At 41.4% G+C, this 53,111-nt stretch overlaps 1 protein-coding gene and 1 non-coding gene across 2 annotated transcripts; both read left to right on the top strand.

The window, feature by feature from the left end:
• Positions 1–2,409: 2,409 nt before the first annotated feature.
• Positions 2,410–29,548, top strand: Tmem43 (Transmembrane protein 43). The gene is made up of 7 exons (XM_070098363.1): positions 2,410–2,582; positions 4,155–4,253; positions 7,022–7,152; positions 16,035–16,154; positions 17,712–17,952; positions 25,127–25,346; positions 27,988–29,548. The coding sequence occupies exons 1-7, from the start codon at positions 2,505–2,507 to the stop codon at positions 28,221–28,223; spliced, it is 1,125 nt and encodes a 374-aa protein (XP_069954464.1). The 5' UTR covers positions 2,410–2,504; the 3' UTR covers positions 28,224–29,548.
• Positions 29,549–50,597: 21,049 nt separating this feature from the next.
• Positions 50,598–50,670, top strand: TRNAT-AGU (transfer RNA threonine (anticodon AGU)). Its single transcript has one exon. It is a non-coding gene; the product is annotated as a tRNA-Thr (tRNA).
• The last annotated feature ends 2,441 nt before the right edge of the window (positions 50,671–53,111 follow it).

Below are 53,111 nucleotides of genomic sequence, written 5' to 3' on the forward strand. Positions count from 1 at the left end.
TATATATATATATATATATATATATATATATATATATATATATATATATATATATATATATATATATATATATATATATATATATATATATGTACATATATATATGCAATAAGATCACAGTAAACAGGTGATTTCAGAATATGCAAAACAACCACTGTAAAAGAATAGAGAAATTCCAAGCGCTTTCGTGACTACTCACATTATCAAGGAACAATAAAAGTAATGCATCAAAGGAAGGCATATAAAGGGTCTAGCTCACACCTCACTATCACATCCCACAACAAAGCAACACCTTTCTTATGAGTCGTGCATCAGGTGTTTCTTTGTTGTGGGATGTGATAGTGAGGTGTGGACTAGACCCTTTATGTGCCTTCCTTTGATGCATTACTTTTATTGTTCCTTGATAATGTGAGTAGTCACGAAAGCACTTGGAATTTCTCTATTCTTTCACAGTGGTTGTTTTGCATATACAGTGGACCCCCGCATAGCGATCACCTCCGAATGCGACCAATTATGTAAGTGTATTTATGTAAGTGCGTTTGTACGTGTATGTTTGGGGGTCTGAAATGGACTAATCTACTTCACAATATTCCTTATGGGAACAAATTCGGTCAGTACTGGCACCTGAAAATACTTCTGGAGTGAAAAAATATCGTTAACCGGGGGTCCACTGTATTTATGTAATGCAAAACAACCACAGTGAAAGAATAGTGAAATTCCAAATGCATTTGTGACTTCTCACATTAAGCTCCTTGACTGACTTAAATGATTTTAACATGGTTAATTTTTGATGTTACTTCCTTGTTTACAAAAGTTCCAGTTGATGATTTATCAAGTTTCTTATCTCAAGAACTTGTTAATCACGATTTACCATTGCCAGTTCCTACTATTATTAAACTTACTAAACTTTGCATTGTTGATGCAAAATTTGTATTTAATGATAAGATTTTATGTACTCAGAAGTTTGGTATGGCAATGGGAAATCCTCTTTCACCTGTTCTAAGTAATCTATACATGGAATTTTTTGAAACAAGATTGCTTACCACAGTCCTCCCTAATAAGGCTAAGTGGTTCAGATATGTTGATGATATTTTGTGTTTTATGCCTAAGAATGTAGATATAAACCATTTCCTTGTTAAATTAAATAGCTTAGCCCATTCTATAAACTTTACTGTTGAGTTTGAAGCAAATAACTCATTGCCTTTTCTAGATGTTTTAATTATTAAGGGTAACAATGATTTTAAATTTAAAATTTACAGAAAACCAACAAATAACTGTTCCTATGTCCACTATTATTCTTCACCTCAGGATAGAGTTAAACTGTCAGTTTTCTCATCAGTCTTTTTGAGAGTTTTACGTATTTGTAGTCCAGGGTTCATAGATGAAGAAATATCCAAAATTTATTAAATAGCTAATGATTTGAAATACCCAAGAAACGTAATTGATAAATCTTTTAAAACTGCTAGAAATACTTTTTACAATCCAAAAAGGGACAACCAACTTTATTTAACTAAAAATATGTTGGTTCTCCCTTACCATGAAAACTTGGTTGATATGCCTTCTCTTCTTAAGACTTTTAATATCAAAGTTGTATTTAAAAATCTTGATACAGTAAAAAAAACTTGATAAAGAATTCCCCCCAAATTTCTGATGGATGTGTCTATAAGATTCCTTGTAAAATTTGTGATAAAGTTTATTATGGTCAAACTGGTAAAAGTCTCGAACTATGATTAAAACAACATAAATATAGCATTAGAACTGGACAAGATTCCAATGCTCTATTTATTCATGTGAGAGATTTTAACCATCCAATTGATTTTCAAAAAGTTGAGAAAGTTGTATCAAGCAAGTCCATGGTCGACAGGAATGTACTGTAATTGAATCATGTTTCATAAAAAGCAGTTTTGAATATAATAGAAATTGGATTCATTTATAATTAATAAAATTTGGGAAGAATTTAATGATACATTAAACAAGTAATAAATCTTAATTCTTGGGTAGAGTATTAGGTGGGTTTCACAGAGTTGGGTGTCGTCACGCGTTTCTGAGGTGTTGCTCTGTTATGGGATATGATGGTGAGGTGTAGTCTAGACCCTTTATATGCCTTCCTTTGATGTATTGTCTTTATAGCTCCTTGATAATGTGAGAAATCATGAAAGTGCTTGGAATTTCACTATTCTTTCACAGTGGTTGTTTTGCATATTCTATATAAATTAGTAAATTTAAAAAGAAAAACTTTAGTTTTTCCTTTTAGGTCACCCTGCCTAGGTGGGATATGGCTGGTTCATTAAAAAAAAAATTATATATTTTCAATGAACCAGCCATATATACATATATAATTATTTTATAACTGTGAGCACTGAGTAACCAGTGCAGTCAAAGTGCTTCATAAATATCACAAGTGCTACCATTACTGGTCACTCTCACAGAACTCCGATGCTGATGGTAGTCGAGGGTCAGGCGGCCACTCTACACACTACACCAGGCGGCCGGTGCACGAGCAGATGCGAGAGTCTATACCGGCAGTTGTGGTGGGCGTTGGACTACTGTTGATGGGCAGCGGTCTACTCTTCTGGAACGAGGTGCATCTCGGACAGTGGCAGGCGCCTGATTGTGCGTTTGTTATTCTGCTTGTTTATACATATTATGGAATGACAAACAAAAAGCAACTGGACTTTGATTCCCGAGGCCCAATTTATTGGGATTCTTGCAGTCTGATTTGTACATAATGTACTTCAAGTCTTGATTCTTTGTGACTACACCTGGGTGTTAGTCTCCTTACACCTGCTGTCCATGTTCACCTAGCAATGAGTCACCCAGCAGTAAGTATGTACCTAGGTGTTAGTCTACTTACACCTGCTGCCCCTGTTCATCTAGCAGTAAGCTCATAGGTATTAGTCTCCTTACACCTGTTGCCTCTGTTCACCTAGCAGTAAGTACCTGGGTATTAGTCTGTACACCTGTTGCCTCTTTTCACCTAGCAGTAAGTACCTGGGTATTAGTCTTTGTACACCTGCTGCCCCTGTTTGCCTATCAGTGAGTACCTGGGTGTAAGTCTCCTTGCATCTGTTGCCTCTGTTCACCTAGCAGTAAGTGCCTTGGGTTAGTTGACTATTGTGGGTCACATACCCTAATGGTGCACCACTGAGTGGTCCACACTTACCTAATAATAATAATAATCATAATAATAAATAGGATATGTTATAGGATACAGTATTTACTTGTAGTGGTGAAAAATATTTCCATGAGACAGTTACTAGGAGTAATACAAGTCTAGAAAATCATCTTGTAATGTTTGTAATGATATAGTCATGCTACCTGCATGTTATTGAGCCTTAGGCTGGGCTGCTAGGGTGGAATAACACCCAAAACGAGTTGCAGATGTGTCATAGGTATACATAGAATGAGATATCGTATGCAAGATAGCAGTAGTAGAGCTGTGTGCCTGGCTATGTTGAGTATATGTCAGGGAAGTCATGCACTAACCAGGCTTCTCTTAACAGGGTAAGGTGATATAATAATGAAATCACAGTATATGTATTTTCAGTGCTATAAAACCCCTATGGGTTAAACACTTCCCCCTAAATACAAAGATAATAAATGGAGATGGGAAATACAGTGCCTGCAGTCTAAAGGAGGGGTTTAAGATACATGCTGGTTAGAGGGATATCTAAACTGTTGTATCTGGCAAGACAGCAATAGTGTAAATGATGATGAAAGCATTTCTTTTTCAGGTCACCCTACCTCAATAAATTGTAGTTTTTTTAACACCTACAGTCTCCCACCAAAACAGGGTCTTGCCAGAAATGTGCTGATTTCACAGTTCAGATGACCCCTCAGAATAACAAACATCCTCACTTTAGTTGGAAATCAGTATTTTATATTTATTAACACATCTGCTGTTTCCACACCAAGGCAGGGTGACCCCAAAAAAACACACATTTTCACTCTCATTCACTCTGTCACTGTCTTGCCAGAGGCGTGCCTATGCTCCAGTTATAAAACCGCAACTTATCAACACCCCTCCTTCAGAGTGCAGGCACTGTACTTCCCACCTACAGGACTCAAATCCAGCCTGTTGGTTTCCCTGAATCCCTGGCTTACAGATTTCCAGCCACATAGAGAGCTTTCCTTGAGACTCGTTTGTTTCACAGGGTCGAGCTGTTCAGACTTCTCGGAGCTTAGATGAGGGCTACAACGCTGTCATACGTGTTGCAAGTGCTAACGTCATACACGAGGAAAATAATCATAAGGTACAGTTGATTCTTATTTTTTTTTAAACACAGGCTGTCTCCCACCGAGACAGTGTGGCCCAAAAAAGAAGCAGAAGCTTTTCTTTTTATATTTAGTAATTTATTCAGATGGGGTAACTAGCCCCTTGCTCCAGGCATTTTAGTTGCCTCTTGTGACATGATTGGCTTACAGAGAAAAGATTCTTCTCCACTTCCCCATGGAAGCTGAAATATGAGTGTAAAATAAGACATCTGTACAGTATTAGGATATTTTTATGAGAAAATGTTTCAGCATAAATGGCTTCTTCCATCCTACAGCGATAACCAGAGGCAGAGTTTATTCTTTGGTAGAGGTAAGGCTCAGAGAGGCTAGACCAGTACAGATGTGAGGCAGTGGGGTAGGGAACCAGGCTGGCATAAATCAGTAGGTCTGTTACAGATGTTCCTTGCTTTACAATGGTTCAACTTGTGATGTTTCGAATTTACGATGTGCGATAGCGATGCACATTCAGTAATCATCAAACTTTGATAGGATAAACTTGTATTCATTTATTTACTTTTCAGTACTGGTATTTAGTTACAGTAATTATTTATTTACTTATTCAGTGAGAGTAGTTATTTATACAGTGGAACCCCAAACTTCGGCCATAATTCATTCCAGAAGGCTGTTCGAGTGCCGTTACCGAACGAATTTGTTCCCATGAGTAATGAAAATTAGATTAATCCATTTCAGACCCCCAAAAATACATTTACAAAAGAACTTACAATAATACACTTACATAATTGTTCAAGTTGGGAGGTGGCCGAAACTCTGGGTACCATTGTATATCATATATATATTCATAGGAGCAAGAGGCTAGTAACCCCTTCTCCTTTATCTATTACTAAAATTAAAAAGAGAAACTTCCATTTTTTCTTTTTGGGTCACCCTGCCTTTGTGGTATATGACTGGTTTGTTGAAAGAAAGAAGAATATGCATTCATATTTGACTTAAAATATTTTCAACTTATGACGGGTTCGTTGGAACGTAACCCCATCGTAAGTCAAGGAGCACCTGTACAGTGCTTCAGAATGCCAACATTGAAGCAATCAGGGTGTCCTGTTGGTGATCTTCATATCAGCTTTTCACCCAGTCTGTTGTCTGAAAGGAATGAATCAAGGTGCCATGCTACGCTATAAAAAAAATGAGATATGAAAATCCACAGATGTGCAGATTGGCATTCATGAGAAAGGCTTACCTAAAAAAATCTTTGGACTTGGAGGAACCTGTTAAAATATTTTTAAATAAAACTCTCCTGTTTGTTTTAAGTTTAGGAATCGGGCATCAAGTCATTAATTGCGAAAAAGCTCCTGAATAATTGAAGCCACATGTGACAGGCCCTTCAGGAAAAGTGTTGGATCATCCAACTGCATTTAATCACTAACACATGACAATCTTGAATTGAAAAATATATGTGACCATGACATGCTAGGAAACTTCATTGTTATCCTACATAGCAACAAACCTTCTTGCCCATTCTGAGCAGGTCCTTCTCATATCCAACCTCTTCTCAGCATTCCTCGATTAGCTGACCCTTCACTTCATTATGCTCCCTATACATACTCAAACCCAGCTGTACTTATACATACCTGTACCTGAATAACTTTTTGCACTGAAGAACTACAATCAGACACTAAGAACTGCATTCTTAGTGTTTGATTGTCTTCTGGACCAAGTCCACTGGTCTGGAAGACAACTGGACGATCATGAAAAATTAATGTCGCACTTTGGAAGTTTCAGACGATTGGCTATACCGTACGCCCTCCCCACTCTATGTTGAATATATATGATACAGAGATGCATTCCTCACAAACTAGGGAGGTGCAACCTTTGTGTCATATGAGTGTGAAGCAGAAGCCTGCTAAATGTTTTGCACTCTGACAAGATTGTTAGTCTTGTCTGTCTCATGAACATACAGCATATGATTAAAAAAAAATTTTACATCCTTTCCAAATGAGGAGGATGAGTCTGGGACCAGGCCATGGAGTGATTATCAGTGGAATTGTTAGGACAGGTCTGGGACCAGGCTATGGTTCTGTTATCAGAGGAACGATTAGAAAGTTTGTAACAGATTTAGTCTTTTCTATAAACTGATTTCTTTTTACTCCCCACACCCATGTACATTACCTTTATGCCTTATACAGTACTGTATACTTTCTAACTGATCTACAAGCATCTATCATTTTCTTGTTTATGTGATCCACTTTGTGCCAAACTCCGTTAAACATCCACATCACCCCTAATTATTCTGTAATTTTCTTTAACAAAGATCAATTTCTCCTTATGGAACAACACACAAATAACCAGCACATAGGAGAATATACAGTGGAACCACGGTATGTGACCTTAATTCATTCCAGAAGACTGTTCGAGTGCCGCTCTGCTCGAGTATCGAACAAATTCTTCCCAACCAATTTTCTCTTTGGTTGGGTGTTATCACTAATCTCCCTAGGCCCCATGGTGACTTATTTATACAAATACGTACTGTAATACAAAAAAACACCAAAAAATACGAAGAAGCACGAAATAGTTTACAGCGAAGTTCTGGCAGGTTATTTGTTTGGTAGAGTGCTGAGCTCCGTTTGAGTAGGGAGCTGGTCATATACCGAGGTTCTACTATAGTGCCGTCATGAGATTTGTACTGCATGCGGGTTATTTGTGTACTGTTCCAGTTGTGGTATTGTACCTTTTTATTCTTGGATTCAGAATCTTTTGAGTTCTTTTTGTATTAGCATTGGTGATCTTTCAGCTGGTTCACGTGTGGGGGACTTTGTCGACGTTCCCAGTGCTGACAGACGACACTTATGGCGTGGAGATCAATGCCGTGCGACTGAAGCGCCGTGTCCAGATGTACCAGTGGATTGAGGAGGAGTCTTCCATGTGAGGTTCTTGGCTTATTATTATTGCAGTGTCCCAAGACTGCCTTACCTCTGGACTTTGTCACTGATGTGTGTTACTTCTTAGATTGCTTTTGCACTTCTTTGAAAGAATGTGTATTGCATTTTATTTCATTCCATTCAGAGGGGTTTATCACATTTCATTCTTTCCACTTTGAAGTGATTGATTTTTTCTTTTGAAAGAATTTTAAGTCTGTTTAGAAGGTGTTACCACATTTCATTCCCTCTACTTTGAGCTGACTGTTTTTCCTTTTTTCTTTTAACTTTCATTCTGTTCAGAAGTTTTACACAAACACATTGTTTCCTTAGAAGTATTCTTGTTACACTTCATATTGATTGATATTGTGTATATTTTTTAGATTTTTTATATATATTTTTAGTAAAAATTTTATATACAGTGTAGTAGATGTTATCAACAAATTTTGTTGAAAATAAGAAAAAGTTTTGGAGTGAGATTAACAAGTTAAGAAAGCCTAGAGAACAAATGGATTTGTCAGTTAAAAATAGGAGAGGAGAGTTATTAAATGGAGAGTTAGAGGTATTGGGAAGATGGAGGGAATATTTTGAGGAATTGTTAAATGTTGATGAAGATATGGAAGCTGTGATTTCGTGTATAGGGCAAGGAGGAATAACATCTTGTAGGAGTGAGGAAGAGCCAGTTGTGAGTGTGGGGGAAGTTCGTGAGGCAGTAGGTAAAATGAAAGGGGGTAAGGCAGCCGGGATTGATGGGATAAAGATAGAAATGTTAAAAGCAGGTGGGGATATAGTTTTGGAGTTGTTGGTGAAATTATTTAATAAATGTATGGAAGAGGGTAAGGTACCTAGGGATTGGCAGAGAGCATGCATAGTTCCTTTGTATAAAGGCAAAGGGGATAAAAGAGAGTGCAAAAATTATAGGGGGATAAGTCTGCTGAGTATACCTGGTAAAGTGTATGGTAGAGTTATTATTGAAAGAATTAAGAGTAAGACGGAGAATAGGATAGCAGATGAACAAGGAGGCTTTAGGAAAGGTAGGGGGTGTGTGGACCAGGTGTTTACAGTGAAACATATAAGTGAACAGTATTTAGATAAGGCTAAAGGTGTCTTTGTGGCATTTATTGATTTGGAAAAGGCATATGACAGGGTGGATAGGGGGGCAATGTGGAAGATGTTGCAGGTGTATGGTATAGGAGGTAGGTTACTGAAAGCAGTGAAGAGTTTTTACGAGGATAGTGAGGCTCAAGTTAGAGTATGTAGGAAAGAGGGAAATTATTTCCCAGTAAAAGTAGGCCTTAGACAAGGATGTGCGATGTCACCGTGGTTGTTTAATATATTTATAGATGGGGTTGTAAGAGAAGTAAATGTGAGGGTCTTGGCAAGAGGCGTGGAGTTAAAAGATAAAGAATCACACACAAAGTGGGAGTTGTCACAGTTGCTCTTTACTGATGACACTGTGCTCTTGGTAGATTCTGAAGAGAAGTTGCAGAGATTGGTGGATTAATTTGGTAGGGTATGCAAAAGAAGAAAATTAAAAGTGAATACAGGAAAGAGTAAGGTTATGAGGATAACAAAAAGATTAGGTGATGAAAGATTGGATATCAGATTGGAGGGAGAGAGTATGGAGGAGGTGAATGTATTCAGATATTTGGGAGTGGACGTGTCAGCGGATGGGTCTATGAAAGATGAGGTGAATCATAGAATTGATGAGGGGAAAAGGGTGAGTGGTGCACTTAGGAGTCTGTGGAGACAAAGAACTTTGTCCTTGGAGGCAAAGAGGGGAATGTATGAGATTATAGTTTTACCAATGCTCTTATATGGGTGTGAAGCATGGGTGATGAATGTTGCAGTGAGGAGAAGGCTGGAGGCAGTGGAGTTGTCATGTCTGAGGGCAATGTGTGGTGTGAATATAATACAGAGAATTTGTAGTTTGGAAGTTAGGAGGAGGTGCGGGATTACCAAAACTGTTGTCCAGAGGGCTGAGGAAGGGTTGTTGAGGTGGTTCGGACATGTAGAGAGAATGGAGCAAAACAGAATGACTTCAAGAGTGTATCAGTCTGTAGTGGAAGGAAGGCGGGGTAGGGGTCGGCCTAGGAAAGGTTGGAGGGAGGGGGTAAAGGAGATTTTGTGTGCAAGGGGCTTGGACTTCCAGCAGGCATGCATGAGCGTGTTTGATAGGAGTGAATGGAGACAAATGGTTTTTAATACTTGACGTGCTGTTGGAGTGTGAGCAAAGTAACATTTATGAAGGGGTTCAGGGAAACCGGCAGGCCGGACTTGAGTCCTAGAGATGGGAAGTACAGTGCCTGCACTCTGAAGGAGGGGTGTTAATGTTGCAGTTTAAAAACTGTAGTGTAAAGCACCCTTCTGGCAAGACAGTGATGGAGTGAATGATGGTGAAAGTTTTTCTTTTTCGGGCCACCCTGCCTTGGTGGGAATCAGCCAGTGTGATAATAAAAAAAATAAAAACTAGTAGATTGGCTAAGACAGTACAGTGCTGTACTTATTACAGTAAGTCCTCGACTTACGAATATGTTGAGAATCTTGTGTATCTTGTACAGTGACACTGGTTCACAATACTCTTTGCACAATATTTTACCTTCTCGATACAGTGGTGTCCTCATGCTTCCGAATATTCACAAGATGCAAGATTTATTTAGATTATTATAATAAAAACTGAAACACTAAACCGCAAGGGTTATACAACACAGCAGGACAGGGAAGAATGCAGGGGAAATGGGTGGCAAGAGGGAGAGGGATGATTATTAGAGTATGGAGTGCAGCTGGGCAATGGATAGTGCAGGGGTAGAGGGTAGCTAGAGATTAACCCTTAAACTGTCCAAACGCAGATCTACGTTCGCTGCGTAGCGCTCCGAATGTAGATCTACGTTTTTTTTTACATTCTTCCTTTGGAGAAAATCGAGGTCGGAGCACTACGCACGCAAACATAGATCTATGTTTGGACAGTTTAAGGGTTAAGGTAGAAAAGATGGAGGAGGGTGCTAGAGGCATCATCATCAGAGTTTGTGTAGTAAATCAGATGCTGTCAAAAAGTCATTGAGAGAGTTTGGATTAAAGGAGGGTCCATCAGCAAGTATAGAAGGTAAAGAAAGGGCAGCAGACTGGAGACGATGTTGGAGGTAAATTCTGTGTGCGCATTGATAGAGTGGACAGCCCAACAGAATGTGGCTAACAGATACTGGAACTTGACAGTTCTCACAGAAAGGAACAAGGCGCCTCTCCATGAGATACCCGTGAGTGGGAAGTGTGTGGCCAATGCGAAGACGGGAGAGAGTAGTTTCCCAACCTTGGCATTCATAAGAAGACGGCCAGAAACCTACATTCGGTTTAATAGAATGGAGTTTGTTATGGAGAGATTTATTTAGAATACTTCCTGTGTTTGCTTTGAACTTAATAACTTTCTATTTGAGTTTGCCATGGTTATTTTCTCGTACAGTAAGTCCGAGACTTACAAACGCATTCAGAATTTTCTGTATTGTCTATAACATCATTATTTTATTTTTTTTATTATCACACTGGCCGATTCCCACCAAGGCAGGGTGGCCCGAAAAAGAAAAACTTTCACCATCATTCACTCCATCACTGTCTTGCCAGAAGGGTGCTTTACACTACAGTTTTTAAACTGCAACATTAACACCCCTCCTTCAGAGTGCAGGCACTGTACTTCCCATCTCCAGGACTCAAGTCCGGCCTGCCGGTTTCCCTGAACCCCTTCATAAATGTTACTTTGCTCACACTCCAACAGCACGTCAAGTATTAAAAACCATTTGTCTCCATTCACTCCTATCAAACACGCTCACGCATGCCTGCTGGAGGTCCAAGCCCCTCGCACACAAAACCTCCTTTACCCCCTCTCTCCAACCTTTCCTAGGCCGACCCCTACCCCGCCTTCCTTCCACTACAGACTGATACACTCTTGAAGTCATTCTGTTTTGCTCCATTCTCTCTACATGTCCGAACCACCTTAACAACCCTTCCTCAGCCCTCTGGACAGTAGTTTTGGTAATCCCGCACCTCCTCCTAACTTCCAAACTACGAATTCTCTGCATTATATTCACACCACACATTGCCCTCAGACATGACATCTCCACTGCCTCCAGCCTTCTCCTCGCTGCAACATTCATCACCCATGCCTCACACCCATATAAGAGCATTGGTAAAACTATACTCTCATACATTCCCCTCTTTGCCTCCAAGGACAAAGTTCTTTGTCTCCACATACTCCTAAGTGCACCACTCACTCTTTTCCCCTCATCAATTCTATGATTCACCTCATCTTTCATAGACCCATCCGCTGACACGTCCACTCCCAAATATCTGAATACATTCACCTCCTCCATACTCTCTCCCTCCAATCTGATATTCAATCTTTCATCACCTAATATTTTTGTTATCCTCATAACCTTACTCTTTCCTGTATTCACCTTTAATTTTCTTCTTTTGCACACCCTACCAAATTCATCCACCAATCTCTGCAACTTCTCTTCAGAATCTCCCAAGAGCACAGTGTCATCAGCAAAGAGCACCTGTGACAACTCCCACTTTGTGTGTGATTCTTTATCTTTTAACTCCACGCCTCTTGCCAAGACCCTCGCATTTACTTCTCTTACAACCCCATCTATAAATATATTAAACAACCATGGTGACATCACACATCCTTGTCTAAGGCCTACTTTTACTGGGAAAAAATTTCCCTCTTTCCTACATACTCTAACTTGAGCCTCACTATCCTCGTAAAAACTCTTCACTGCTTTCAGTAACCTACCTCCTACACCATACACTTGCAACATCTGCCACATTGCTCCCCTATCCACCCTGTCATACGCCTTTTCCAAATCCATAAATGCCACAAAGACCTCTTTAGCCTTATCTAAATACTGTTCAGTTATATGTTTCACTGTAAACACCTGGTCCACACACCCCCTACCTTTCCTAAAGCCTCCTTGTTCATCTGCTATCCTATTCTCCCTCTTACTCTTAATTCTTTCAATAATAACTCTACCATACACTTTGCCAGGTATACTCAGCAGACTTATCCCCCTATAATTTTTGCACTCTCTTTTATTCCCTTTGCCTTTATCCAAAGGAACTATGCATGCTCTCTGCCAATCCCTAGGTACCTTACCCTCTTCCATACATTTATTAAATAATTGCACCAACCACTCCAAAACTATATCCCCACCTGCTTTTAACATTTCTATCTTTATCCCATCAATCCCGGCTGCCTTACCCCCTTTCATTTTACCTACTGCCTCACGAACTTCCCCCCACACTCACAACTGGCTCTTCCTCACTCCTACAAGATGTTATTCCTCCTTGTCCTATACACGAAATCACAGCTTCCCTATCTTCATCAACATTTAACAATTCCTCAAAATATTCCCTCCATCTTCCCAATACCTCTAACTCTCCATTTAATAACTCTCCTCTCCTATTTTTAACTGAGAAATCCATTTGTTCTCTAGGCTTTCTTAACTTGTTAATCTCACTCCAAAACTTTTTCTTATTTTCAACAAAATTTGTTGATAACATCTCACCCACTCTCTCATTTGCTCTCTTTTTACATTGCTTCACCACTCTCTTAACCTCTCTCTTTTTCTCCATATTTTCTTCCCTCCTTGCATCACTTCTACTTTGTAAAAACTTCTCATATGCTAACTTTTTCTCCCTTACTACTCTCTTTACATCATCATTCCACCAATCTCTCCTCTTCCCTCCCGCATCCACTTTCCTTTAACCACAAACTTCTGCTGAACACTCTAACACTACATTTTTAAACCTACCCCATACCTCTTCGATCCCATTGCCTATGCTCTCATTAGCCCATCTATCCTCCAATAGCTGTTTATATCTTACCCTAACTGCCTCCTCTTTTAGTTTATAAACCTTCACCTCTCTCTTCCCTGATGCTTCTATTCTCCTTGTATCCCATCTACCTTTTACTCTCAGTGTAGCTACAACTATACAGAAGGTCCCCAACATGTTTGCAATTTGAAAACTTTTGTATTATGAATATTATACACAATTCAGGTCCTCAGTGTGTAAGTCGAGGTCTTACTGTACGTATATCGCAATCTTCCGTATTTTGTGTATTTGTAAAATGTTCTCACTGTTAATGCCATTTACTTAGCTGACTACTGTTTTGCCGTGTAATTTTTTTTTTAACACAGTAGTTGTCTCCCACCTAGGCAGGTGACCCTTAAAAAAGAAGAAACTTTCACCATCATTCACTCCATTACTCTTGCTAGAGGGGTGCCAATATTGCAGTTCAAAACTACAAATATCCACCCCCATTTTTCAGTTATTATTATTACTTTTAACCCGTAAACGGTCCAGGCAGATCTACGTTCACATGTGTAGTGCTCCAAAAGTAGATCTACGTTTTTTTTACATATTTTCAAATATAACAAAAAAAAAGTAGATCAAAGTTTTTTTACACATTTTCAAATGTAAAAAAAAAAAAGAAGATCTACTTTTTTTACGTACTTTCAAATGTTGAAAAAATGTATATATACGTTTGGACCGTTTACAGGTTAACACATCATCCATCTCTGTTACATTTAGAAATGTATACAGGAGAAAGGGTTACTAGCCCCTTGCTCCCGGCATTTTAGTCGCCTCATATGGCATGCATGGTTTACGGAGGAAGGATTCTGTTCCACTTCCCCATGGAGATGGAAGGAAATATATAAGAACAAGAACTATTGAGAAAATAGATGAAAACTCAGATGGGTGTATATATATATGTGTACATTATTAGTACAGTGGACCCCCGGTTAACGATATTTTTTCATTCCAGAAATATGTTCAGGTGCCAGTACTGACCGAATTTGTTCCCATAAGGAATATTGTGAAGTAGATTAGTCCATTTCAGACCCCCAAACATACACGTACAAATGCACATACATAAATACACTTACATAATTGGTCGCATTGGGAGGTGATCGTTAAGCGGGGGTCCACTGTATTACCAAAGGTAATAAATATATTATGGACCCTTGATGATAGTGATTAATGCAGTTAAACTTAATTAAAGGAAGTGAAGTAAGTCTAAATGCAGTGGCTTGCAGTTTATTATGTAATAATGTGAGGTATTAAAGGAGAGGCTCAATCTTCTGTGTACTGTTATGCATGTGCTACATATTTGTACTCGTCTGCAGTACAAGTGGTGATCACTGTCAGGGAAATGACTCTACCAGTTGTCCGGAGAAATGACTTGACCAGTTGTCGGGGAAATGACTCTACTGGTTGTCGGGGAAACGACTCGACAAGTTGTTGGGGAAATAACTCGACCAGTTGTCGGGGAAATGACTCGACCAGTCGTCGGGGAAATAACTCGACCAGTTGTCGGGGAAATGTCGCAACCAGTTATCAGGGAGAAATGACTGCATAATATTCACACCACACATTGCCCTCAGACACAACATCACTGCCTGTAGCCTCTTCCTTGTTGCAGCATTCACCACCCATGCTTCACACCCATATAAGAGCTTTGGTATAACTATACTCTCGTATATTTTCCTTAAGTTTGCCTGAAATGCTCCGCATATTAAGGGGCTTTCTGCATGCACACCTAAATATCATTTACCTTTGTACAAACATTGTATCAGTCCACAATGGAGCTAAGTGTCATCTAGTATTTATCTCTAGTTTGTATATAAATGGTAAATAACACTGATAATCTGAAGAATTAGACATGTGCAACATCTGGGTATCTCTGTTTGTAGACGTTTCGCCATCAAGTGGTTTTTATCAGTATAATACTAGGCCATAATGTGAAGACTATAGATTTACATATGAGGTGAGGTAATTAGTCCCTCAGTCTTGGAGTTGGTGAAGAGCACCATAGTCTTGAAGACTGTGTTTCAAGAGTCTTCAAGACTGTGGTGCTCTTTACCAACACCAAGACTGAGGGACCGATTACTTCATCTTTTGTATATACCTCTACATTCTTCACATTGTGTCCTGGTTGGCAAAACATCTATAAATATACTCAGATGTTGCACTTAGGAGTCTGTGGAGACAAAGAACTTTGTCCTTGGAGGCAAAGAGGGGAATGTATGAGAGTATAGTTTTACCAACGCTCTTATATGGGTGTGAAGCGTGGGTGATGAATGTTGCAGCGAGGAGAAGGCTGGAGGCAGTGGAGATGTCATGCCTGAGGGCAATGTGTGGTGTGAATATAATGCAGAGAATTCGTAGTTTGGAAGTTAGGAGGAGGTGCGGGATTACCAAAACTGTTGTCCAGAGGGCTGAGGAAGGGTTGTTGAGGTGGTTCGGACATGTAGAGAGAATGGAGCGAAACAGAATGACTTCAAGAGTGTATCAGTCTGTAGTGGAAGGAAGGCGGGGTAGGGGTCGGCCTAGGAAGGGTTGGAGGGAGGGGGTAAAGGAGGTTTTGTGTGCGAGGGGCTTGGACTTCCAGCAGGCATGTGTGAGCGTGTTTGATAGGAGTGAATGGAGACAAATGGTTTTTAATACTTGACGTGCTGTTGGAGTGTGAGCAAAGTAACATTTATGAAGGGATTCAGGGAAACCGGCAGGCCGGACTTGAGTCCTGGAGATGGGAAGTACAGTGCCTGCACTCTGAAGGAGGGGTGTTAATGTTGCAGTTTAAAAACTGTAGTGTAAAGCACCCTTCTGGCAAGACAGTGATGGAGTGAATGATGGTGAAAGTTTTTCTTTTTCGGGCCACCCTGCCTTGGTGGGAATCGGCCGGTGTGATAATAAAAAAAAAAAATAAAAAAAATGTTGCATATGCATCAAATTCATATCTAGCTTATGGGTTCATTAAGAATTGTTCCAGCTAAGGTATTGTGGCTTTTATTCTTCGAGAGACAGGTTGATGATAGTTTTGTTTTATTTCAGGCGCTCGGAAGAAACTCCAGGCATGCCCACGGATACTTCGTACTCTTATTCCTTTGCTTGGAGGGATAAGGTTATAGACAGTTCTTCATTTAACATCCCGTGGGGACACAACAACCCCACGTGAGTTGACCAACTCTCAGAGTTATCAAAGCAGTGTATCATGTTGTAAATGGTACACAACAACAACAACAACAAGCTGAGGAGTATACGATGCATATACATCATTTTAGCATCTTTGTCAAAATGTTTTGGCTTGTATGCCAGGCTACTTTGCTTTACGATGGTCTAACTTGATGATGGTGCGATAAAACTGTAAAATTATTTTTTTGTATTGTGAAGTGTTGTACATTTGACAGGATAAACTTGTATTCATTTTACTTTTCAATACTAGTATTTATAGTAATTATTTATTTACTTATTCAGTACACAACCCACAGTTTTTGGTCTGACTTGAGCCATTGACTAGTGACAGTAGTTATTTATTTACTTGTATTCATATTTAACTTATGATATATTCAACTTACGATGGGTTCATTGGAACGTAACCCCATCATAAGTTGAGGAACACCTGTGTGGGCTACCGAAGAAGACTGTTATGCAGGCAAAGCATTTCAACAATAGATATAGCCAAGTCATTTTTTTTTTAACACCAGCTGTCTGCCACCAAGGCAGGGGGACCCGAAAAAGAAGAAACACTTTCATAAAGCTTTCTTTGTTTTTATATTTAGTAATTTATACAGGAGAAGGGGATACTAGCCCTCCTCTTGCTCCCAGACATACCCAAAAGTGCTACATGTTAAAGTGTTATCCCAGTTGTGCAGATGTCTTGACTTTCCGACACCAGTGGTAAAAATCTTCCTTGTCCCGAAATGCTCTGCATTTTAAGGGGCTTTCTGCATGAACACCTATTATTATTATTGGGGGGAAGACGCTAAACCCATAGGATTATACAGCGCTTGTGGGGGGAATGTGGAAGATATTCAGGCTTAATTCAGGGAACTGGAGCACAGATCCAATTCCCTAGATCAAGAGCCCCTCACCAATGTCAAGGAACTTCCCTTAAGGGGAGCATGCACACCTACATGTCACTCACCTCTGTACAAAGATTATATCGTGCTGAGATGAAGACTTAATCTTAATCGACATCTCTCAAATTCCAAGTTTAAGAGACCTAAAATCCTTACTATTAACATAAAATAATTGACTGCTTATTTCTTTAATAGAGGCAGTAATAGGTCACCTTACCTTGGTGGAATATCACCCATGTGATCTGGCCAACTCTGGCTGTACCCTTCTCCAGAACATCACTTCATCTGAGACCATTTATCCCCAGGATGGTTTGTGTCTGGAACACATTCGTATGGCATTATGATTGTCAACGAGATAAAGTCAGTTGATCAAATGCAAATGCTGGCCCACAGATGGCTCCAACTTCATCCTGTTCCCTACTTGTATGTTTCATAATAAAAATGCTTTCAAATGAGCTAATGTAGGTAACAGCTCTTAGCTTGTCAATAAAGTTAGGAATCCTTAACTTGTAAATAGCTTGTCAGTAAAGTTAGGAATCCTTAACTTGTAAATATCTTGTCAATAAAGCTAGGGATCCTTAACCTTGCCAAACCCTGTGTAAAAAAAAAAAATAAACATGTTTCAAACCATTTTTCTTTTCACCTCCAGATCTATCCCGGTGCCTTCGGTAATACAGGTGTCGGAGAATGCCAAGGTTGGCACGTACCACCTCAGTCCGGCCATCAAGGAAATGTTTTCTGAATTCATTTCCTTCTCCGGCGACGAGCAGCCAGAGGGCGATGACATCAAGCTGCACGGAGGGATGTACTACATCACTCGAGACATCTACAATCCTGACATTGGGGACTTGAGAATTCAGTTCTACTTTGCTGGACGGGCCGGCGAAGTGGTAAGACCTCACTCTATGTTTAACTTGTAGAATGTTTGATAACTGAATTGACCATCGCTTAAATCTCATAAAAAACACTTGGCAAATGCATCGTTTCTCGTTTTAATCAAGGGGAAGTGTTAAACCTGTATGGATTGTACAGTGCCTGGGGGGTGGGAGGTAATCAGGCTTGGCCTAATTATAATGATCATAACTAAGCGCTAAACCCACAAGGGTCATACAGTGCTACAGGATCGACCTGAGAAAGGGGGAGACGAGTTTGTTTCTTTGGATCAAGAACCCCTTGCCCACATCAAGACACTTCCCTTGCTGGTCACATCATAAAGGTATTCACTGTATTGATTGCAAGATAAGTTGTTGAGATACTCAGTGGTGGGCACAGCTGACTGAAAAGTTAGCTTTTCTGTCCACTAATCTGCTAACTAAAACATAGCTCAGCTAACGCTGAACTGCTAAAAAAATTAGCAGAAGCTAATGCTAAACTCTAACTTTTTCACACTAATTCAGATTTGGCTTAGTTTTTTAGTCTTTTACTTTTAAACGACATGACCATCAGTGTCAAGTGCAAACTCCTACTGTATGCAGATGACAGTGCTCTGTTAGTGTCAGGTAAAGACCCACAAGATATAGCTAATGTATTAACACTGGAACTGGAATCCTGCAGCAAATGGTGTTAGTAAACTATCGTTACACCTCGGGAAAACTGAAGCCATACTCTTTGGCACAAAAAGTAAACCGAGAAGGACAAATGATATTAATGTCCTGAGTAATGGGGAACCCATCACTTCAGTTTCCTTAGTAAAATATCTGGGAATCTACTTTGACCCATACATTTCTGTAGGATTGATAGGGAACAGTGTAGTAAAGAAAGCGAATACCAGACTAAAGTTCCTCTAGAGACAAGCACAGTATCTACTTACTGAGGCACAGTATCTACCTGCTGAGACAGTATCTACCTGCTGAGACACTGTGTACCTACTGAGGCACAATATCTACCTATTGAGACACTGTCTACCTACTGAAGCACAGTATCTACTTACTGAGGCACAGTATCTACCTGCTGAGACAGTATCTACCTGCTGAGACACTGTGTACCTACTGAGGCACAATATCTACCTATTGAGACACAGTGTCTACCTACTGAAGCACAGTATCTACTTACTGAGGCACAGTATCTACTTACTGAGGCACAGTATCTACCTGCTGAGACACTGTCTACCTACTGAAGCACAGTATCTACTTACTGAGGCACAGTATCTACCTGCTGAGACACGGTGTCTACCTACTGAAGCACAATATCTACTTACTGAGGCACAGTATCTACCTATTGAGACAGTGTCTACCTACTGAGACACAGTGTCTACCTACTGAGGCTCGCAGGACCCTATGTCTAGCCCTTATACAGTGTCATATGGATTACACTTGCTCTTCATGGTACTCTGCCTTGACAAAAAAAACTACAAGCTAGGGTACAATTCACCCAGAACAAAATTGCAAGATTTATCCTGGACCTGGGTCCAAGAGAGCATGTAGGCCTGGGCCCAAGAGAACTTGTAGGCCTGGGTCCAAGAGAACATGTAGGCCTGGGTCCAAGAGAATGTGTAGGTCAGGATGAATTATAACAATTGGAAATGCTGAATGTTGAAGACAGATTAAAATAACTGAAGTTAAATCAAGTTTATAAAATTGCTCACAAACAATGTCCAGAATATCTTGCTGTCAATTTTGTCAAGGTTGGGAACCAAAGCAATCATAGTACTAGGGGGAGAGAGCACAACTTTGTAGTACCCACAGTCAGTGGCCAGGCTTCAAACACCTTTTATTGTACAGCAATAAAGGAATGGAACAGACTGCCTGCACATGTCAAAGCCAGTCATAGCATGAACCAGTTCAAGAATGTAGCAACAGAAAGGGAGGAGAATTTTTTTTTATTTTTTTAGCCAACACATGTAAATAACTCATTTTACCTTATTCCTAGTATATATCCTTTATACCTAGGTAGTAGGTTGGTAGACAGCAACCACCCAGGGAGGTACTACCGTCCTGCCAAGTGAGTGTAAAACGAAAGCCTGTAATTGTTTTACATGATGGTAGGATTGCTGGTGTCCTTTTTTCTGTATCATACACATGCAAGATTTCAGGTACGTCTTGCTACTTCTACTTACACTTAGGTCACACTACACATACATGTACAAGCATATATATACACACCCCTCTGGGTTTTCTGCTATTTTCTTTCTAGTTCTTGTTCCTGTTTATTTCCTCTTATCTCCATGGGGAAGTGGAACAGAATTCTTCCTCTGTAAGCCATGCATGTTGTAAGAGGTGACTAAAATGCCGGGAGCAAGGGGCTAGTAACCCTTTCTCCTGTATATACAGTGGACCCCCGGTTAACGATATTTTTTCATTCCAGAAGTATGTTCAGGTGCCAGTACTGACCGAATTTTTTCCCATAAGGAATATTGTGAAGTACGTTAGTCCATTTCAGACCCCCAAACATACACGTACAAACGCACTTACATAAATACACTTACATAATTGGTCGCATTTGGAGGTGATCGTTAAGCGGGGGTCCACTGTATTACTAAATTTGAAAATAGAAACTTTTGTTTTTCTTTTTGGGCCACCCCGCCTCGGTGGGATACAGCCGGTTTGTTGAAAAAAAAAAATATCCTTTATAGTATAATGATAAGATATTATCTTCTTTATAGTATAATAATAAGGCATTAAAAGAACCCCAATGGAAATAAGTCACTTGTTATCCCAGGTTCTCTACTCATATGTTGCTATGTATTATAATCTGTGTAACTGTATTTATGTGTACCTGAATAAACTTACTAGAATATAAAAGACAAGTACAAAATTAGGAAAAATAATGTCAGAGATCACAATAAAACAAATACGTACAGGAAATAGCAGAATAATGACAGCTTGCATAATGAGAACTTTCAAAATAGGAAATATATCTCCTAAGATGGTATTGTCTGATTGAGGGGAGGGGTATGGAGGACTATAACAATGCTGCTCAGATACTGCTGCGTCGACAAGTCATGCTTACACGTGGTCAGCCAATAGTATGCCTGACTGACTGTTGGAAAAACGCCCACAACAGACAGAAACAAACGTGTGCGCCGTTGAAAAGGCACTGCTTTCCCACCAATTATTTAGCAGAAGCTAATTGATCTGGTAACAGTTTCTGAATGTAGTGGAAACGCTAATCTGCCAAACAGAAAGTTAGTTCCGCTAATTAGAGGTTAGCAGAACTATGCCCACCACTGGAAATATCAATTAATTGTAACTGAATTATATTTACTTTAAGATGTTGAGGTGGCCAGTGCCTTAATGTATCCACAAAAAGTAATAATAATAATAATTGTTATTTTCCATATTAGAAAGATAAATTAGGATTTTTGTTAATTCCATAGTATCCTTGATACAGGTGAGGGGCTCTTGATTCAAGCCATTGAACCAGCCCTCCCCAGCATCCTTGATGCTGGCGAGGGCCTCTTGAACCGGCCCTCCCAAACCTTGAATTGAATCTGATTGTTTCACAATTCTCTGGTGTTGTGTGGCCTCCATGTGGGTTTAGTACTTTCCCCCTCCCCCATGAACATAAATACTTAAAATATTCCTTAATATGATAAAACTCCTATATGAACTACGTATATGACACTATAGGCATATAGTGTGGAACCCCAAGTTTCGGCCGTAATCTGTTCCAGGAGCTAGGCCTAAACTCATAACAGCTGAAGGTCGAAGCAATATTTCCCATAAGAAATATAATGGACCCTCTGTTTTCGTCAATCTCCATTATTGCCGATTTCGGTTTTGGCCGACTTTTTTCGTCAATTTTTTGTTTACGTTTTTGTCGATTACCTCCGTTTTCATCAATTGTATGGAACCTGTCCAGTACCCAGTGTGCAGACAAAGCTGCCTCCTACACCATTCTCTGCCAGTGTAGCACTGTTTCTTGGTGAGTGAACATATCCTGCCAGGTCATACGAAACATTTCGCAATAATCCATTGTTTTTGCCACTTGTTTATCATGTGTGACCGCTAAATAAGCGACCATGGCCCCAAAGAAAGCTCCTAATGCCAGTGCTTTGGTAAAGAAAGTGAGGAACACCATAAAACTGAAAAAAGAAATCCAAACAAAATACGATAGTGGCATATGCATTGCTGAACTCGGCAGGATGTACGGGAAGTTGCCATCAACAGTCAGCTCCATTGTGGCAAAGAGAAAAGAAATCATGGAAGCTGATGTTGCGGAAGGGGTGAATACGATAACCAAACAGAGGTCCCAAACAATTGAAGAAGTGGAGAAATTGTTGTTGGTGTGGATCAGAGAGAAAGAGTTAGCAGGAGATAGTGTTGTGCAGTCTATAGTTTGTGAAAAGGCAAGACAGTTGCATGATGATCTCATAAAGAAACTGCCTGAAACAAGTGCTGATGTAGGTGAATCCAAGGCCAGCAAAGGCTGGTTTGAAAAATTCAAGAAGCAAAGTGGCACACACAGTGTTGTAAAGCATGGTGAGAGTGCCAGTTCAGACAAACAAGCAGCTGAAAAATTTGTGCTGGAATTCAAAGGTTATGTAGAGGCTGAAAAATTCCAACCCCAACAAGTGTTCAATTGTGACGAAATAGGCCTGTTTTGGAAGAAAATGCCCGAGGACCTACATCACACAGGAGTAGACAGGATAACTCTCTTGTTGTGTGGTAATGCTAGTGGGGATTTCAAAGTGAAGCCTTTACTGGTGTATCACTCTGAAAATCCCAGAGTGTTCAAGAAAAACAGTGTTGTGAAGAATAAACTGTGTGTGATGTGGAAGACTAACAGTAGGGCATGGGTCACCAGGGAAATTTTCCTGGAATGGTTCAATGAAGTGTTTGGCCCCAGTGTGAAGAAATACCTCCTGGATAATAAATTGCCACTCCAGTGCCTCCTGTTAATGGACAATGCTCCTGCTCATCCTCCAGACTTGGAAGACCAATTGTCTAAGGAATTCAGTTTTGTAACAGTGAAGTTCTTGCCTCCTAACACCACTCCTCTCGTCCAGCCCACGGACCAACAGATCATTGCAAACTTCAAAAAACTGTACACCAAAACAATGTTTCAGAGGTGCTTTGACATAACCTCGGACTCTGAACTCACCCTAAGAGAGTTCTGGAAGAATCACTTCAACATCTTCAACTGCATAAGCCTCATAGATAAGGCTTGGCAGGGAGTGACTTCCAGGACGATGAACTCTGCGTGGGGAAAACTGTGGCCAGATTGTATCCAAAAGAAAGATTTTGAAGGGTTTGAGGCTGACCCTGTCGACCCTACACCTGTTGTGCAATCAGTTGTGGCATTGGGGAATTCCATGGGGTTGGATGTGAGTGGCAAGGATGTGGAAGAGTTGGTGGGGGACCACAATTAAGAGCTAACCACTGATGAGCTGAAAGAGCTTCATCTGCAGCAGCAACAGACCACAGCTCAGGAAATTGCTTCAGAGGAGGAGGAAGAGAGATGAAAGAAGGTGCCTTCTTCAAAGATAAAGGAGATTTGTGCATTCATTTGTGGAGGAACATCACCCTGAGAAAGCTGTTGCAATCCATGCTTGTGACTTTTACAGTGACAATGCCATGTCCCATTTTAGGCAAATCTTAAAGAGATGCCAGAAACAGAGCACCCTGGACAGTTATTTTGTGCAACAGGGGTCCAGTGACTCTCAAGCTGTTCCTAGTGGCATTAAAAAACAAAGGAGGGAAGTGACTCCAGATAAGGACATGGTACCTAGAGCCCTTATGGAGGATTCCCCTTCCTAAGAATAACCTCTTCCCTCTCCCCTCCTCCCTGTCTTCCATCCATCAACAACAGCCATCAATAAAAGTAAGTGTCATGTTGAATGTTCATTCTTTTGTGCATGTAAATCTATCTAAGGTAAAAAAAAATTTTTTTTGTTAATACATCTGGGTGTCTGGAACAGATTAATTGAATTTACATTATATCTTAAGATAAAAATGGTTTTCGTTTTCGCCGATTTCCATTTTCGCCAATTGCTCTGGAATGGATTCAACACGAAAACTGAGGGTCGACTGTATTTAGATTTCCTGTAATAAATATGTTCACCACTCACTATAAGCCAGGGATGAAAATATTTAAAGGCAAGTAATGTGTGTACTGTAAATGCATTTCTTTGAGTCCTGGCTATATTGCTCACTTAATGTTATCAGGCTTTGATATGCATTTGAAAGTGAAAAATGGCTAGGATTCACTTTACAGCAGTAGCCTGGAGCCTAACCTGCTGTGTAAGTGGGGCCCTCCTATATAGCAATAGCCTGGAATGTAACCTGCTGTATAAGTGGGGCCCTCCTATATAGCAATAGCCTGGAACCTAACCTGCTGTATAAGTGGGGCCCTCCTATACAGCAATAGCCTGGAACCTAACCTGCTGTATAAGTGGGGCCCTCCTATACAGCAGTAGCCTGGAACCTAACCTGCTGTATAATCAGGGCCCTCCTGTACAGCAGTAGCCTGGAACCTAACCTGCTGTATAAGTGGGGCACTCCTGTAGAGCAGTAGCCTGGAACCTAACCTGCTGTATAATCAGGCCCCTCCTGTACAGCAGTAGCCTGGAACCTAACCTGCTGTATAAGTGGGGCACTCCTGTACAGCAGTAGCCTGGAACCTAACCTGCTGTATAAGCAGGGCTCTCCTGTACAGCAGTAGCCTGGAACCTAACCTGCTGTATAAGCAGGGCTCTCCTGTACAGCAGTAGCCTGGAACCTAACTTGCTGTATAAGCAGGGCCCTTCTGTACAGTAGTAGCCCAGAACCTAAACAGCTGTATAAGTGGGGCCCTCCTGTACAGCAGTAACCTGGAATCTAACCTGCTGTATAAGCAGGGCTCTCCTGTACAGCAGTAGCCTGGAACCTAACCTGCTGTATAAGCAGGGCCCTTCTGTATAGCAGTAGCCCAGAACCTAACCTGTTGTATAAGCAGGGTTCTCCTGTACAGCAGTAGCCTGAAACTTGACCTGCTGTATAAACATGGCTCTCCTGTACAGCAGTAGCCTGGAACCTAACCTGCTATATAAGCAGGGCCCTTTTGTACAGCAGTAGCCCAGAACCAAACCTACTGTATCTACTGTATAAGCTTGGCCTTCCTGTAAACAGTTTGCACGACTTTCAGGTGAGCATCGTTGGGCAGCAGGTCGGGGAGACACTTCACCCATACCTCACCACCAACGGCAGGGAACTGCTCATCGTTCACATGGGCAAGCGCACCGTCGAGGAGATGTTCTCCACTGAGCATGCCCAGAACCGCTTCCTGACCTGGAGTCTGCGCGTGGGAGGCTGGTTTCTCATGTTCATTGGCCTGACATGTGTGTCCAATATTGTCAATTCCTTAGGTGAGTGCATTATTATTATTACAATCATTACCAAGCGCTAAACCCACTAAGGTCATGCAGCTTAGGAAAATCCTAACACCATTACACTTACCTGTGTGTTGCAAGTTCCTTTACGTTGCAGTAGGTTGCTCTGGAAGTTTTATATAGGGGGCCTTAGGGGGTTGCAATCTAGTCGGAAGAGGGTGTTAGGGGACTTGTCTGGAAGCATTATTGTTATTATTTTTAATACACCAGCCATCTCCCAATGAGGTAGAGTGACCTTTAAAAAAAAAAATTGCACCATCACTGTCCAGAGGGATGCTAATACGTACTACAGTTCAAAACTGTAAATATCCCCACCCCTCCTTCATTATCATCATTATTATGGGGGACTGGTACACCCTTAGGGATTGTACAGCGCCTGGGGGGGATAGAAGGTATTCAGGTTCAATTCAAGGAACTGGGGCACAGATTCAATTCCCTAGATCAAGAGCCCCTCACCATTGTCAAGGAACCTCCCTTGAGGGAACCCGTCCTTCAGAGTGCAGGCACTGTACTTCCCACCTTCAGGACTAAGTCCTGGTAACCGGTTTCCCTGAATCCCTTCATAAGTGTTACCATGCTCATGCTCCAACAGCTCGTCAATTCATAAAAATCACTTGCCTCCACTCACTCGTATCTAACATGGCTTCAGGTTGGGTTTCAAGAGAAGAAAAACTCTTGAATGCAGTTGCAGGTATATGAAGGTAATAAGTTATCCCATGATGCATGTAACAGAGGATTTCCATAAGCAGCAGCACCAATGTAGGATGAGGTTTTGTGTGTGAGGGGCTTAGACATCCACCAGGCACATGTGAGCATGTTAGATGAGAGTGTTAGTGTGACATGTAAATGGTCCAAGTTGGATCGAAACATAAGCTTCTTTCTCCTGTGTACAATTGTTTTGATTGAATTTGCAATTATGCTGCATTATAATCATAGCTAAGCACTAAACCCATAAGGGTCATACAGCACTGACTAAAGGTATAATAGTATGCTTGATCAGAGATCAGCGAAGGTGAAAGGTATAACAGCGGTAAAGTTAGTAAGGGCGGTAATGAGTGCTAAAGGAAGTACATAATCAAAGTTGATACTATAATAAATCTGTTGCTATTAAAAAGTCAAAGAGGGAGTCTGCGTTGAAGGTGGAGCCGTCAGTGAGCAGTGACGACATCAGAGGTAAGAGAGAGAAATGGTAGTCTTACAAACACATTGGGGACTTTCTGTGTTGTATATAATATGAAATGAAAATGAAAATATTTATTTCCTTGCAAAGCTTGCAATGTGTAGTTTACATATTATAAAATATTAATTACAAAGAAGGCCACTAGCATGCATAGGTATTTCGGGCGGACTAATACTAATTCTTACTCTATATTGACACAGGTTATGGAGCAGTAAATTTTAATATACCTTATTGTATACTGATATAAAAGTTAGGTAACCGAGTTAGGTAAGGTATTCATAATATAGGAAGTCTTCAACTTGCAAATACATTGGGCACCTTCTGTACTGTGCATAATATACGTAATAATAATGATATTATACATGACACACAAGATTCTTATTGTGTTTGCAAGTTGAGGACTTATTGTACAGTATTATACTGGTCAGTTTTTCCTTACAAATTGAAATGATAATATACTCCAGTATCGAATTTGCAGTTATGTTGTGATATAAAACTTAACATTAATAAATTACTGGAGTTTTTCATTAATGGTGACTAGTTAAACTTATGATAGTATTTATTTGTCTTCATTGTTTATTGCTTTTGTTTAATTTTATTCTTGTTCTTAGTGTGTGTGTTGAAGATGTGGGTAATCCTCGATATAATGGATTTTTTAAATTATGGACAAAATTGGTTAAGTTGTACTTTTAACTCCTCAATTTTCAGTCTTTACTATAGTAAATATTTGAATTGTGTGTACACTACAGTACTTATTATTATAATTAAAACTAAGTGCTAAACCTACAAGGGTCATCCAGTGCTTTTACATGTACATGTATTACTATTTATTGCCATTTTTAACATCCTTATTTACCAGACACTCGGACAGTCTCTCCTGTTAGTCTGTTATATCCACAGTCGACTTTTTTTTTTTGTGGTTATGGGTGCCGAGTGACCTACGTGAAAGTGCTCTGTACTATATATTACAATTACAGCAGAATAACTCACGAAATTGTAATGACATGATTGCAAACAAACCATACCACGGGCGGGGATAGAACCTATACCCGTGTTATTTTTTTTTATTTTTTTTTTTTTACATTGGAATAATTTAAAGTTGTGAATCTGTACTGAGACGTATTACTCAAAATGTTGTGTAGTGTTTGGATTATTTTCCTAAAAATGTTGAGTACTGTATAATTTTTTTTTACCCCCTCAGCCATTTTCCATCATGGTATAATGTATTTACCATTATACAAATTTAGTTCTTAATTTTCAAGCATTTCTACATTTTCACAAAACATTTACTGTTTAGAGTGACATCCACACTGTCATATCTGTGCACCTCTGGCAAGACAGTGATAGTGCAAATGATGGTGAAATTGTTTCTTCTTCAGGTCACCCTGCCTCAAGTGGGAGATGACCAGCATATTAAAAAAAAATTCTTTTCCCCAGTTTTGTGTTCACCGCTGATGAGAGACATGGTGGCCCTGGGTCTAGGCTCAGCGAACCTCACGCTGAGCATGTCCACATCACTGATCATCGTGGGCGGTGCTTGGGCCGTCTACAGGCCGGGTCTCGCTCTCCTCATCCTCGTCGTTGCAGCACTTCCATTCGTCCGGGCAGCTGTGCAGCACTCGACGTTGGAGATGTTCTCCCGCAGAGCTAACGGATTGAGGGGCAGTCTCTGAGAGTGACTGTCAGGTGCTTCTACACAGCTGACCTTGGACTCATACAGTGACTGGTGCCACACAATGCAGAGGTTTAACAGCAGATAAGCTACAGAGTGACCTTTTCTGATGCCACATTGACGGTCACAAAGAAGCGAGTGGTAGTCAAGACACGCTGTCATCTGCCATGTCCTTGCCTTTAGATTTTTACACTGACTTTGCCTGAAGACTAGTACAGTGTTGCAGCTGTCAGGTACCTCATGAGTATGTACCTTTACCTCTGACGAGTTCCGAGAGCCTTTTTACTCCCAGTATACACGTACTGCACATCAGGTCTTCGCTTGCAAACAAGTTGCACTTGCTTTTTCAACTTATGAAGCAGTGCTGTATGACTCTTTTGGGTTTACCACTTTATTATAATCACAACTAACTTATGAACACGTTGTTTGTATAGAAAACAATGATCGATGGTTAGGTTTCACGTGAGTTGTTACTGCGACTGAAATTGTAAACCCAGTTGATTTCTAAGTACTCCATTTGTAAGTGTAAATGCATGTAACTTGCTTGTGACTTAGGACCTGTTTTTGCACACTACCAAAAATTCACAAGTACTACACAGTGAAAACTGTAAGTGAAATCCCCAGTTTCTGGTAGATTTTGATTGCTGTACATACATGTATATATTTATATGCATTTTTAAGGGTATCACTTGATAATATTTGATATTATTGTCTACATTTCCCGTAATGATGACCAAGTGTTACACGTGGAAAAAACACATTGCAAGCATCATTTTTATACCCAGGTAATGACCCTTGTGGGTTTAGCGCTTAGTTTCAGTTGTATTATTAATACGTATATCCAGGTAAAAATGATGCGGTTACGATTGAACAAATATAGAGTTCTAATCCCCCTTGTATGGTACAACCAAAACTTGATGTAGATCGTTAAGGTGAATATTGTGTTAGAGGGTATTGCTTTATGTGTTTAGAGAAGACTAAGTTTTAGTACAATATTTAAAAAAGAAAGTCACTAGATTAATGTGTTTCCAGTAACTTATTTAGAATAAGATAAGCTATAATCTTTTGTTTTGTTTCAAGATGTGCAGTATTTTGTAGATTTAGTGATCAGCTCAGTATTCAGGGTTAGTGTTAAACGATAACCTTCATATTTTTTAAATCCCAGAATATATTTATAACTAAAATCAGGGCTGGCATGGAGAGGAAAGGCCAAGCCCCCTAAATGTAATTAATAACAATACATCACCCTGCCTCGGTGGGAGACGACCAACTTGTTGAAAAAAAAAAAAAATCACTTCAGTTAAGTCCTCACTTAATGTTTGGAATCTGTGACCGAGTGAAATGACGTGTGACGAAACCAATCGTACCAGACCTCGCTGTCCATCGTCAGACCTCTTTAAAACTTAGTTTTGTTTCTAATGTTACACTTTTTATCTGTTTTTTTGTGGCCACAGACATCAGGGTTGTACAGTGTACTTTTAGCACTCATCGTGACAGGGTGAAATCGAGGAATAAATGTTTGCAAAGCAAAAATTGTAAGGAGCACCTCCTACCAAAATGCAGTTCAAAAACAGTAATGACTATGGCGGCTTGCTGAGCACTTTGGTACCGCATTATTCATTGGCATGCATTTCTATAATTACTGTATACCTTACAAATTTTTATTTTACAATAATTTGCATTCATTGCACAAATTCATTTTTTTTCCATCGTTATAACAAAACTACGTTATTCGAGGACTTGCTGTACTTTAAAGGCAGTCCCCTAGCCCCTTCTTCCAACTAGAGTGACAACTGCTAAGCCCTCTCCTATATAAAATTTCTAGAGCTGCTCATGCCTGAAACTCTAAAGACATTAAGTAATATGCCATCTGCATGTATTTGATGGTGTACACCTATTAGCGAGTTAATTTATTTTAATACAATTATATTTAAGTTTTGTGATATAATATTTAAGTTTCATGGTAAATATGTAATCAGTATGTGTTGATTGTGATATATGATTTTGTACTTAATTTTTTAATGAACTGGCCATATCCCACTGAGGCTGGGTGACCTAAAAAGAAAAATGAAAGGTTGTACCGGAAAAGGGGGTTACCTAGCCCCTTGCTCCCAGCACTTTAGTTGCCTCTCAATATTTTTTGGAGTGATTTTTTTCGCCAGGCATTTCTCACCCAGGTAGAACAAAGTTTAGTTATGTGTCTTCTAGTGTCATGTGATTGTGCGAGGGGTCAGTGCTAAAACTCGCATATATGATTGTATCTACAGGTGCTCCTCAACTTACGTTCCAATGAACTCATCGTAAGTTGAAACTATGGTAAGTCGAATGTGATACTTCATAAATAAATACTGTAACTGAATGCCAAGAGACACACTTTGGTGTTTAGTAGACATAACTGGCTTGGGTAATTTTGGTTAAATATAGAAAAACACTTGACGACTACTGAACGTGCATTGCTACAGCACCATCATAAAGTCAAAATATCATAAGTTGAACCTTTGTAGAGTGAGGAGCACCTATTTTGACGAGAGTCTGATGATGATTCTCAGACTCAGTGCTACGCTCTCTCTCGCTTTTGACCGAGATTACATTGAATTCTCTGAAGCTGCTTAAGGCTTGTCAATGGGATTAGGAAGTTTTAGTACAGTATTTTGCAGTCTAATATAGGCTCTTGGGTATGACCCTGATGGATTTAGTGCATAGTTTTGATTATAATAATATAGATTCTTGATGGGGGACATTAATAAAAATCACAGTTGCAAGCGAGACTTCGTATATATGCACTTGAGCTCTTAAAGCAGTACCTGTAGAGGTTAAGTTACATCTGGTCCTGCCTCAATCTTGACTGACACTTGGTTCCTAGCTTCTTGGGCACTATCATATTTCCTTTTTGATCCACAAATTGAGTTTGCCTCGTCACCTTGTTCTTTCCTCTGTTCACTTTCCTTACACTGAGAACTTCTGTCATTGTCACACTTTTGGGTATCCAAGTTTCCATCTATACCTGGTGTTTACCCATCCTTTGTCTTGTCTTTCCTTGTGTATCTTTAATACCATGATCATGTCTCCTTGACCTTTTGCTCTTGTGATACAGTACAAAGACATCTAAAGCAAAATAATCATTTGGAAATTTCTTACTACCATTGGTCAGTATCTGACCAGCTGGGCTGTGACTTGTATGTTGGTTTATGTGTGGCCAGCAGTAACAGCCTGGTTGATCAGGCACTGTTCCACCATGAGGCCTGGTTTCTTCTCCTCCATAGCTCATTGCTTTATAACCTGGTGGGTTTACTGCTTAGTTTTGATTGTAATAATTTTCGTAGATCATAAGTTTCAGCATTGTCACCAGACTGGTGGTAAGTCTCCAGTTTCTTCTAGCCACTTCAGCCATATGCTTTGCTCAGTGCTGTGTTGTTTCCTGGGCCATGTTACTGAAGACTTTTTAGTAAGTCTCCACCTTCACATTTTAATTTTTGTTACAGAGTTTTGTAACAATCAGTTTTCTTCATGACATGTAACCTAGTTCATCTTTTGCACCTCTTCCACCATCACACACACTGATTTTTTTTACAAACTCTGTGTGTGTGTGTGTGTGTGTGTGTGTGTGTGTGTGTGTGTGTGTGTGAGTGTGAGTGTGAGAGAGAGAGTGTGAGAGAGAGAGAGAGAGAGTGTGAGAGAGAGAGAGAGTGTGAGAGAGAGAGAGAGAGAGTGTGTGAGAGAGAGAGAGAGAGAGTGTGAGAGAAAGAGAGAGAGAGAGTGTGTGAGAGAGAGAGAGAGAGAGTGTGAGAGAGAGAGAGAGAGTGAGAGAGAGAGAGAGAGAGAGTGTGAGAGAGAGAGAGAGAGAGTGTGTGAGAGAGAGAGAGAGAGTGTGAGAGAGAGAGAGAGAGAGTGTGAGAGAGAGAGAGAGAGAGTGTGAGAGAGAGAGAGAGAGAGTGTGAGAGAGAGAGAGAGAGAGTGTGAGAGAGAGAGAGAGAGAGAGTGTGAGAGAGAGAGAGAGAGAGAGTGTGAGAGAGAGTGTGAGAGAGAGAGAGAGAGAGTGTGAGAGAGAGAGAGAGAGTGTGTGAGAGAGAGAGAGAGTGTGAGAGAGAGAGAGAGTGTGAGAGAGAGAGAGAGTGTGAGAGAGAGAGAGAGTGTGAGAGAGAGAGAGTGTGAGAGAGAGAGAGAGTGTGAGAGAGAGAGAGAGTGTGAGAGAGAGAGAGAGTGTGAGAGAGAGAGAGAGTGTGAGAGAGAGAGAGAGAGAGTGTGAGAGAGAGAGAGTGTGAGAGAGAGAGAGAGAGTGTGAGAGAGAGAGAGAGAGTGTGAGAGAGAGAGAGAGAGAGAGAGAGAGAGAGAGAGAGAAGGGAAGGGAAGGGAAGGGAAGAAGTATAAAAGATAAACTCTTACACATAATGATAAAAACTGAACTTGTTGCAAAAATCAAAAAGTGAGTTTAGGAACAAATTCAGCTTTCTTCACGACACTTAGTGGAGTTCACGTTTTACACATCTTCCCACAGTCACGTATCTTTGGCCCGTGTAACTCTTACAGTTGTGTATCCTACTTTAAACTGTCTCAGGAGAGGAGAATCGAGTGTGTGTGTACCTCTGGGACTTCAGTACTTCACCTGAAGCGGTTTCCTTACCACATGCAATGTTCCCTCTAGCCATCTTTTGCTCAATTCCAGCTTTTTAACACATTTTAATCAACGGGAAAGTGTTTAAAGTCTATAGCACCTGGTTAATGGGTGGAATTCATGCACAATCCAAAGAAGGGGTGGATAAGTTTCTTTGAACCAAGGTTGAACTCCAACAGCCACTTCTTTGACCATTTCTGCAGTTTGTCCAGAACATCTGGTAACTTCTTTGCCATCTTCTGTTGGTGTGTGCATCAGCAACATGCAGGAATCTGCCCTCCAGCCTTCTGTCATCTAACAGGGAAGTGCTGAAAGCTTTCACCAGTCTCAAAACTGTAATCTGTTATGCCCTAGCACCTGACTGTTCATTTTAAGCCTCATATTGATTTGTTCCATTACCTTAGTAATATTCTTTAGGACTTCAAGTATGTTCCTTTGAGCATTAATGTGTAATACATTGGCTGTCTTCCATTTGTCTGGTAGTCCTGCTGTCTTGAGAGGCATATTCAGTACCCCAGCTCCTCTCATGCCCATAGTGATACCCTGAGAAATAGATAGGGAGCTTTGTGGAATGACTGATAGATACAACGACAAAACAGTACTGAACATCACTAAATATTTTTATGTTAAATTTTAAGGACCCAGAGTTTTTGATCATGTTCTAGAATAGTAACTGGGGCTAAAATTTTTAATCCTATAAAGCATAGTATAAAAAAAATATTTTTAAATGGTCTATACTGGTAATTTCTAAGAAATACATGTACAGAACAGGATCATAAAAATTGTAATGGTAGTAGCGTACACCTAAATTGTAATCCTTAAAATTTGTTCTTCCTTGTCGTATATTTTATATTAGGAATACAGGGTGACCCAAAAGTCTGGACACATGGGTGAAATTGCATTTTTGTAATAACTATAGTAATTTTAATGAATAATATCTTCAACATGTTGTCCATCATTAGTGATGCAAAGCTCAACGGCTTTGCAAGATTCACACGAGTGCGATGCAGTAATTCCGGTAACTGCGGGAAGGAACTAGAATATTAGCAAGATTTCCTGTGTGTCCAGACTTTTGGGTCATCCTGTAGATACTGACATACAGTATTAATCTTTTTATATTAGCCAAAAAAACTGATGATGAATAAGATGCTTGTGCAACACCTAGGTATCTTTGTCGCTAAGGTGTTGCAGGAGTCTTAATCATCAACTGAAGTGACATTCCTTGTATACTTTTGTGATAGTGTAGTGCGAGTAGTAGACTTTAAGTGTGCATTCAAAAAAAAAAAAAGAAAATCAAGGCCTTCCCTAATCTTGCGTTATTTTCTTACGATTGTTTACCGTCATTGCTTTTCCTACAGGGCAGAATGTCTTAGTACAAGCTGGTATGGCATTCTTAGTTTTATATAATCTTATGGAATAATAATGAATCCTATACAGTATCTTATGGAAGGATAAGGAATTCTATACAGTATTATATTTATGTGTACTTACATGGTCAATACAGATTTGTAATAGAGCAGGGATGCACAACCTTTATCAGCCAACAGATATTATTGACTTATGAGGGTGAGCTTACAGTGTAGATGATGAATCAGACATGTGCAACACTTGGGTATCTTGTGGAAATGTTTCGCCAGTCAGTGGCTTCCTCAGTCCTGTACAGAGAAGAGAGGCTGAAGATCAGGAGGAGTTTGAGGTAATCAGTCCCTCACTCTGGAGTCGACGTTATCAGTCCATCTATCTCAGCGGTGGGCAAACTACGGCCCACGGGCCGCATGCGGCCCGCCAAAGGTTTTCACGAGGCCCGCCAAGATCAAATCGTATACTCACGTTATTTAGGGACAAAATGCTAGCAAATTTGAAAGAAAAAGTTACCCACAACGCCAAATAATACTGTGGACCATTAACACGTTACTCGTGAATTTCTGAATGTGGCCCCTGCACTGAAAAGTTTGCCCACCCCTGATCTATCTTGATAAGAGTACAGCAGAAGTTTGGAGAAGGAACTTGTGTACAGGCAGGCCCCATTCATACAGTTCTAAGGCTCACAGCTCCACACAATAAGCAAAAACTGCTTGCAGGTGGAAGAGAGCAATTTTTTATTATTGAATGTATCTAAAACACATGATAATGTGCTTATGCTATCATGTATTAAGTGCTCAATACAGCTAGGCATAAAAAAAAATGATAAAAGTAATAATCTTCATTTCTACAAGTACATGTACAAGGTATACAGACCATAGTTGACATCAATGACATATCACTAAGTCAATTTTGTCAACGGGATGCGACCCACACCAGCCCACTAACACCCAGGTACCCATTTTACTGATGGATGAACAGGGGCAGCAGGTGTTTTATGGAAACACGGCCTAATCTTTTCCAGCCATACCGGGGGTTCAATGCCCGGACCTCAGTGTGTGAATCGAGTACTCTAGCGATACATTAAAATATGGTGCCGCTCACCCTTCCTTTACACAACCATTGTACGAAAATGGCAATAACAGCATTAAGAGCACTGAATATAATGAACAATGGCTCAGTTGAAAGCCAACGAAAATGCAGAACACCAAAGAAGACATGTTGTATACGTGGGGCCCTTCTGTACTGTAGACAGGTGACTAGCAAAACATTTCCACAGACACCCAATTGTTGCACGGTACTCTAATAACTCCATCCTGTCTGTTCTCGGAACCATTGATCTACATTACAATGTAAAGTTTATACAGCAAGTAAGGCTAGTGGAAGGAATTTAGTGTTGCAAGTTAGTGGTAGGTTGATATTGCAACATCAAGGGGATGAATTATTATTATTATAATCAAGGGGGAAGCACTAAACCCGTAGGATTATACAGCACCTATGGGGGGATGGAAGGCATTCAGGCTTAATTCAGGGAACTGGAGCACAGATCCAACTGGAGCACAGATCCAATTCCCTAGATCAAGAGCCCCTCACCAGCGTCAAGGAGCCTTCCTTGAGGGGTCAAGGGGATGAAATTATGGCACATGGCTATGTGTGACATGCTGCCAGGTGTGCATCCTTGCAATAAACAATATTCTGATACTGTTGTTGTATACCAGTTAAAATTAAATTGTGATATTGTAAGCACTTACCTGTGTGCCTACTTTCTTTTTCTTTACGGTTTCGCTTCAGTAAAAAGAAACACAGTGCATCTTTCCTTGCCTATGCCTAGACCCAAAAATAATATATCAGAAAGGAGTAATACTCATTATAGATACAGTGTAGTACAGGAATAATTTTTTCTTCAGTTATATAAAAGGTGGGCTTCTAAAAGTCCTGCCCTTGTGGCTTAGCGCTTCTTTTTGATCATAATAATAATCTAAAAGTCCTCTAGAATTTTCTATGCTTCAGTTATATTTTATTTTTGATGTATCAGCCATCTCCCACCAAGGCAGGGGGACCTATAAAGAAAAACTAGTTTCTCTCTTTTTACATTTAGTAATTTATACAAGCAAAGGGGTTACTAGCCCCAGTTATAATTTTCTGCTATAATTGTCATTGCTGTATTTATGGTTCGACTTGTGAGAGCTTGTGAACTTGAAGGAACAGGTGCTCAAGAATTAAAGAATCCCAGATTATTTTTTTTTTTTAACACACAGGCTGGTTCCACAGAGGCAGGGCAACCCAAAAAAGAAGAAATTCTTTCATGAAGCTTTTCTTCCTTTTACATTTACTAATTTGATCAATAACAACACTTCACTAGCCAAGGAGTCGAACCCGTGCTGCTTTGACCCGCCTCATGGCGAGCGAAAACACATGACGCTTTAGACCACTAGACCACACAATCCTTAACAATGATACATCCAGCCAAGCTAGATGTTGTACCCGCCATCAAAGGATATACAGTGGTGTGGACGCCTCTGAGCTAATTTCATTCTACCCCCTGTTTGTGTACTAGCTCAACAAGCAGTATAATAGTGGACCCTCGAGTTTTGAACTTTCTTCGTTCCAGAAGGCTGTTCAAGTGCTGTTACCGAACGAATTTCTTCTCATCAGGAATAATGTAAATTAGATTAATCTGTTTCAGACACCCAAAAACACACTTACAAAAGCACTTACAAAAATACACTTACATAATTGGTCATGTTGGGAGCTGTTCTAAACTCGAGGGTCCACTGTAGTATATTATTGTACGAGCGAAACAAGTGGTATTGATCAATACCACTCGTTTCATAGGTACAATAATTTACTAACTTATACAGAAGGGATTACTAGCCCATTGTTCCTGGCATTTTAGTCACCTCTTACGATATGCATTTCTTACAGAGGAAGGATTCTAACCAACTTTCTCATGAAGTAATTATCATTAGTTACTAAGTTGTATACATTTTAATTGTGATTAATAGCACCTTATTAAGCAGGTTACTTACTTCAGCGTCTTGGCTGCAGTGTCAACATACAACTTATAATGCAGTGGATGATTGTGTCTGCACAAGGCTTACAGATACTATTGGTAACCTCTGATTGCTTTTCCGTGTTATGTTATATTGTAGAATATTGTCACGTGTTAAACACTGCATGATTTTGCTGGCTATATTACTTCAACTCCAAAATAGAATCTGTTGATTCTGGAGAGGTGAACAATTGGAGAACCTTGCCAGGAAAGCTGAATTAAGTAAGTTTATTCAGGTATACACAAATACAGTTACATAGAATTATCATACATAGCAGCATATGTGTAGAGAACCTGGGATAACCCAAAAAAGTCAGAGTGATTTATTTCCATTGGGGTCCTTTTACCTTATTATTATAATATAAAGGTTATAATATTTTCTTATTATTCTATAATGAAGATAACATCTTATTATCATACTAAAAAGACTATCTACTACACGAGGGTCATTAAGACTATCTACAATACGAGGGTCATTACTAGGAATAAGGTAAAATTTACACGTATGTTAGCTAAAAAGAATAAAAAATCATTCCCCTCCCTTTCTGTAGCTACATTCATCAGACACCTTTTGGCACTCTTCTTGAACTGGTTCATGCTATGACTGGCTTTGACATGTGCAGGCAGTCTGTTCCATTCCTTTATTGCTGTACAATAAAAGGTGTTTGAAGCCTGGCCAATGACTGTGGGCACTACAAAGTTGTGCTCTTTCCCCCTAGTACTATGATTGCTTTGATTCCCAACCTTGACAAAATTGACAGGAAGATATTCTGGACACTGTTTGTTAGAAACTTTATACATTTGATTTAGCTTCAGTTGTTTTACTCTGTCTTCAACATTCTGGCTTACGTGCTCTCTTGGTCCCAGCCCCAGGATGAATCTTACAATTTTGTTCTGGGTGATTTGCAGTCTATCTTTCAGTTTTTTTGTCAAGGCAGAGTACCATGAAGAGCAAGCGTAATCCATATGGCATTGTATAAGGGCTAGACATAGGGTCCTGCGAGCCTCAGTAGGTAGACAGTGTGCTTGTCTATAGAGGAACTTCAGTCTGATATTCGCTTTCTTTACTACACTGCTTCCTATCAATTCTCCTGACATGCATGGGTCAAAGGGGATTCCCAGATATTTTACTGATGAAACCAAAGTGATGGGCTCCCCATTACACTGGACATTAAAATTATTTACCCTTCTCAGTTTATGTTTCGTGCCAAAGAGAATGGTTTCAGTTTTCCCGAGGTGTAATGATAGTTTGTTGTCTACTAACCATTTGCTGAAGGACTCCAGTTCCAGTGTTAAAACATTAGCTATATCTTGTGGGTCTTTACCTGACACTAACAGAGCACTGTCATCTGCATACAGTAGGAGTTTGCACTTGACACTGATAGGCATGTCATTGACATAACATAAGAATAATAAGGGACCCAGAATACTACCTTGGGGAACTCCACATGCTATCGGCAGGGGTTCTGATTTGAGAACCTTCCCAGATATTTCAGATACTTTTAAAATGTGCTAAAAGACTAAGAACAATGTTTTAACACTAAGGCCATTTCTTACCTAAGTATAAACTAAAGAAGGAAACATTCACCATCATTTATCTTGCCAAAAGTGCAGGACCATCACAATGACCTCAAGCAGCAATATCATCTCCGCCTATTCTTTGGAGTGTGAACACGGTATACTTTTAACTCCAATTAAACAGTTTCCCTTGGTCCCTTCATAGATATTACCTTGCTCATACTACAACATGTTGAATCCCCAAAACCACCGATTCTACTTATTCTGTTTAACACACTAATATGTCTCCTGGATGGACGCTCAAACCAGTTGCTGAACTTCCTCAGTCTCTTTCCTTCAGTCCTCCCTGGGGTGTCTCATACCCCCTTCTGTCCACCCTGGATTTATACACCTTCTTGGCCAAGCTGTTCTTCATCCTTTCTAAATAGTCAAAACCGGGTGGCCCGGTGGCCTGGTGGCTAAAGCTCCCGCTTCACACACGGAGGGCCCGGGTTCGATTCCCGGCGGGTGGAAACATTTCGACACGTTTCCTTACACCTGTTGTCCTGTTCACCTAGCAGCAAATAGGTACCTGGGTGTTAGTCGACTGGTGTGGGTCGCATCCAGGGGGACAAGATTAAGGACCCCAATGGAAATAAGTTAGACAGTCCTCGATGACGCACTGACTTTCTTGGGTTATCCTGGGTGGCTAACCCTCAGGGGTTAAAAATCCGAACGAAATCTTATCTTACCTTATCTTAATCTCAACAGTCTCTCCTCCACTCTAATCTAACACCCAGATATGTTGTCTGGATGCTCGAGCCTCCACCAAAAGCATTCACAACACTAGGGTAAAAAACGTGCCAGGAGAAGGCAAATACAAGGTAAATAGTAGCAAGGAAGACTTTAACCTGTAAATGGTCCAGGCAGATCTACGTTCACATGTGTACTGCTCCAAAAGTAGATCTATGTTATTTTTAAATATTTTCAAATATAACAAAAAAAAACATAGATCAAAGTTTTTTTACACGTTTTCAAATGTAAAAAATAAAAAAGATCTACTTTTTTTACATACGTACTTTCAAATGTTGAAAAAACGTATATATACGTTTGGACCGTTTACGGGTTAATCCCCTCATGGAAGGTTCCTTGATGTTGGTGAGGGGCTCTTGATTTAGGGAATTGGAACTGTGCTCCAGTTCCCCGAATTAAGCCTGAATGCCTTCCACATCCCCCCCCCCGGGTGCTGTATAATCCTACGGGTTTAGCGCTTCCCCTTTGATTATAATAATAATACGGGTTAATAACCATAAATCAAATTACATAAAATAACCCAGTACTTGGTAGACAATAATATAATTGGGAAGTAATTGGAGCGAGAGCGGGGTTCCATCAAACGCTGTACATGTTGGAACAAAACTTTAGTTCAGATGTTTACCTGGAATTTACCTGGAGAGAGTTCCGGGGGTCAACGCCCCTGCAGCCCGGTCTGTGACCAGGCCTGCGCTGTATAGCCCTTGTGGCTTAGCGCTTCTTTTTGATTATAATAATAATGTGACCAGGCCTCCTGGTGGATCAGAACCTGGTCAACCAGGCTGTTACTGCTGGCTGCACGCAAACCAACGTACGAACCACAGCCCGGCTGGTCAGGTACCGATTTTAGGTGCTTATCCAGTGCCAGCTTGAAGACTGCCAGGGGTCTATTGGTAATCCCCCTTATGTATGCTGGGAGGCAGTTGAACAGTCTTGGGCCCCTGACACCTATTGTATGGTCTCTTAACGTGCTAGTGACACCCCTGCGAATTTAGCATCTGAAAATTAGCAACATTTTTAAACATGAACAGAAAGGTAGCACAAAGACAGAAAATAATGAAGCAACATTTAATGAAGGGATGGGAGGGAGGTATAGGTAAAGAAAATAAATTAACCCCCTTAGAAGACATTGCAGCGTGGGTCGCCAGAGACATTGCAGCATGGGTAGCCAGAGAGACATCATTGGGAATTAAATTATTTTCCTTCCGTTTGACCTCTGCTTCTGTAATGCGTCCATCCACAACACCCTTAATTAACCCTTCAAGTGTCCAGACTCCTGATATGAAAATTGCTGTCATTGTTCAAGAATTTAAAAAAAAAAATCTTATAGATTAATGGAAGTCTTGATGGCAGTGAGGGGCTCTTGATCCAAGAAGTTTAAAGCTGCCCTCCCTTTCCTTGGAGCAAATCTATCTACCATTCCCCAGGCTTTGTATGACTCCTGGTTTAGTCGTTACCATAAACAGGTCAACCGGTCAAAAAAAATTTCTTTAACCACTTTAAATTTGTTTTCCCAGTTTGGTTTTCAAATACAATTGCAAGTGAGAAAATTATTGCTGTTATGTGGTGTATGAAGTTATTCTCTACTTCTGAAGCAAAGATAATTTTGGCTTCAGTCTTCACTTGTATTTGATCAAGCAAGTGAAAATCACAATACTGTGATTGCAGCAATTTACAACCCATACTAGTTCACAATCTAGGGAGGAAAATAGGAAAAATTAGTTGTCGATCATTAAGCCAAGATGGGCAATACGAACACCTAGAGCAGAGTGCTGTGTATCCCATGTGGGTTTAGTGAATGTTTTTCCTTAATAAAGGTTCCATATGTTGCATTAGTGTCTCAATCTTCAATGTTTTTCTTAATAAATAAACAAGAGTTACCTAACCTAATGTTTGTATATTAGACGGTGTGAGTGTTAATGGCATTTTATGTAATGTTTCAAACACCGGGACTTGTGAAAGTCAAGACACATGTGCAACATCTGGATATCTTTATTGTAGTAGACGTTTCGCCATCCAGTGGCTTTATCAATACAGATTCTAGGACATAATAGGAAGACAGTAGAACTATATACAAAAGATGAGGTAATCAGTCCCTCGGCCTTGGAGTTAGTGTTCACAGCATCGTGGTGGAGGAGAATCTGGAGCAAAGACAAGAAGACTGGCGGTTTATATAGGCGTCAGTTGATAGGGACGGGCAGCACATGTCTTAACTTTCATATTGTCGTTATTTTATACCTTTCTTGCACCACCGGGACTATTGTTAGTCAGAAGAGCTCCATAAAACTTCATTACCCACATATTGTGTCTTATTTACACACTGTCGGTGTGTAAATGATGGAGTCTTTGCGGGGAATTGAGCTAGAGTACACACCAGCAATGCTGGGGTTGGCTTCATTTGTAAAAGCTTGCATTTGTGGTCATGGTGGTGGCCCATGCTAACCTCCCTATGGTGTATAGAAATATACCTTGTTAGATGAATCATATTAGAGCCAGCTGGTACAGTGGTTAACGCACTGGCCTGAGAGTTTCAGGATTCTTGCCATAGGTTTGAACTCCCACCCATTCTGTGACTTTCTTTTATATTAGTCTGGATATTCTACCATTGTATCACCATTTTATCAAATGTCTATTTTAAGTGCCCATCCTGTCAGCAATCTGCATCCTAACCATAAAATAACGACTGATAATGTGGGATGGACTGAAGGGTCTTCTAAAGTATTCCCTCTACATCGTTGGTTAGTTGTGAAAATAAGATTACCTTACTTTCTCAAATATTTTGATCTCCATAACGTAGTTCAAAGTATCTACTTAAGTTATTTGTGGTCAGTTTGCGAGATAGAGTTGAATGAGCAGTCGGCTCTCACCAACTTGTACAAGAGCCGAGGTACAGCAGTGGCCCAGAGCCTAACCTGCTGTATAAGGATTATTATAATCATAACTATGCGCTAAACTCACAAGGGTCATACACAGCTGCTCCCCGCATCCTTGAAAGAGAAACAAATTCTTTCTTACCAGTAATAAAGTGGCAGACGTAAGTATGTAATGTCAATTTTACTAATATCTTTATTTATTAAAAGTACATGATACAACTTATACAGACCATAGCTGACACCCATGACATACTACTATATAGAAAGTCACTTGTTATGCTGAGCATTTCCCGCAAATTAAGTCAGTTTTGTCCCAGGATGCGACCCACACCAGCCCACTAACACCCAGGATGCGACTCACACCAGTCCACTAACACCCAGGTACCTATTTTACTGCTAGGTGAACACAGACAGCAGACGCGACGGGCTGGAGTTTTGAGACTATGACCGCGGGTTCAATCCCGGCCGGGGGTATGGTTTCTTAAGGAAACACGCCCCAGTGTTTCCACCCGTACCGGGAATCGACCCCCGGATCTCGGCGTGTGTGAATGCAGTCGAGCCGTGGAACACCTTACCTATGATATTACACTGTAATATAGGATACAATGGTAACTGGGAAGAATTCTCAGCACACATTTCCCGTCGAGAACCTAAACTACGCAAGACAAGTGATTGTCCTGTTTGTTATTTTTTTATTAACACATCGGTCGTCTCCCACCAAGGCAGGGTGGCCCAAAAAAAAGAAAAAGTTCCATCATTCACTCCATCACTGTCTTGCCAGAGGTGTGCCTACACCACAGTTTTTAAACTGCAACATTAACACCCCTCCTTCAGAGTGCAGACACTGTACTTCCCATCTCCAGGACTCAAGTCCGGCCTGCCGGTTTCCCTGAATCCCTTCATAAATATTACTTTGCTCACACTCCAACAGCACATCAAGTCCTAAAAACCATTTGTCTCCATTCACTCCTAACACGCTCACGCATGCTTGCTGTTAGTCCAAGCCCCTCGCACACAAAACCTCCTTTACCCCGTCCCTCCAACCTTGCCTATCTACTGTTATGTTCTTTTAAAACAGCGAGCCCACCTTCCTGACGAAACATGCAACAGAAGTGCCCACCCCCAAGAGAGGTTCCTTGATGCTGGTGAGGGGATCTTGATCTAAAACACTGAACCTGTGCTCCAATTCTTTGAATCTAGCCTGAATGCCTTCCATTCCTCCAGGCGCTGTATGACTCATACGGGTTTAGTGGTTCCCCCTACAATACAGTTGCAAGAATATCAAATATGAAAATGAGAATTATTATTCCCTTGCAAAGGTTACAATGTGTGGTTTAAATATAAGATATTAAAAAAAAAAAACACTAGAAAGCCTAGGAATTTCGGGCAGACTGATCCTACGTAAGTAGGAACAATGTCAGACTTCAACCTTCGTGGGGCTCTGAGGTTGCTGTCTGGTCTGAAGTGGAAGAATCTAAGAGACTTCCTGCAAAGCAGCTTTATATTACTAATTGTATTTGGGGAGAGCTTTTCGGAGGGTCCCTATTGCTTTTATGCAATAATGTCCTGCATTCCCAATTTTGTTTGTTCTCGACTATACCGCAGCCCTTGTCAATCTGGACAGACAATACGCAATTGCTGTCCCTTACATGCCCCTGTCTTTAATAATAACAATGATCTATATGTACAAGTACATGGTATACAGACCAGGCTGCCACAATGACATATTACTATATAGAAGGCCCCGTGTTATACAGAGCATTTTGGGCAAATTAGATTAATTTTGTCTCCAGGATGCGACCCACACTCGTCTACTAACACCCAGGTACCTGCTTACTGCTAGGTGAACAGGGACAGCAGGTGTCTTAAAGGAAACGCGCCCTCCACCCGTACCGGAGATCGAACCACGGACCTCAATGTGTAAGTCGAGTGCGCTACCAACCCAGCTAAGCTATTTTTTTTATTCAGTGTTTTCATCTCCCATTATCCGTCCTGGGTAAGTTACACTGACAGAGCAGTTGTGTTTCCTCGCCTCTCTCCCTCTCAACATCTTTAACAGGTGTACCTACACACCTGGATTCCCGAAAAAGAATGAAAAGACAATACCGTGACTGGAACAATACGTAAATAACCCGTACAAAGGAGAATGAATCTAGTGAAGACTCGGTCCAACATGGATCATTAACTAAGTTCATTTAGGCACATGTATACCTAAGTACAATTATCATACATAGTATAAATAATCCACAAATGTAACCCAAAAGTCAGTGACTTATTTCCATCGAGTCAAATGAAATCTGACCAAAACATCGTTTTAAGTTCCATTTTATGTGTGGGGTATTTGTGTCTTAAGGCCCATAATGGGCCATAATGGCCCATAATGCCTAGGCATAATAGAAGATCTTTGCATTGCAACCCACTATTGTAAATACAAAATCTCAATGTACTGTTTGCAAAGATATAAAATAAATAAAATAAATCTGTCCCCGCTTGTGTGGAGAATCTAACTGCTATTCCTGGATAATACTAGAATTCGATTGGACAGTAATACATGATCTACAGGACAATGATCACTCCCACCATTCTTATTCTCGTTCTAATACTCCCTCCTACTCCTGTTATGATAGTTGGGTACACTAAGAGAAAACACAATAACTGTCAGGGGCTCAAGACTGTTCAACAGCCTCCCAGCATACACAAGAGGATTACTTAACAAACCCCTGGTTGTCTTCACGACCCCCTGGTTGTCTTCACGACCCCCTGGTTGTCTTCACGACACCCTGGTTGTCTTCACGACTCCCTGGCTGTCTTCACGACCCCCTGGCTGTCTTCAAGACCCCCTGGTTGTCTTCACGACCCCCTGGCTGTCTTCAAGACCCCCTGGTTGTCTTCACGACCCCCTGGATGTCTTCAAAAAGGCGCTGGACAGGCACCTAAGGTGAATACCTGACTTGCTGGGCTGTGGTTCCTACGTTGGTTTACGTGCGGCCAGCAGCAACAGCGTGGTTGATCAGGCCCTGATTTACCACTTGGCTTGGTCATGGGCCAGGCCGCGGGGGCGTTCACATCCAGGTAGCCAATACAGGTACACCTGCAGGGTGTACCGGGGATCAACGCCCTCGGGACCCTGTCCATGACCCGATCAACCAGATTATTGGTGTCCCGCGGCAATTCTTGGTGCAATTCCCAATTCTTCTTCCGATGAGCTATTCCATCTCTTCAAGGGATGGGACCTACTCTTCCTTTGGACCGACCCTAAGTGTCACCCCATTTCCAAGGTGCTGTAAAAACCCTTGCTGATTTAGCGCTCCTATGAACATGTATAAAACGTATAAGAATCTTCAAGAATCTCGCCAAGAATAAGCGAAACATTGCACTGATATAGCTCCTGCTGAGCAAAACTCTGGATAATCCAAAGGAGTTGAACTGAGTGACTTGTTTCCATTGGAGTCATTGACTTGTTTCCATTGGAGTTCTTGTTTCCATTGGGGTCCAGGATGGTCCACTAATTACATTTATATAGGGGGGTCATGTGACCTAGGATTTTTCCCATGGCTTAACAGTCCAGCTCTGATGAAATAAAAACGTCACTGACTCTTTGGGGAATTATCCCCATAACCTTTCTTATTTCTTTGTGCAGTATAAAAACGTAGTCTACATGTAATGGAATGTTGTTAAGCACGAAAGAAAGCCATTAGCATCCTTGTGCACTTCGGTAATTAACACTAATTGTCTAAATAAGCTTATTTGCGAGGTTTAGTAAGTTTATTCAGGTATACACACATACAGTTACATAGATTATCATACATAGCAGCATATGTGTAGAGAACCTGGGATAACCCAAAAAAGTCAGGGATTTATTTCTTGTTTTCGATTTAAAGTAATTAGTTAGTTAGTTAAAGATTAGCCGGTATTCTCCCGGCCCGGGCCTTGTCCAAGTGGTGGCCCGGCCTTGACTCCCTCTTTAGGGAGTGTCTGAGACCTAAGTCTCCCATGGGAGGAGGCACAAGTACCTCCTCATCTTTGGGACCAACTGTCCCCAGGCCTAGCCACAAGCTAGGCCTCTCTGGTCTGCCATCCCCGCCCCAAGGGGGCAAATGGGAATGACAGTCTTATGAGCTAAAGGCTCGGGCTCAGGCACCTACCCTACCCTAGAAGGGTTAGGCATGGTGTCGATTATTTTAAAGTAATTTTTGACAATGGTCTTCTAGGCACACATGTATGAGTGTTATCCCAGGTTCTCTACACATATGCTGCTATGTATGATAATTCTATGTAACTGTATTTGTGTATACCTGAATAAATTTACTTACTTATACATCATATACTATAGTACACTATGAAGACTTAACCTAGGATAACCTCCCATAAAGTCTATACTTTACGTCACCAGCGTTGTTAATAAATATATCCACTTAAATACAAGTAACACCTGGATGCTCTCATACATAATATATTACACTAACTGCTCTCATAACCACTCCAAAAAAAGTTGCTATAGATATAAAATCTAAGAAAAAATTCTCATCTTACAACCACCCAACTGGAAATGTCACTGATTTGTTGGGGTGTTACTCTAGGTAATTTTCATATGGTATTTATGTATGATAATTTTTGTAACTGTATTTATGTGTACCTGTACCTAAATAATAGAACAGGGAAGCCGTAATACTTTTATGTTTCGTAGATTATTCATGGATAACTAATTCATATTGACAACAGAATTAAACAGTTATGTTGATACTTTGTAGATGAATGGTTCAGAGAACCGACATGTTGATAAATTAGACACATGTGCAACTCTTGGGTATCTTTATTGAGGAAACGTTTCGCCACACAGTGGCTTCATCAGTCCATACAAAGGAGAATCTTGAAGAACAGGAGGAGAATGAGGTAATCAGTCCCTCAACCTTGAGTCGATGTGGTCAGTCCATCAATCTTGAAGATTGATGGACTGACCACATCGACTCAAGGTTGAGGGACTGATTACCTCATTCTCCTCCTGTTCTTCAAGATTCTCCTTTGTATGGACTGATGAAGCCACTGTGTGGCGGGGCGTTTCCTCAATAAAGATACCCAAGAGTTGCACATGTGTCTGATTTATCAATGTTGATACTAAATACTTTCGGCCCATCTAGGATCCCAGGAGCTGGAGTTATAATTTGGTTCGGAATTTTAACCCGGAAGGGATAGCCACCCAGGATAACCCGGGGTAGGGAGGGTTAGCCACCCAGGATAACCCGGGGTAGGGAGGGTTAGCCACCCAGGATAACCCAGGGTAGGGAGGGTAGGCCACCCAGGATAACCCAGGGTAGGGAGGGTTAGCCACCCAGGATAACCCAGGGTAGGGAGGGTTAGCCACCCAGGATAACCCGGGGTAGGGAGGGTTAGCCACCCAGGATAACGCAGGGTAGGGAGGGTTAGCCACCCAGGATAACCCGGGATAGGGAGGGTTAGCTACCCAGGATAACCCGGGGTAGGGAGGGTTAGTCACCCAGGATAACCCGGGGTAGGGAGGGTTAGCCACCCAGGATAACCCGGGGTAGGGAGGGTTAGCCACCCAGGATAACCCGGGGTAGGGAGGGTTAGCCACCCAGGATAACCCGGGGTAGGGAGGGTTAGCCACCCAGGATAACCCGGGGTAGGGAGGGTTAGCCACTCAGGATAACCCGGGGTAGGGAGGGTTAGCCACCCAGGATAACCCAGGGTAGGGAGGGTTAGCCACCCAGGATAACCCAGGGTAGGGAGTGTTAGCCACCCAGGATAACCCAGGGTAGGGAGGGTTAGCTACCCAAGATAACCCAGGGTAGGGAGGGTCAGCCACCCAGGATAACCCAGGGTAGGGAGAGTCAGCAACACAGGATAACCCAATGTGGGGAGGGTCAGCCACCCAGGATAACCCAGGGTAGGGAGGGTTAGCCACCCAGGATAACCCAGGGTAGGGAGGGTTAGCCACCCAGGATAACCCAGGGTAGGGAGGGTCAGCCACCCAGGATAACCCAGGGTAGGGAGGGTTAGCCACCCAGGATAAGCCAGGGTAGGGAGGGTTAGCCACCCAGGATAACCCAGGGCAGGGAGGGTTAGCCACCCAGGATAACCCAGGGTAGGGAGGGTTAGCCACCCAGGATAACCCAGGGTAGGGAGGGTTAGCCACCCAGGATAACCCAGGGTAGGGAGGGTTAGCCACCCAGGATAACCCAGGGCAGGGAGGGTTAGCCACCCAGGATAACCCAGGGCAGGGAGGGTTAGCCACCCAGGATAACCCAGGGTAGGGAGGGTCAGCCACCCAGGATAACCCAGGGTAGGGAGGGTTAGCCACCCAGGATAACCCAGGGTAGGGAGGGTTAGCCACCCAGGATAACCCAGGGCAGGGAGGGTTAGCCACCCAGGATAACCCAGGGTAGGGAGGGTTAGCCACCCAGGATAACCCAGGGTAGAGAGGGTTAGCCACCCAGGATAACCCAGGGTAGGGAGGGTTAGCCACCCAGGATAACCCATGGTAGGGAGGGTTAGCCACCCAGGATAACCCAGGGTAGGGAGGGTTAGCCACCCAGGATAGCCCAGGGTAGGGAGGGTTAGCCATCCAGGATAACCCAGGGTAGGGAGGGTTAGCCACCCAGGATAACCCAGGGTAGGGAGGGTTAGCCACCCAGGATAACCCAGGGCAGGGAGGGTTAGCCACCCAGGATAACCCAGGGCAGGGAGGGTTAGCCACCCAGGATAACCCAGGGCAGGGAGGGTTAGCCACCCAGGATAACCCAGGGTAGGGAGGGTTAGCCACCCAGGATAACCCGGGGTAGGGAGAGTTAGCCACCCAGGATAACCCAGGGTAGGGTGGGTTAGCCACCCAGGATAACCTGGGGTAGGGAGGGTTAGCCACCCAGGATAACCCGGGGTAGGGAGGGTTAGCCATCCAGGATAACCCGGGGTAGGGAGGGTTAGCCACCCAGGATAACCCGGGGTAGGGAGGGTTAGCCACCCAGGATAACCCAGGGTAGAGAGGGTTAGCCACCCAGGATAACCCAGGGTAGGGAGGGTTAGCCACCCAGGATAACCCATGGTAGGGAGGGTTAGCCACCCAGGATAACCCAGGGTAGGGAGGGTTAGCCACCCAGGATAGCCCAGGGTAGGGAGGGTTAGCCATCCAGGATAACCCAGGGTAGGGAGGGTTAGCCACCCAGGATAACCCAGGGTAGGGAGGGTTAGCCACCCAGGATAACCCAGGGTAGGGAGGGTTAGCCACCCAGGATAACCCAGGGTAGGTAGGGTTAGCCACCCAGGATAACCCAGGGTAGGGAGGGTTAGCCACCCAGTATAACCCAGGGTAGGGAGGGTTAGCCACCCAGGATAACCCAGGGTAGGGAGGGTTAGCCACCCAGGATAACCCAGGGTAGGGAGGGTTAGCCACCCAGGATAACCCAGGGTAGGGAGGGTTAGCCACCCAGGATAACCCAGGGTAGGGAGGGTTAGCCACCCAGGATAACCCAGGGTAGGGAGGGTTAGCCACCCAGGATAACCCAGGGTAGGGAGGGTTAGCCACCCAGGATAACCCAGGGTAGGGAGGGTTAGCCACCCAGGATAACCCAGGGTAGGGAGGGTTAGCCACCCAGGATAACCCAGGGTAGGGAGGGTTAGCCACCCAGGATAAACAAATAATGTTAGTGCGTCACATAGGACTATTTCCATTATAGTCCTTCAAGCTTGTCCTCCAGGATGCCATCCACACCAGTCCACTAACACCAGGTACCTACTTACTGCAAGGTAAACAGGGACAGCAAGTGTAAAGCGACCAACACCCAGGTACCTATTCACTGCTAAGTGAACAAGGACCCAAAACGGAAATAAGTCACTAATTTTCTTTGGGTTATCCTAGGTAATTTACACACGATACTAGAAGTAACAATTATACTTATGTGTATCTGTACCTCAATCAACTTACTGAAACATCATCTAATGGAAATAAGTAAGGACCCCAATTTAAATAAGTAAGGACCCCAATGGAAATAAGTCACTCTGTCTGACTTTTTTGGGTTATCCCAGGTTCTCTACACATATGCTGCTATGTATGATAATTCTATGTAACTGTATTTGTGTATACCTGAATAAACTTACTTACTTATTCTCCTTGAAGGAAGAACAAGAGGAGTTGCGAGTGGACTGGCACGAGCCTTCATAGCTCAGTGGCTAGAGCGCTGGTCTAGTAAACCAGAGGCCGGGAGTTCGATCCTCCCTGAAGGCAACGTGGCTATAGTTTTCCATTGACAATGTAATAATCTTTATTTCTACGAGGTATACAGACCATATTATTATTATTATTATAATCAAGGGGGAAGCGCTAAACCCGGAGGATTATACAGCGCCTGGGGGGGGGGATGTGGAAGGCATTCAAGCTTAATTCGGGGAACTGGAGCACAGATCTAATTCCCTAAATCAAGAGCCCCTCACCAACATCATATACAGACCATAGCTAACATCAGTGATATACTGTATGTAGAAAGCCGCTTGTTATGCAGAGCATTTCCCGCAAGTTAGGTCAGTTTTGTCCCAGGATGCAACCCACACCAGTCCACTAGCACTCAGGTAACCATTTTACTGATGGGTGAACATGGACAGCAGGTGTCTTATGGAAACACGTTCTACTGTTATGCAGCCGTACCGGAGATTCGAACTCCGGACCTCAGTATACGAGTCGAGTGCGCTAACGATCGAGCTACAGGACACAGGAGGACATTTGTGAAATCTTGGGGATTATCATTAACATAATAGGGAGAGCTAAACCTGTAGGGATTATGCAGCGCCTGTGTCGAGGGGGAATATGAAAGGTCGTCAGACAATTCAGATAACTGAAGCACTTCCCTAGATCAAGGGCCCCTCACCAGCATCAAGGAATGTTCTTTAGGGGGAAAATCATGGGGAATAGGAGGAAATCAGGTTTGATCCTAGAGTGATTAAAATAGCTGCAGTTTCTTGGATCAAAATCCCCTTTACCGGCATCGAGGCCTTCCATACAAGGTCCGGGAGGACAACTCGGGAAAGACCCTGTGGAAATAAGTCACTTTGGCCTTTTTGGGTTATTTTAGGTAATTTAAACTACGTAATATAACTGTACTTATATGTGCCTAAATAAAATTACTTATCGTGAAAGCCAACCAACGTGGCTCAATTTTGTTATCCTCTGGTCTACCACTGTACAATGTCACCCACAACAGGTGGTTAAACACCTAGGCACCGACATACTGCTAGGTGAACGGGGGCAACAGGTGTAGGGAGACTTGACTATACGTCTTGCCTCACCCGGGGATCGAACCCGGGTCCTATCAGTTGTGAGCCGCATCGCTCGACCACTGATTATGTACCCAAGACATTACTACAGTAACTTAATAGTTGAGTAACCAAAATGGAAGGTAATCAAACACCAAATACGGGGAGGATAAGTTCTTGAAATCAAGAACCCTTCATAAATCTAGAACACATAATAACACTTACCTAAGTAATAACACTTACCTAAGTAAGTAAGTATATTCAGTTACCTAGATTATCTTCATAGTGGTACATTTACTTTCGTCCTCCAGATGACTGCAACAGGGTCAATAAGGCTCTAATTGACCTGCACACTAACATCAATGATTGTAATCAACAGCCCCGTGTACACACACTAAGATATACACAACTCTGGGTGTATACACACAACAATACAACCCCCTCCCTGAGGATGTACTTAATCCAAACTCCTGTGTGTTGACTATCAGTCTATGGGTAATAAAAATCCACTTTTCATTGGATAATACTCGTGGTACCCGGGCGAGTCCAGCGAACAGGCTAGCACGATCCCTAGCTAAATGCTAGGGACTGTCGTGGTGTGACTGTCAGCTGGTTGGTTAATGGGGTTTCAAGACTATCGACTACGCGAGGGTCATTAAGACTGCATGTCACCTGTATACCACCAGTCTAGAACACCTTAATACCTAATATAAGGATTAAAGTAAGTATGTATGTATGTATGCATGTGTGTATATATATATATATATATATATATATATATATATATATATATATATATATATATATATATAATGTATGTATATATACATATATATATATATATATATATATATATATATATATATATATATATATATATATACATATATATATACATATATATATACCTTCGGGTGTACATACTCTACAGTTGTGCATATACACTGAGGGATATATACCTCCCTCAGAATATACAATATACATACTATTAATTTAGGTGTTTCATGACAATCCGGAGAAAATTATTGAGGGAAAGCGTTAAATTCGAAAGGGTCAAACAGCACCTGCCTGTAATGGGAGGTAATTAGGTTCAGCACCAATTCCTTGGATCAGAAACCCTTTTACAGGTCCAGCAAGACCAACGCAACATGGAACTCGTATATCAACTGGGGCTTAAGATTAGGTGGGTTATGAAGCGGGTTTGAATCCCGGCCTCAAGTCGAAAATAAAAAATAAATGAAAGATAAGGTTAGGACACTGGTCTTCAGGTTAGGTTAGGTAAGGTTTGTCAGGAAACAAGACAAGTGTTTCCTGACGCTGGTCTTCAGGTTAGGTTAAGTAAGGTTTGTCAGGAAACAGGACAAGTGTTTCCTGACGCTGGTCTTCAGGTTAGGTTAGGTAAGGTTTGTCAGGAAACAG

The sequence above is a fragment of the Cherax quadricarinatus genome, chromosome 62 (assembly GCF_038502225.1).
Source record: "Cherax quadricarinatus isolate ZL_2023a chromosome 62, ASM3850222v1, whole genome shotgun sequence".
Lineage (NCBI taxonomy): Eukaryota > Metazoa > Arthropoda > Malacostraca > Decapoda > Parastacidae > Cherax > Cherax quadricarinatus.

Coding starts and splice junctions, on each gene's coding strand:
- Tmem43 (XM_070098363.1), top strand. CDS start 2,505: ATGCGAGAGTCTATACCGGCAGTTGTGGTGGGCGTTGGACTACTGTTG. Junction 2,583..4,154: donor GTCTACTCTTCTGGAACGAG/GTGCATCTCGGA, acceptor TTTGTTTCACAG/GGTCGAGCTGTTCAGACTTC. Junction 25,347..27,987: donor CAATATTGTCAATTCCTTAG/GTGAGTGCATTA, acceptor TCTTTTCCCCAG/TTTTGTGTTCACCGCTGATG.